Source organism: Bos taurus, chromosome 12, assembly GCF_002263795.3.
Source record: "Bos taurus isolate L1 Dominette 01449 registration number 42190680 breed Hereford chromosome 12, ARS-UCD2.0, whole genome shotgun sequence".
NCBI lineage: Eukaryota > Metazoa > Chordata > Mammalia > Artiodactyla > Bovidae > Bos > Bos taurus.
Window position 1 is genome coordinate 25,077,395 of NC_037339.1, and position 60,948 is coordinate 25,138,342.

Sequence of the window (60,948 nt, forward strand, 5' to 3'; positions counted from 1 at the left end):
ATCTAACGACCGTCTGTCTTCATTGCCAAGATATTCCTCCTTCTGTAGGCTGGCCATTCACCACCTTGAAGAAAGCCTTCCATTCACCAAACACCTGAGCCAGGCTAGCTCTGCACGATGATATGAAGAAAGAAACATCTTTTTCTCTATTCACATTTCCGTGGTCCCCCTTAACTTTTATGCCCCCCACCCCATATTATGACCCCAGTGTGGACATGTTTTTTCAAATCTCAGGGATCCAGAGTCCCACCAGCCTCCCCAGGACCCGTCCCACCTTCACACAGGCTACCATACAAATCTTGTCTTCCCTATATACCTTCCCTTTCAGTGGGAAAATAGCTAGTTAATCTGATTTGACAGAATTGGTGTTTCCCAAACTTTTGTCCTTTGTCACCCATCCTCACATTTTTTGCGTTGCACTTGAACCACCTGCATTGTTATCTAGCTGGTATTTTTATTTTAAATGACTCACTTTTTAACTGTAGGTAATCATTTTAATTTCATTTTAATCAATAGTATCTGTGAAATTGCAGATTAGATATGTTATTTAATTAAACAGGAGAAATATATATAGACATGTTAAAATAAAGAAAAAGTATATATTCATCCATGTACTACTATCATCTATGTAGCAAAGATACTGCATTTCTCAAACTCTGGAGAACAATAAACTAAATCAATCTAAAATATTGGCTGGTATAGGACTAATGAGCCTCCCCATTTGTATAAGAATTGCATTTTAATGGACACTTTTCATACTTTTAAGCCAACTGAAAGAGGGAAGGAAACATGGTGGAGTGGAAGGCATATTTTAAGCTGAAGAAAACTCAATTGTTTCTAATTTATACAGATTATACTATTGGTGACTGCAGCCTTGAAATTAAAAGACACTTGCTCCTTGGAAGGTAAGCTATGACAAACCCAAACAGTGTATGAAAAAGCAGAGACATCACTTTGCCCAAAGGTCCTTATAGTCAAAGCTATGGTTTTTCCAGTAGGCATGTATGGATGTGAGAGTTGGGCCATAAAGAAGGTTGAGCACTGAAGAATTGATGCTTTTGAACTGTGGTGCTGGAAGAAGACTCTTGAGAGTCCCTTGAATTGCAAGGAGATCAAACCAGTCCGTCCTAAAGGAAATCAACCCTGAATATTCTTTGAAAGGACTGATGCTGAAGCTCCACTATTTTGGCCACCTGATGCAAAGAGCCAACTCTTTGGAAAAGACCCTGATGCTGGGAAAGATTGAAAGCAAAAGGAGAAGCGGGTGGCAGAGGATGAGATGGTTGGGTGGCATCACGGTCTTCAATGGACATGAATTTGAGCAGGCTCCGGGAGATAGTGGAGGACAGGGAAGCCTGTCGTGCTACAGTCCACGGGGTCCCAAAGAATCAGACGTGACTTAGCGACTGAAAAACAGTATACTGTTAGTGAGCATTTTTGCTGCTCTTCCCTACTAAGCCCCTCTCCTGGGCCTTCTATAGTCCAACTATGCCTTCTTCCAGGGCATGGATGTCAGCCCTGGGATATCTGAACTCATCAGGTTAAAGAACAAAGATTTGTACCCAGGTCTTCGCTATTTTCCTGAGATTCCACCAGACCCAGTGCTGCTGTGTCCCACTGCTGACCCTGTACCTCTCTATGGAAGAATTATACCACATCCTCTCTCCATCAGTATCAGAGTTGACCGTGTGACTTGCTTTGACCAATAAGATGTTAGAGGAAGGGACGTGTATCATTTCTGGATAGAAGTTTAAGAGCTGTCTCATGAATCTGTCATTGAGTCCAAGAGTAATTTTTTTTAATTGTATACAGTTTTAATGATTACTTTCCATTTACGGTTATTACAAAATATTGGCTATATTCTCTGTATTGAACAATACACCCTTGAATCTGTCTTATATGCAACAGTTTGTGTCTCCCTCTCCCCCACCCCTATATGGCCCCTCCCTCTCTCCCTACTGGTGACCACTAGCTTGTTCTCTGTATCCGAGTCTGCTACTTTTTTGTTACATTTACTAGTTCACTGTATTTTTTTAGATTCCACATGTAAGTGATATCGTACGGTATTTGTCTTTGACTTCGTTCACTTAGCATAATTCCCTCCAAATTCATCCACATTGCTGTGAATAGCAAATTTTCATTGTTTATGGCTGAGTAGTATTCCATTGTGTGTGTGTGTGTGTGTGTGTGTGTGTGTGTGTATGTATGTACACCACATCTTCTTTATCCATTCATCTGTTGATAGACACTCCATATCCACTCCATATCCATATAGACACTCCAGTTCAGTTCAGTTCAGTCGCTCAGTTGTGTCTGACTCTTTGTGACCTCATGAATCGCAGCACTCCAGGCCTCCCTGTCCATCACCAACTCCCAGAGTTCACTCAAACTCACGTCCATCGAGTCAGTGATGCCATCCAGCCATCTCATCCTCTGTCGTCCCCTTCTCCTCCGGCCCCCAATCCCTCCCAGCATCAGAGTCTTTTCCAGTGAGTCAACTCTTCGCATGAGGTGGCCAAAGTACTGGAGTTTCAGCTTTAGCATCATTCCTTCCAAAGAAATCCCAGGGCTGATCTCCTTCAGAATGGACTGGTTGGATCTCCTTGCAGTCCAAGGGACTCTCAAGAGTCTTCTCCAACACCACAGTTCAAAAGCATCAATTTTTCAGTGCTCAGCTTTCTTCATAGTCCAACTCTCACATCCATACATGACCACAGGAAAAACCATAGCCTTGACTAGACGGACCTTTGTTGGCAAAGTAACGTCTCTGCTTTTGAATATGCTATCTAGGTTGGTCATAACTTTTCTTCCAAAGAGTAAGCGTCTTTTGATTTCATGGCTGCAGTCACTCCAGGTTGCTTCCATATCTTGGCAATTATAAATAATGCTACAGTGAACCTTGAGGGGCATGCAATCTTTTCTAATTAGTGGTTTTGTTTTTGTTTTGTTTTTTGATATATAACTAAGAGTGCAATTGCTAGGTTATATGATATTTTGTTTTAATTTTGTGGAACAGTTTCTCTGTCCTTCCTTACTTTCATGACCTTTAAGTTTATAAGAAAATCATTTTGCAGACTGTCCTTTCAGTGTGAGTTTGTTTGAGGTTTTCTCATATTTTAACATGATTGGAAACTTTTTGTCAGATTTCTTCAATGCAAAGTTACATTTTACCCTTAGTAATTAATAGATATTTCATAGACAGATACTTTTAGACTATAGTAAAATCCCCTTTAACCCACTAGCTTTGGCATCATCAATGATTTTTGCCTGAATCAATTATCACTATGATGGTTGACAAATGATGTTTCTCTAGTTCCATCATTCCTTGTACATGTATTTGTTGGCCTTCTACTGTAAATAAAAGCTTTATCTTCTTTCAGTTGTTTATATCAGTGTGTGTCCATGTATTCCTTTATTATTCATTGAGTTATAATCCACATTGTCATTATTTATTTTGATGCTCAAGTTATCCCATAGTTGACCAGGAAAAGCCACTTCAAGACAGCCTCTGTGTCTTTTTGACCTAGCACATCATTCTTTGAGTACTTCTTTACTTTTTGGTTAAAAAAAAAAAAAAAAAGTGTCCCAAACTCATCTTTTTCTTTTCCCTGTCTAGCCATGGAGTCAGCCAGTTCTTTAAGGAGTGTCTTCTTTGAGTGTCTTAGTGGAGAGTGCTATTTAGAAATCAAGATCTAAGTGTCAGGTGTGTTCATTGCTGCCTGGCATCACTTCTACTAGATTCTTTCTTTGTATATAATTGTACTGTTTAATTCTAGCCAGTGCTCTGAACAGTATTCCAGTTACTATACAATATGGCCTTACATAGGGAAATGTGGGGCTTTTGTCTTGTATTTTTTTCAGCATGGATGTTGGACAGATCTAGGAAATATATATGTACAAACACACACATATATGTGTGTGTGTGTGTTCAGTCATGTCCGACCCTTAACGATCCTATGGACTGTAGCCCTCCAGGCTCCTCTGTCCGTGAAATTTTCCAGGCCAGAATACTGGAGTGGGTTGCCATTTCTTCCTACAGGGGATCTTCCTGACCCCATGATCCAACCCACATCTCCGACATCTCTTGCATTGGAAGGCAGATTTTTCATCACTGAGCCACCTGGGAAGCCTACATATATACCGACATACACGTATACACATGTGTGTGTACATATGATTTGTGCATACATGTATATGTACACACGTAGGCACATGCACGCATTGAGAATTCACACAGATATAGCCAATTGCCCTCCAAAGCCACAGGATTCATTCTAGCTTTCACCCTTTCCACATTTGTATCTTCTTCCTGGAGAAACCCACGTCCAGGTTTCTTGATGTATTTACTATTTTCTTAATCCCCCTCAGGTCCCCACTCTCCCCCTGACCCCACCAGGCTGCCTCTCCACAACCTCCTTGTGCAGGCCCAATCCCCTAAAATACTCAACTGCCTTCAACTGTGTGGGCTCCGTCCTCTATCCACCTGCTTCTCACCCTCCTTGGAAGAAAGAAAAGAAGTAAGGGAGGGAAAGTGGGAGAGAGGAGGAAGGAGAGGAGAGAGGGAGGTCAACCCTCCCTTTTTTTTTTCACTATTCATGTTTTTTTTAAATTACTTCACCTGAGTATACACCAAGATATTATTTTACATAGATAGAATAACATCACTTTTACGCAGTCTTTTTGCATTTTGTTCCCCACCACCACCACCATCCCATTCCTTCTCACAAGATAGCATGCATAACAACACGGGAGGTACCCTTCGTATTTTGTCCATGCTTACATATAGGGCCCAGTATACACATACTAAGACACATCTGTGTGTCTGTTTGTATGCAAGACCAAATGGGGATTTTTGCCAATTTCACTTTCCCAAATGGGACCTTATCTTCTAGATTATTTTTCTTATTATACATATTTCCCACTTCTGAGTTTTCTAATCAATAATACCTTATGTAATTCTCTTTGTCAGGTAGCCTAGTTCTAATCCATTTTTTTTTTTTTTAAGAGAGAACTCTTATCTGAACTCTCCTGTAACCTTTGTCCATCCACAGCTCTTTCTCATCTCTTTAACCAGTACCACCACCATCTAGCCACTCAAATGGAAATCATTCTTGATTCTTCCCTTTTTTCTGCATCACATCTTCCTAAATGTAACTTGAGTCAGCCGACTTCTCACCATCTCCTTTTCTCCCACCACCATCTCTCATCTGACTTGCTATAGAATTTTCCAAAGTGCTTTATCTACTTCAACTTATATCCCCCTGAAAGTGTTCGGGTTTGAGTTTGGCTTCAAGCATTAGAAATTTAAAATTACTAAGGATTCCAAAAATGGATTAAATGTGCCAACAAGAAAGAAGTTTTCTTGCTATGCCAGAAATAAATTGCTTTTTCAGCGAGATATGCTCTCCAATATGATGCTTTTTCTCATGTGTGGATATCAGACTTATACTCATTGACTGTCTTTGCTTTCCAAGATCATGTTCCTTTCTGTTTAAATAGTTTCATGCAATTGGGATAAGAATCTAAAAGTTGGGACTTCCCTGGTGGTCCAGTGGTTAAGGCTCCGTGCTCCACTGCAGGGGGCCTGGATTCAACCAGGGATCAGGGAAATAAAATCCCACATGCCCCATGACTTTGCAAAAAAAAAAAAAAGGAATCTAAAAATCTAAAAGTAATGGATCAAAACAACAATAAAACTTATCAAATGCAACTGAAAAAAATCTGTTCATAGAGCAAAATTAAGTGTGCATGTTGGTTTTAGAAAACATGTTCAATATTGCATAATGCAACCATTGTTTCTTATGCTTAGGCCCTCTTTTATCTGTTCCACTAATTTCTCATTTATTCAGTTAAAATTGTACACTTACATGAAGGGAAGGAAGAAAGGATCTATTGTGCAAATAACAAAGTATATAGCAGTCTCTCATTCTTCCTCCGTTGAAGCTCCTTTTATCTCAAAGAGCAGTTTGGAGATGAGTCCTGCTGTTTGGAATGGAATGGATGGTCAACTGCCATGGATAGAGCATGCACTTCTAATTTCCTTTCTTGTTACAAGCATCCTATTTATAGTAGAACTCCAGAATGGCTTCCTTTCTCCTTTGAATGGTGTTGCAACGTTTGCACTATTAGTCTTGCCATCTTATAACACAATCCTCCCCAGACAGTATTTATATCTGGCAGCTTGATGATTGAAATCAGCATTTAATTGTGCATATTAACAACTGCAGTCACACACAGATTCTATTAACCTGGAATGCTGCTGGGCTGCCTATTTCAGAATCCTAGAATAAAAATAATGCACAGATGTCCTGTTTTATTATCTCATTTTCAAAATAACCTTTTAACTGTTTTAAAAATTTACTAGAACTTGTCAATTTCACAGACTGTGAAATTAGATCAATTTTGCTCTTAATCCTGCCCGAGATGAAAAAAGAAAACAACAACAACAAAAAGAAATATGGAGCTCCTGGATCATAAGCTGAACACTGTGTATAACCAGAACGTAGTTCCTTACCACACACATCCCTTGCCTTTGCCTTGAGATCTCAAAGGTTATTCAAGGTAAAGACAGAGCCTTTCCTGAGAGAATATTTTAATTTTGTCGAAATACCGGCTGTTCTTCTGTGGCTGGGGCAATGACTTTCTTACCTCATGCAATTTCTCTGAAGAGTCACATAAGCCTTTAGCAAAGCTTTCAGTAGACTTTAAATTGAGTTACTACAATTCTCTGGTGTTTTTCCCTCCATAGCGTCATCAGGCTGAATCCCACGATTGTTTCGTGTGCTTGCAAGTTGAGCAGACATAAATTTGAGCAGCCTTTACCTGTTGCTGCGATGGACCCAGGTAGAATCAAGAAAACCTTCCAGTAGATACTGACAGTCAGAATTCCATGGTCCTAAGAATAAAATGTGTGGTCTTGAGTCAAGAGGTAGGCAATAGACTTGGATGGAGGAGACAACCATACATAGTTTTCCCTTTCTTATTTTGGCTGGGTATGAACATGCTACAGTAAGTAGCATCAGCTTTGAACCTGGCCCATCCATCCATTCTCCATACCACAGCCTGGATGAGGTTTCTGAACAGATGCTATCATGTTGCTGCTGCTGCTGCTGCTGCTGCTGCTGCTGCTGCTGCTGCTGCTGAGTCACTTCAGTCATGTCCGACTCTTGCGACCCCATACACGGCAGCCCACCAGGATGCCCCGTCCCTGGGATTCTCCAGGCAAGAACACTGGAGTGGGTTGCCATTTCTTCCTCCAATGAATGAAAGTGAAAAGTGAAAGTGAAGTTGCTCAGTCATGTCCAACCCTCAGCGACCCCATGGACTGCAGCCTTACAGGCTCCTGCATCCATGGGATTTTCCAGGCAAGAGTACTGGAGTGGGGTGCCATTGCCTTCTCTGGCTATCATGTTGATCTCCAGTTTAAAATGATTCACTGACTCTCCACCATCTTCAGGATTAAGTCCAAACTCCTTAACACAGTTTAGGAATAGTTTACCACTTGACATCTGTCAGTATCACCAGCCTCAACCCTTACTTCGCCATGCCAGCCAAACAGAACAACTCTGGGTTCTCAAACCCAGCCAGGTAGACTTGCTACCCACTCTGTTCATGCCGCCTGGATATGCTTTCTCCAATCCCATGTCCGTGTGTGTGTGCTAAGTAGCTTCAGTCATGTCTGACTCTTTGTGAAACCATGGGATTCTCCAGACAAGAATACTAGAGTGAGTTGCCATGCCCTCCTCCAGAATCCCACATCCCTTGCCTGACTAACCCCTATTCATCCTCCATATCTCAACTCTTACTGACTTCCTAAGCCTGATTATGGAGATTCTCTTCTGTATTCCTGTAAATCTCTGCATTTATCCCTGTTGGAATATGGATCACGTTGGATTGTAATCAGACCTGTTCACTCTGATGCATCCTTGATATGTGTGTATCTTGTCCTGCCTGTGTATCCTAGCACCCAGCATGACAGCAAATTACAGGGCCTTGGTCAGTATTTCCTGAATGAACAAACGTCTGTTTCCCAAACACAAGAGTGTACCCACCAGAGGAACCTACAGTTGTAGGCACGATGCTGCACTGCTTCTCACTTCCTATTCAGAATAGTCCTATCCCCCCATCAGGATGCTGAATAAATGTTGGCTAAATGCTTTCCGTACCAACATTTCAAACTTTAGCAAAACTGAAGGGATTTTCACTTGAAATGAACCCTCCCTTCTCCCCTTCACATCTTCAAACTCTCCCTGACTTTAAAGGTCTCATAAAGTACCGCCTCCACCCCCAATAGGGAGCCATCCCTGGTTAATAATGATGTCATTTTGCTTCCTCACTTTCTCTCCTTCCAGTCTTCACAGATCCTCATTCTGCATCTTATAGCTTAGCTCTTCATAGTATAATATCCTCTTGTTTTCTAACTGTTTCATGTTTAGCCCATCTCCTGGGTAAACTGTTATTTCCCTTAGCACAGAGAGGGGTTCTTACACGTCTTATTAAGTGTATCATGGAATCTAGAAAAATGCTCACTAAAGGAGAGCTTTCTCTATTATCTCTTACCATATACTTTCCATTGAAATTGATTCTTTTTGCTTTTTGGCTGTGCTGTTGTGGCAATCAGGGGTGACTCTCTAGTTGCCGTGCACAGGCTTGCCCTTGCAGTGGCTTCTCTTGTTTCAGAGCATGGCTCTAGGGCATGGAGACGTCAGTGGTTGTGGCATGTGGGCTCAGTAGTTGTGGCCCACAGGCTTAGTTGCCCTGGGGCACATAGGATCCTCTGGACCAGGGATCAAACCCGTATCCCCTGCATTGGCAGGCAGATTCTCAACCTCTGGACCAACAGGAAAGTTCCTGAAATTTACATCTTAGTTTCCCCTACTAGAGTACAGATATTTGGTCCTCTGTGGCCTAATCCATATCTTATGGTTCTTTCACCCCATGTATGGGTAATGTGTGTGTTGTGTGCTGTGCTTAATCCCTGACTCATGTCTGACTTTTTGTAACCTCATGGCCTGTAGCCCACCAGGCTCCTCTGTCCATGGAATTCTCCAGGCAAGGATACTGGAGTGGATTGCCATGCCCTCCTCTAGCGGATCTTCCCAACCCAGGTATCCAACCCAGGTCTCCCACATTGCAAGTGGATTCTTTACCATCTGAGCTACCAGGGAAGCCCCAGTGTGTGTGTTCAGATCAGATCAGATAAGATCAGTCGCTCAGTTGTGTCTGACTCTTTTCGACCCCATGAATCACAGCATGCCAGGCCTCCCGATCCATCACCAACTCCCAGAAATCACTCAGACTCACATCCATCGAGTCAATGATGCCATCCAGCCATCTCATCCTCTGTCATCCCCTTCTCCTCTTGCCCCCAACCCCTCCCAGCATCAGAGTCTTTTCCAATGAGTCAACTCTTCGCATGAGGTGGCCAAAGTACTGGAGTTTCAGCTTTAGCATCATTCCTTCCAAAGAAATCCCAGGGCTGATCTCCTTCAGAATGGACTGGTTGGATCTCCTTGCGGTCCAAGGGACTCTCAAGAGTCTTCTCCAATACCACAGTTCAAAAGCATCAATTCTTCAGCACTCAGCCTTCTTCACAGTCCAACTCTCACATCCATACATGACCACAGGAAAAACCATAGCCTTGACTAGATGAACCGTTGTTGGCAAAGTAATGTCTCTGCTTTTCAATATGCTATCTAGGTTGGTCATAACTTTCCTTCCAAGGAGTAAGTGTCTTTTAATTTCATGGCTGTAGTCACCATCTGTAGTGATTTTGGAGCCCAGAAAAATAAAGTCTGACACTGTTTCCACTGTTTCCCCATCTATTTCCCATGAAGTGGTGGGACCGGATGCCATGATCTTCGTTTTCTGAATGTTGAGCTTTAAGCCAACTTTGAAAAAGTTTCACTTTCACTTTCTCCACTTTCACTTTCATCAAGAGGCTTTTGAGTTCCTCTTCACTTTCTGCCATAAGGGTGGTGTCATCTGCATATCTGAGGTTATTGATATTTCTCCCAGCAATCTTGATTCCAGTTTGTGTTTCTTCCAGTCCAGCGTTTCTCATGATGTACTCTGCATATAAGTTAAATAAACAGGGTGACAATATACAGCCTTGACATACTCCTTTTCCTCTTTGGAACCAGTCTGTTGTTCCATGTCCAGTTCTAACTGTTGCTTCCTGACCTGCATACAAATTTCTCAAGAGGCAGATCAGGTGGTCTGGTATTCCCATCTCTTTCAGAATTTTCCACAGTTTATTGTGATCCACACAGTCAAAGGCTTTGGCATAGTCAATAAAGCAGAAATAGATGTTTTTCTGGAACTCTCTTGCTTTTTCCATGATCCAGCGGATGTTGGCAATTTGATCTGTGGTTCCCCTGCCTTTTCTAAAACCAGCTTGAACATCAGGAAGTTCACGGTTCACATATTGATGAAGCCTGGCTTGGAGAATTTTGAGCATTACTTTACTAGCGTGTGAGATGAGTGCAGTTGTGTGGTAGTTTGAGCATTCTTTGGCATTGCCTTTCTTTGGGATTGGAATGAAAACTGACCTTTTCCAGTCCTGCGACCACTGCTGAGTTTTCCAAATTTGCTGGCATATTGAGTGCAGCACTTTCACAGCATCATCTTTCAGGATTTGGAATAGCTCAACTGGAATTCCATCACCTCCAGTAACTTTGTTTGTAGTGATGCTTTCTAAGGCCCACTTGACTTCACATTCCAGGATGTCTGGCTCTAGGGCAGTGATCACACCATCGAGATTATCTGGGTCGTGAAGATCTTTTTTGTACAGTTCTTCTGTGTATTCTTGCCATCTCTTCTTAATATCTTCTGCTTCTGTTAGGTCCATACCATTTCTGTCCTTTATCGAGCTCATCTTTGCATGAAATGTTCCCTTGGTATCTCTGATTTTCTTGAAGAGATCCCTAGTCTTTCCCATTCTATTGTTTTCCTCTATTTCTTTGCATTGATCACTGAAGAAGGCTTTCTTATGTCTTCTTGCTATTCTTTGGAACTCTGCATTCAGATGTTTATATCTTTCCTTTTCTCCTTTGCTTTTCACTTCTCTTCTTTTCACAGCTATTTGTAAGGCCTCCCCAGACAGCCATTTTGCTTTTTTGCATTTCTTTTCTATGGGAATGGTCTTGATCCCTGTCTCCTGTACAGTGTCACGAACCTCATTCCATAGTGCATCAGGCACTCTATCTATCAGATCTAGGCCCTTAAATCTATTTCTCACTTCCACTGTATAATCATAAGGGACTTGATTTAGGTCATACCTGAATGATCTAGTGGTTTTCCCTACTTTCTTCAATTTAAGTCTGAATTTGGTAATAAGGAGTTCATGATCTGAGCCACAGTCAGCTCCTGGTCTTGTTTTTGCTGACTGTATAGAGCTTCTCCATCTTTGGCTGCAAAGAATCTGATTTCGGTGTTGACCATGTGGTGATGTCCGTGTATAGAATCTTCTCTTGTGTTGTTGGAAGAGGGTGTTTGTTATGACCAGTGCATTTTCTTGGCAAAACTCTATCAGTCTTTGCCCTGCTTCATTCCGTATTCCAAGGCCAAATTTGCCTGTTACTCCAGGTGTTTCTTGACTTCCTACTTTGCATTCCAGTCCCCTATAATGAAAAGGACATCTTTTTTGGGTGTTAGTTCTAAAAGGTCTTGTAGGTCTTCATAGAACCGTTCAACTTCAGCTTCTTCAGCGTTACTGGTTGGGGCATAGGTTTGGATCACTGTGATATTGAATGGTTTGCCTTGGAAACGAACAGAGATCATTCTGTCGTTTTTGAGATTGCATCCAAGTACTGCATTTTGGACTCTTTTGTTGACCATGATGGCTGCTCCATTTCTTCTGAGGGATTCCTGTTTGCTGTAGTTGATAACAGTGAGGATGATGGTTTGTTTTCAACAAATATTTGTTGATTATTTGGTTGATTTTCCAAGGCAGATCTATTTCAGATCTGAGAAGAAAAAAAAACAAAAACCCATCTTTGTGCCAATGGGCTTAATGGGGCTCTCAAGTCCAAAAATTTCAGGTCCCATTTATCTTTTGAATTTGAGCTTGAGCATTTCCATTTGGATGCCCAGGGGCCCCAGAGGTGATACCCACCTTGATAAGTTGCTCCTTTTGGCAGAAAAAGTAGCATTTTTACTATGGAACATTTCCCTGTAAAGAATCCTTTTATAATGAAGAGCACACATTTTGCTTACTTTGAGTCTGCCTAGCAGAAGGCAATTGGAGAAGGAAATGGTAACCCACTCCAGTATTCTTGCCTGGAGAATCCCAGGGACGGGGAAGCCTGGTGGGCTGCCGTCTACGGGGTCGCACAGAGTCGGACACGACTGAAGCGACTTAGCAGCAGCAGCAGCAGAAGGCAAGTAGCATGTAACTACCCCCAGCTGCTGATGCTTTCCTTGTAAGAATTGTATTTATTTTGAGATTTGCAGCTGTAACGAAGACATTAAGAAATGAAGTCCTAGAACTCTGCTGCAGTCCCAAGATATCGGGATTAAGTTTATGATGAATAATATTCACACACCAACAGCCGAAGATAACAAACACTATCATCACTCTCTTGTTGCATTATCTTAGGATCTAAAATTACTCATCCTTTACTAAGAAATGAATATTTACAATCTTCCTCTTCTCAAACTGACAGCCTCACCTTCTCTAGATAAATAAGCCCCTTTGTGGAGGAGACGAGCGGATGCAGGATATGCTTACCCCCACAGAACTTGGCAGCAGTGAAAACTCTATCCTTCACTGATAAGAAGAGAACTTATCCCAGAAATCCTTGAATCCCTGATTAGTATTATATCAGTATATTATAATGGCAATATTTTTTCTAAAAGAATAATGTTGGAATGTATCTATAGCACTGATAATATTTTACCTCTTTAATAATTTAAGGATCTGAAAATCTAGGTTCTTAGCTTTGCCTGAAATGGAGAACAAAGGGTAACATGATTCCTCCTTACTCCCTTCCCAACCCCATTAATCATACGATACCAAAGAGAACAGCAGCAAACTCTCGGAGCGTTGCACAGCTCCAGGAGAGACCCTTCAATTGTACCCCAGGGCACAACACAGGATACTGTACAGTGGGAACCGACCCCCTCAGGTTGTGCAACATGGCCGAGGTGAGCATCTCTTTTCTCCAGAGAGAAAAGTACTCCTCAAGCTACTTACATGTATTTGGAACCAGACCCTGAAAATATATGTGGGATAAGGACTCTGAATTCCCTATTTTTTCAGTTAGCAGATGCATTTCTCATGTACTTCAGTTACAGTCCTCAGGGTTGGTACCCTCCCTGATAAGTCGCTTCTTCTGGCAGGAGTAATAGATAATACGGGCTTCCCAGGTGGTGCTAGTGGTAAAGAACCCGCCTGCCAATGCAAGAAACATAAGAGATGCAGGTTTGATCCCTCAGTTGGAAAATCTTCTGAAGGAGGGCATGGCAACCCACTCCAGAATTCTTGTATGCAGAAGCCTGTGGACAGAGGAGCCTGGCAGGCTATGTCCATGGGGTTGCAGAGAATTGGGCATGACTTAACCACTAAACACCATAAACATATTCTTTACACCCATACAATTTATATAATAAAAGTATATATGTATATATAGGCATCCTGCCCACAAACCAGTCGCTAAACAAGTAGCACATCACTGGCTAAATTCCTTTCCTCACCTCATCATGTTCTTACCTCCCCTAGAAAATGAGGAAATCCCAGTTGATTCAGTGGAATGTTGACCATTCCTTCTGTAGTAGTGTCCTTCTGGTATCCTACAATGACAGCAACTCAGGGGTCTCGGTGGCGTAGTTGGTAAAGAATCAGCCTGCCAATGCAGGAGATACAAGAGACATGGGTACAGTCCCTGGGTCAGGGAGATCCTCTGGAGGAGGAAATGGCAGCCCACTCCAATATTCTTGCCTGGAGAATCCCACAGACAGAGGAGCCTGGTGGGCTATAGTCCATGGGGTTGCAAAGGGTCAGACACAACTGAAGCAACTTAGCATGCATGCACACACAGGGGTCTAGGAACAGACTAAGTCTAAAATGAAGATTAGGTCCAGGCTCCTCTGAGAGTTTTCCATTTAAGGCTACACTTTAAAACAACCTATCAGTCATACATTAAACAGAATTTTTGTACCGTTGGCTTCTCATCGGAGTTTTTGGCTTAGATTATTTTCATTTGGAATCCTTTTTTTCTTTCCATGTTCTTCTTTCTCTAAATTGGCCTGGAATTCTGTCATTCAGGACTCCTAAAACATAGAACTCTCCTGATCAGATCAGATCAGTCACTCAGTCGTGTCCGACTCTTTGCGACCCCATGAATCACAGCACGCCAGGCCTCCCGATCCATCACCAACTCCCGGAGTTCACTCAGACTCATGTCCATTGGGTCAGTGATGCCATCCAGCCATCTCATCCTCTGTCATCCCCTTCTCCTCCTGCCCCCAATCCCTCCCAGCATCAGAGTCTTTTCCAATGAGTCAACCCTTCTCATGAGGTGGCCAAAGTACTGGACTTTCAGCTTTAGCATCATTCCTTCCAAAGAAATCCCAGGGCTGATCTCCTTCAGAATGGACTGGTTGGATCTCCTTGCAGTCCAAGGGACTCTCGAGAGTCTTCTCCAACACCACCGTTCAAAAGCATCAATTCTTCGGTGCTCAGCCTTCTTCACAGTCCAACTCTCACATCCATACATGACCAGAGGAAAAACCATAGCCTTGACTAGACGAACCTTTGTTGGCAAAGTAATGTCTCTGCTTTTCAATATGCTATCTAGGTTGGTCATAACTTTCCTTCCAAGGAGTAAGCATCTTTTAATTTCATGCCTGCAGTCACCATCTGTAGTGATTTTGGAGCCCAGAAAAATAAAGTCTGACACTGTTTCCACTGTTTCCCCATCTATTTCCCATTAAGTGATGGGACCGGATGCGATGATCTTCATTTTCTGAATGTTGAGCTTTAAGCCAACTTTTTCACTCTCCACTTTCACTTTCATCAAGAGGCTTTTGAGTTCCTCTTCACTTTCTGCCATAAGGGTGGTGTCATCTGCATATCTGAGGTTATTGATATTTCTCCCGGCAATCTTGACTCCAGCTTGTGTTTCTTCCAGCCCAGCGTTTCTCATGATGTACTCTGCATAGAAGTTAAATAAACAGGGTGACAATATACAGCCTTGACGAACTCCTTTTCCTATTTGGAACCAGCCTATTGTTCCATGTCGCTGTTAAAAAAAAGAAAAAAAAAAAGACTACAAATGGAATCATTTCCTCCTACAGACAGCATCCCAAGACTTTGTTACAGTTTCAGACTCTTTCGATTATGACCTTTATAATCAATCAGTCTGAAATTTCAATTAGCACTAACAAGGTGGTCTGCAAGGTTAGATCCTTACCATACCCTTTCCCAAAAAGATGATGTCCTGTCTTTAAAAAAAAAAAAAAAAAATCTCATTTCTTTTGCTAACTTCCTTACTGCACCCTCCTTCTGTCTATAAAAACCTCCTACTTCGTTTAACTCCTGGGGGTATATTCCTACTTGCTAGATGGGATGCTCCCAGCTTCACGAATCATTGAATAAACCCAATTAGAGCTTCACATTTATTTTCCTCTGTTGAATTTTTTTGTTTTCTAACATCTCCCAGGTGACTTAACGCTGAGGCATCTTCTCCTTAACCTGCCTGGCAGAATGCTTCTTCCTTCTTTCCCTTACCTCAATCAAAGTTGCATAAACTGAGACCGCAGGAGCCATCACTCAAATTAAACCCAGCCTCTGGGCAAACAGCAGGTAAAAGACAACCGAAAGGATTCCAAGCCCTTCTCCCTCTCAGCCAAGTTTCTCCAACCAGGCAGTGAAAACAGGGCTGCTCAAGGCCTGGCTGCAGAACTTGGGTGTTGATGCTGTCATCATTTCTTTTTCTGAAACTGAGGTCGCTGAGGTCACTCACACACACACACAAAAATTACTACTTTTTCCCCTATGGCACAGCTAATATAGAATCAGAAGCTATATTAACGTAAGACAAATGCATCAAAGCTTTGGGTTAGCAGAATTCATAAGAGAAGGCTATATCTCTTGCTATTTTCTAAAGTGAAGGAAATGTATGAAGCTCATTTAAAAACTTCTCACTTCACACCTGAGCAAATGTGTTTTAGGCACCAAATCAATGCTTTTATATAATCACTTAAAAATTGGAGAGCCACTTTGAATTACAATTATAATCAAAATTAATAGCGTGACATTTTTTTTTTTCACCATTAAACATCTGAAAAAAATTATCCCTTGACTTTACCAGGGGACTGTGTCACCAGTTGATTTCAAAACGACCCTGGCTATCTCCTGGTTAGCTCCGGTTATCATTGACTAACATGTCACATCCCACCTTTAATTAGCTTTTGCCAAAATAATGTGAAGACAAATCTGCTTATATTTTCTCAAACCAAGGAAATACAGGGGTGTAATGTTTTAAATTAAACAAGGTTGATATTCTCATAAGGATAGAAGAGCTTAAAAACAGTTATACCAATCCAGAGAGCCCTTATTCTTATTTCATATACTAAAGTAACTTTAAATATTGTATTATATCCTTTTGGAAGGTTGGACATTAAGCAGCTATTGGATGACTTGCAAAAATAGCAAAGATTATTTTTCTAATATAGTGCCCAAAACAATAAGATTTCTAATATGGAAGAAAAAGATTGATTATATTTAGTTAATGTATTATTATCTTGAAATGCTCCCCTAAGCTTATGAAATTCCTCCTTTAAATTGTTTAATTTATTAGAATGGAGTTTCATTTAGTAAGTGGCTAATGGTCACATCATTCAATGTGTTATATAGAATGGGTTAATGATTATGACTTTTATTATATCATAGTAAGACTTTTGAATAATTTATTAATGTTAATAACACTGATTAAATAAGAAGATGGGCTTGTATATCAAGGCTTTGCTACATAGGATGGAAATTTCTAATTCCAGAAAACAAAGGCATATGTACCCATCCCTCCTTATATGCATGTATATCTTTGTATATTTGCATTATTTATTCATATATATAATCTGCAATGAATTTGTTTTGGTCAAGTATAATTCACTTGTCTCAAATTAGACAGGTAAAGCCAAAACAGCAGCAGCAGCAACAAAGCTATCATAGTATCATTTAGAGACTTGAATTTCACGCTTCCTTTTAAGCACCTGACATTTTCATCTTCTGGCAGCCCCATTTTTAGTGCCTCCCTCCTGTTTGGCCAGAAATTAAACCTTCACAATCTGCCATATCCCCCTGAAATCTGATTATAAATCACATCTGTATGTCTTCTCAGCAGCAGGCAGGAGCTTCATATTGGGTTGCAGAAATCTACACGGCTGGAGCTAAACTGTGATTTTATTCAAACACAGCATTGCCGGGGACCAGCCCCGGCTGATCCAGGGTATTCGAAGGAGAGACGGCGTAGGCGAAGATCAGGAAACAATTGCTTAATTAAATGTTAATTAAGGATATAAAGAGTAATAGAATGAGGATAGCTCAGTGAAGAAATTCAGTGGAGAAAAGAGGCTGAAATAAGGATAGCTCAGTGAAGAAATTCAGTGGAGAAAAGAGGCTGAATAATTCAGCCAGAAGGTAAGAGAAAGAACGACATGGTGAGACCAAGTTTCGGTGAACAAGGCCCGCACTTTATTTTTCAAAGTAGTTTTTATACCTTAAGTTATGCACAGAGGATAATGGGGGAAGGGGTAGAGTCTTGCAGCAAACCAGGCTTTCTTCCTGCAAACTTATCATATGCAAAAGCTTAGGTGATTTGCATCATCTTCTGGCCCAGAGGCCTGTTAACATTTTAAGACCTTTTCTTCAGAAATCTTATTTTTCTCTAAAGGTGATTGGTCAGGAGCCACCCTCCAAAAGCATTAGATAAAGTTGCATTCCTACAGCGCAAAGGTGTGGTGGGCTACAACAAGAAAAAGAATTAACTCAAGGGTCCCAGGTTACAAACATTAAAGCTACTATTTACACCAATTATATTAACCAATACACTGCCAGGGACACAGCAGGTAAGGGATATGGAAACTTAGCAGCAAACATTGGCCCAACAAGTGAAAATCCCTTCACCAATACAATTTCTAATCAATCTTTTAACTACTCAAAAGAATCTGTGTTTAGACAGTTTAGAACATCTCCTGCCTCTCACAGTTGGGAGGCTCTGAACAATCACATGAGGCCGGAAAAACCTATTCAGGCAGGCTAGAGGACTTCCAAAGGAGTTTGTAGGTTAAACACTGTCACACCCAGGAATTATTAACTGGAGCTGTAAGCTAACTCTTTTTTCAGAGAGGTAGTGGGGGACAGCCCCCCGTAAAGTCAGAGGTGTAGGTGAAAGCACAAAGCAGAAAGTAGGCAGACTCTGGTTTTGGGGGTATATGCTCGAGAATTTCCAGGGGGACTCCTGAAGCTCGATCCCGCCTTTGCGTATGCCGAGCCTCCTTCCTCATGACCTTTGTCATGGGCGGAGTTTCTCACGCTGGCTACCGGCAGTGATAGAATTCCAGTTGAGCTATTCCAGATCCTGAAAAGTGCTGCACTCAATATGCAATATGCACTCAATATGCAATATGCCGGCTCCCGGCACAGCATGAAAGCTGGAGAATCATAGGCATAGCTAATAAATAGATCTCTAGGAGAAGATATAAAATACAGAAGGGGGTCAAACAGAACAAAGAAACACAGGCAGATGGATACAGTGTGGTCTCCGTGGCAAAGGTTGAACAGGAGACTGCTTCCTATCCAAATTCCTACCAGGAGCCATCCTTGAGTTAAAATTAACATTTACTGTGCTTCCTATGTGCGGGCAATGATCCAGCTCTGGTGATACCAGGACAAAAGAGGGTGGTCCCAAGTCCTGAGGGAGCTTAGAGTCTAGGGGATCGATACACAGTGTGGTAAGCTAGTGAGGGGACAGAATGCAACTAGGAAAGAGAGGTGGGGCACGTGGCCAGGAAGGGAGATGGGACCAGAAAATACTTCTTACTGAAGATGAAGTCTGAGATGTATCTAAAGTTTCTCACGCTGATGCATAATGGGCAGACCGTTGAACTTGGAACCAGAAGCAGATGGTTTGAGTCACAGGTCCAGCGTAATCACGCATTAGTTGTGCGATCCCTGGTAGGAATCACAGCTGCTTCCTGATCCTGAACTTGAGTTTTCCACAGTTTCTAGAGTTCCTTTCTCATGAAGCATTCTAGATCCTAGCTTGAGGCAGGGGTCAATATATAGCAGGACAAAAGCTAATAGAGTTTTGCCAAGAGAACACACTGGTCATAGCAAACACCCTCTTCCAACAACACAAGACTCTATACATGGACATCACCAGATGGTCAACACGGAAATCAGATTGATTATATTCTTTGCAGCCAAAGATGGAGAAGCTCTATACAGTCAGCAAAAACGAGACCGGGAGCTGACTGTGGCTCAGATCATGAACTCCTTATTGCAAAATTCAGACTTAAATTGAAGAAAGTAGATCATTCAGCTTTGACCTAAATCAAATCCCTTATGATTATACAGTGGAAGTGATAAATAGATTTAAGGGACTAGATCTGATAGATAGAGTGCCTGAGGAACTATGGAATGAGGTTCGTGACATTGTACAGGAGACAGGGATCAAGACCATCCCCATGGAAAAGAAATGCAAAAAAGCAAAATGGCTGTCTGGGGAGGCTTTACAAATAGCTGTGAAAAGAAGAGAAGTGAAAAGCAAAGAAGAAAAGGAAAGATATAAGCATCTGAATGCAGAGTTCCAAAGAATAGCAAGAAGAGATAAGAAAGCCTTCTTCAGCAATCAATGCAAAGAAATAGAGGAAAACAACAGAATGGGAAAGACTAGAGATTTCTTTAAGAAAATTAGAGATACCAAGGGAACATTTCATGCAAAGATGGGCTCAATAAAGGACCGAAATTGTATGGACCTAACAGAAGCAGAAGATATTAAGAAGAGTTGGCCAGAATACACAGAAGAACTGTACAAAAAAGATCTTCATGTCCCAGATAATCACGATGGTGTGATCACTGACCTAGAGCCAGACATCCTGGAATGTGAAGTCAAGTGGGCCTTAGAAAGCATCACTATGAACGAAGCTAGTGGAGATGATGGAATTCCAGTTGAGCTATTTCAAATCCTGAAAGATGATGCTGTGAAAGTGCTGCACTCAATATGCCAGCAAATTTGGAAAACTCAGCAGTGGCCACAGAACTGGAAAAGGTCAGTTTTCATTCCAATCCCAAAGAAAGGCAATGCCAAAGAGTGCTAAAACTACCGCACAATTGCACTCATCTCACACACTGGTAAAGTAATTCTCAAAATTTTCCAAGCCAGGTTTCAGCAATATGTGAACCATGAACTTCCAGATGTTAAAGCTGGTTTTAGAAAAGGCAGAGGAACCACAGATCAAATTGCCAACATCCGCTGGATCATGGAAAAAGCAAGAGAGTTCCAGAAAAACATCTATGTTTGCTTTATTGACTATGCCAAAGCCTTTGACTGTGTGGATCACAATAAACTGTGGAAAATTCTGCAAGAGATGGGAATACCAGACCACCTGACCTGCCTCTTGAGAAACCTATATGCAGGTTAGGAAGCAACAGTTAGAACTGGACATGGAACAACAGACTGGTTCCAAATAGGAAAAGGAGTTCATCAAGGCTATATATTGTCACCCTGCTTATTTAACTTCTATGCAGAGTACATCATGAGAAACGCTGGGCTGGAAGAAACACAAGCTGGAATCAAGATTGCCGGGAGAAATATCAATAACCTCAGATATGCAGACGACACCACCCTTATGGCAGAAAGTGAAGAGGAACTAAAGAGCCTCTTGATAAAAGTGAAAGAGGAGAGTGAAAAAGTTGGCTTAAAGCTCAACATTCAGAAAATGAAGATCATGGCATCTGGTCCCATCACTTCATGGGAAATAGATGGGGAAACAGTGGAAACAGTGTTAGACTTTATTTTGGGGGGCTCCAAAATCACTGCAGATGGTGACTGCAACCATGAAATTAAAAGACGCTTACTCCTTGGAAGGAAAGTTATGACCAACCTAGATAGCATATTGAAAAGCAGAGACATTACTTTGCCAACAAAAGTCCGTCTACTCAAGGCTATGGTTTTTCCAGTGGTCATGTATGGGTGTGAGATTTGGACTGTGAAGAAATTGAGTGCCGAAGAATTGATGCTTCTGAACTGTGGTGTTGGAGAAGACTCTCAAGAGTCCCTTGGACTGCAAGGAGATCCAGCAAGTCCATTCTAAAGGAGATCAGTCCTGAGTGTTCATTGGAAAGACTGTTGCTAAAGCTGAAACTCCAGTACTTTGGCCACCTCATGCGAAGAGTTGACTCATTGGAAAAGACCCTGATGCTGGGAGGGATTGGGGGCAGGAGGAGAAGGGGACAACAGAGGATGAGATGGTTAGATGCCATCATTGACACAATGGACATGGGTTTGGGTGGACTCTGGGAGTTGGTGATGGACAGGGAGGCCTGGCGTGCTGTGATTCATGGGGTCGCAGAGTTGGACACGACTGAATGACTGAACGGAACTGAAGTGAACTGACCCTGCTGCTGGGAAAGACAGGGCAGAAGGAGAAGGGGGCGACAGAGAATGAAATGGCATAATCTACTCAATGGACGTAAGCTTGAGCAAACTCCAGGAGATACTGAAGGACAGGGAAGCCTGGCACGCTGCAGTCACTGGGGTTGCGAAGAGTCAGACACGACTGAGTGACTGAACGACAACAAAGCATCAGATCTGGGATGCTTGGCTTCTTGGGTTAATGAGAAAGAGGAAGAAAAGAGCCTTGAGGGCTTCCCCTCCATAAACAAAGGACTCACCCATGGTCTTTTCCCACTATGTGATTGTGGAATAAGCATTTCAGAGCACATGAATGGTGCCTAGAGATTAAATGCTGATTTTTTGCACATTTCTCTGAGTTATTCTGCCACATAAACGTCATTAAGTAGTCAAGAGAAAGTGGGAGGGTGGCAGAGATGGTGCCACCTCCAAGTTCAGTTTTTGTTTCAGATGCAGGATGGGGAAGCAAATAGAATATTAATTTTTAAAACCTCTGTCTTAATGTATATAAATCTTGTGTGCGCCCTTAATCACGTTCCGACTCTTTGGGACCCCATGGACTGTAGCTTACCAGGCTCCTCTGTGTATGGAATTCTCCAGGCAGGAATACTGGAGTCAGTAGCGTTCCCTTCTCCAGGGGATGGAACCCAGGTCTCCTGCATTGCAGGAGTATTCTTTACAGACTAAGCCACTAGGGGAGCCCATGTAAATCTTTTCTCACTGCTTATTTTTACTGTTGCTGTTTAGTTGCTAAGTTGTGTCTGACTCTGCAAACCCATGGACTGTAGCCCACCAGGCTCCTCTGTCCATGGCATTTTCCAGGCAAGAATACTGGAGTGGGTTACTATTGCCTTCTCCAGGGGATCTTCCCAACCTAGGGATCAAACCCACATCTCCTGAATCTCCTGCATTGCAGGCCAGTTCTTTACCACTGAGCCACCTGGGAAGCTGATTTCTAGCAGATAATGGTTAGGCCTAGAGTTGACAGCAACCCTTAGAGCAAAAAAGTTAAATGTATTTACCAAATCTTGTAGCGTATAGTCTGCAAACAACAGCCAAACTTTATTACACTCTTACATTTCTGAGTTAGGTGCTGTAGAGCAGAGCCTCTCAAACTTTCATGTGCGTGTGAATCACCTGGATGGCTTATTAAAATTCAGGATTAAGTTCAGTAAATCTGCTGTGGGGTCCAAGGCTGTCCATTTCTTTTTTTTTTTTCATTTCATACATGATATTTTACATGTTTCAATGCCATTCTCCCAAATCTTCCCACCCTCTCCCTCTCCCACAGAGTCCATAAGACTGTTCCATACATCAGTGTCTCTTTTGCTGTCTCGTACACAGGGTTATTGTTATCATCTTTCTAAATTCCATATATATGCGTTAGTATACCGTATTGGTGTTTTTCCTTCTGGCTTACTTCACTGTGTATAATAGGCTCCAGTTTCATCCACCTCATTAGAACTGATTCAAATGAATTCTTTTTAATGGCTGAGTAATACTCCATTGTGTATATGTACCACAGCTTTCTTATCCATTCATCTGCTGATGGACATCTAGGTTGCTTCCATGTCCTGGCTATTATCAAGGCTGTCCATTTCTAACAAGCTCCCTAGGTGATACTGGTGTTGCTGCCCACGGACCACACTTTGAGCAGCAAAACAGTAGGGGATACAACAATGAAATAGCATTTCTGCTCTTAAGAAGCTTGTATTTTCCTATAAGATAGACTGTTCTTATATTAATGCTTAAAAATACCACACGAAACTTCTCAGATTTTGTAAGTTGCAGAAAAATATACATAAAATTTACCATCTTAGCCATTTTTAAGTGTTGTTGTTTAGTTGTGTCTGACTCTTTGCGACCCCATGGACTGTAGCCCACCAGGCTTCTCTGTCCATTGGATTTCCCAAGCAAGAATACTGGAGTGGGTTGCCATTTCCTTCTCTAGGGGATCTTCCCGACTCAGGGATCAAACCTGCGTCTCCTGCATTGGCAGGCGGATTCTTTATCACTGAGCCATCAGGGAAGCCCTGTACAGTTTACTAGTGCCAAAAATATTCACATTGTTGTACAACCAATCTCTAGAACCTTTTCATCTTGCAAAACTGAAACTCTATATCCATTGAACAACAACTTCTCCATTTCCCCTTGCCAAGCCCCTGGCCACTCACTCTCCACTTTCTGTTTCTATGAATGTGACTATTCTGGATACCTCATAGAAGTGGAATCAGTATTTGTCTTCATGTGATGGCTAGTTTCACACAGCATAATATCCTTAAGGTTAGCCCATGTTGTATCATTTGTCAGAGTTTCCTTTGTTTTTAAGGCTGAATGATATTCCATTGTATGTATGCACTACATTTTCTTTATCCATTTACTTGTCAATGGACAGATCATTTTAAGAAACTTCTAGTACTTTTCAAAACACATGCCTGAATGATTCTCCGATATATAATACTTATATTTACCTTGGGGGCTGTTCCTCTGAAAAAGCCAGTGCCAAAGAATTATAAATTTTTAGCATGCTATACTATCAGAAGTCCGTAATCAGAATTTTAGTTTCTCCTGAAATAATAATAGCAATAATAGAATCACTAAAAGCCTAATAACATATCAGACATTTTTTAGTATTCCAGAAATCCCTCATGTCAATATTTAATATACAGTCAGTCACTATCTTGGGGATTTGCATTAAGGGCATTTAACGGGTTGCCCCCAGGGGACCCAAGGAAGAAAGCTATTGCTTGCCTAGCTATCCCTCCTCTGCTTGGGTACCATGACAATAGCTGTAATTGCACCTAAGCAGTTAGGAATCTTTCTTAATTTGAGGGATGCTTTAAATTCAGAACACTGAAATAATTGACTATGAAAGGATTATATAAAATTTATTATACTAACAGATAATTTAAATGTATCTGTAGAAATCAAATTGTAAATAACATAGAGATTAAAATGTAGATTAGCTTGGGTAATTATTTATCCTTTTCCCCTAGGGCATTATATCTGATCTGTGTTCCTTGAAACATTAGTATCCTTTTAAACACTGACAGGTTTGTGTAAAGAACATTTTCTCTAGACGAGTACATTTGGGAAACACTATTCCCACCTCTTAGGGTTTACAAGGCTTCTTGGGTGAGTCTGGGGCCTCCCCAAAACAGATGTGGAGACAGGAGTAGATGTGCAAGAGATTGATTGGGGGGATCGCCAATGAGATAAAAGGGGAGGAGCTAGAGAAGGCATGGAGAACCTTCAGACAAGGATGCAAGCCCCACCTCTGTGAAGGAGAGAGGGGAAGGAGGGTTGCATAGGAAGAGTCTCCCACTATGGTACAGTGATAATTGTTCCGGAGACTGTCCAGGAGACTTCCCTGTGAATCCTCTAAGGCAGATAGAGGAATACGTGAAGACAGCAGAGCCCTGGATGTACTTCTCAAAAAAGCCACTGTGTTCCTCATTCTCATCTAAGGCATGCCTTTTGTTTCAAGACCCTAATGAAAGTTTTCCTTTATTATCCAGTTTCTTACACTAAAATGAATGTAAGAATGACAAAGAGAATGAGCTTTTTATGATATGTGTATGCCATACACTGTTACCGCTGATTGTGATTTTTCATTTTAAACTCATTTTATCCGCATGTACTTTGAAAAGCTTTATGCTTTGTATATTCCCAGCAATATCACTTTATATTTGAATAAATTGAGGACTAGTGATTATAAAAATTATTACCCACTCATTCACTCATAACAAAATATGATGGACTCTCTAGGATGAAGCCAGATGCTAGGAGGACAGGGATGAAAGGAGGAGAGACAGACAAGCAACAGCCAATGGGAGTGAGAGACACCTGCCCTGGGGCTGACAGGGAGGTAAGGCCAAAGGCTAGATCTGAAAAATCACGTTGGAGTTTGCCAAGTGTTAGAGTAAAGTGGGAAGTGTTTAGAGAGACAGATGAGTGTTCTCGAGTGAGTAAAGGGAGGAGGAACAAGGGCCACCCGGGAACGAGAAGGGACAAGGCGGGGGTTACAAAGCAGAAGCTCTTCCTTCCAGGTGGGCAGGGCCTGGCTCATTCAAGAGCCTGCACCCCCGCCCCCTATTTTATCCCAGTGGTGATGTAGCACTAAAGAATCAGATGCAGGAAAGAGATGCCATCGACTTCATTTCAGAAAGCCCTGGAAGCAGGCAAAAGGTAACTGAAGAGCCATGAGGAGGTTGCTACAGTGATGGGTGTATGAGAAATGACGGGGGCTGAGCCAAGGTAGTGACAGTGCGAGCATGAGGAGAGAGGGACTCGGGCATTGGGGAAATAACCCCTATTATGTTTTATTTCTAGAAGACATTCTAGTTTGACACATCATCTCAATGTTATGCACCTTTCCCAGCCCTTCTCTTGCCCTCAGTGTCAGAACTGCCACACTGAATTGTCCACTCCAAACAGATGCAGTCAATCTTCCCACTTCCCTGGCTCTTATTTGCAGGGGAGGAAAAGAGGAGAAATGAGATACCATCCCATTATTTTGAAGACCTAAATACATATCACTCCCAGCTAGTGGTTCTTCATCATCCTAAGATTCTGCCATTCTCAGTAGAGAATTCAGTTCACAACTAATCTTCAAACTTTCTGCCCAAGCACCCTCAAGTTTAAGATACATAAAAAATAAAGTGAATTCTTGTTGGCATTTAATTTTTTATACATTATAAACTTTCTACAGAGTTGGGCAGAATCTCAGATCACTGAAGCTGGTGTTTCCCAAGGGGTAACACACACACACACACAACCTGGTGGATGAAGGAGCAGTGAGCACAGGTAGCCTGGGTGAACACCTGTCCTGGAAGGTGAATAGGACTGTGGGCACAGTCTCTCAACTTACCTGCTTCAGAAAACTTCACCTCTGGGGGGAAACTTCCACCTGCTGATCCTTTTTTGACTCATTTTAACTGATCTGATTTCCCATGACCTCCTTCCCACATCCCCTCTCCCTGTTTCCCCTCCCCTCCCTCATCGTTACTCTAATTGACCTGTTGGCCATTCTCTTTTTTAAGAATACCATCAATTGCTAATAAAAAACATATTAGAAGGCAACAATTAGCTTGCTGCCTAAAGAGAGGTCATCCTGTGAGACTGCAGGGAAGATCTTCCCGAAGTAATGGGGACATCAGGTTGTATGCACTGGGCCTTGCCCTGGAGCCAGGATGCTATAATAAATGGGGTCATGGCCAGGAGCCCCGAGGAGAGTGTCCCATCTGCCCGACCCCCCAGCTCCCACCACCACCACCCTCCTGACCAATCTGGACACAAGGATCAGAAAGGCAAGACAATCTCATATAAGTAGTGTGGGCTTCAATTTCAAGGTTTGAGTGGTACATTAGATTTACGTGTTTTCATTCTGGTGGTGTGAGCTTAGGAGACAAAGGAACCATTTGGGTGTATTGAGCTTCTCTTTTGGGGTCCTGATAACGTGTAGGCAAATGCTCTTCCCTTAGTCCTTTCTCATGGCCCATTTCAACAAGGGCCCCTTGATTCACAGCCGTCTCTGAGTCTTCAGAAAAGCCAGAGTCTGTCTGAAGCCACAGGCTTTCAAAAAGCCCACAGAGGCAAACAGAGGTAGCCCTCCCAGATCCACAGCCCTGCCTAGACCAGCTTCCTTTACTGGCTGACAGGCAGTGGGTAGGAGTGGGTCAAAGAGAAAGATGGGAAAAAATCAAGAGAACAGATATGAGATGAGAACAGATATGTATGTTCACTTAAAACTATATAATAGTATAACCAGAATCCTAGTTGTCCACACAGATCATCTCAAAATACAATGCTGCCTAAAACATGTATCACTGAAGAATCTGAGAGATAGTCAATATTAAGGAAATTTTAAAAACAAGCATTATTGTTTATGGACATGTTCTTATGAAATATAAAAACCATGGTCAACGCCGAATTCGGGGAAGATGAAGAATGGGATGGAGGAGGGACACGTGCCGCACGTTGTTACTCTCTCCTAAGCTGGGTGGGCGGTGCACGGGTGACAGTCATATTTGTATATTTTTAATAAAGTATTTCAGGGACACAAAAAAGTAATAAAAAAGGGAAGCCAAGCTGGAGACCACCTCTTTGCAATCTGTCAATGTATGTGTTGCAGGGTGGGAGCGGGTTGTGTACAAACCGCCGGCCCCCAGGAACATGAGAGTTGTGGGTTCGGACTTCTGTGGCCTGCAGCATGGTTTTTTGTGACCTAAAGTCAAGGCCAAATGTTAGATCCAACCTTAGAAACAAAAGCCTCTTTTGCAAAATAACATAGAAAAACAGAGAATCTAGTATTGATACAGGCCCTAAATCCCTTTTGTGAAACTTATGCCATAAACCACAAAACCCTTTAGGGAAATGTTGATTTCTTCAGTGGAATCAGAAATGGAGACACCTTGAGAATATTTATCTGCAGGAAAAAAAAAAAGGCTACACCAGACTCTTTAAGGGCTTGTGGAAACTTAAAAAAAAAAAAAAAAGTTTCACAAAACATGTCAAGTATGGCTGTATTTTTATACTTATAATTCCATTAGGGTGCATGCGTGTGTGCTGCCATGTCCGACTCTGTGACCCCATGGACTTTAGCCCTCCAGGCTCTTTTGTCCATGGAATTTTCCAGGCAAGGATACCGAAGTGGGTTGCCATTTTCTACTTGCTTGGAACAAACATCTGATTTGGAGTTAATTTCATCTACTCCCATTTTTCCACCTGGGTCTGATATTTTCTGTGTAAAGGAAATCTGTTGTTCTCACTTCTGCAGAGCCATGTGGGCTGAGCCATGTGGGCTGAGCCCAGGGGCAGGCCTGGAGGCAGAACACAGCCAGAGGCTCCTGGGCCTCCAGGCCTGCTGGCCCAGGGCTACTAAGCTGGAGATTAGCAACATTTCTGTGCAATCCCCTGTAAGCACCACTCTCCCTCAGGGCCAAGTCGGCTCTTGATTTTCCTTCCAATCTTTAAAAGAAAGTTAAAACGAGTGCATTTTTGCTCCAGTTTTCCTCATCTCATATACTATATATGTGCTGAAAGGGACCATGTATGAGGGCGTAGTGAGTTAACTGTAGAATCATGAATAATTTGAGTTTCAGCTGCATTTAGCATGGATATCTTCCAAGGATGAACATGAGGGATTAGCTTAATTTTTTAAAAAAAATTTATTTACTTATTTCTGTCTGTGCTGACTCTTCCTTGCTGCCTGGGCTTTTCTCTAGCTGTGGCGAGTGCAGGCTCCTCACTGTAGAGGCTTCTCTTGCTGTGAAGCGAGGCTCTAGGGTGCACGGGCTTCAGCAGTTGCGGTTCGTGTGCTCTAGAACGCAGGTTCAGTAGTTGTGGCACACGGGCTGAGTTGCTCCGAGGCATGTGAAATCTTCCTGGACCATGGATTGAACCTGTATCCCTTGCACTGGCAGGCAGATGCTTAACCACTGGGCCACGAGGGAAGCCCGGGATTAGCTTAATTATTATGAGGTCCTATCGTACGGTAAAATTTTCTTCTTCTACCTCTCCGAACATCTTCTAAAGCTGAATATATGCTTGATGGGTGACTAAATCAAAACTGGACATTGAAATAAAAGTCCTTTACAAAATAAGCATCATAACCCTCAATAAGAATTAAATTAGGTAAATTACCCCTCTGAGGTACCTGATAACATTTATTCTTCAACCCACTGTCTTTACCCTCCAGGGCCCGACAGGGACACTAGAATAGACAGTGCTTGCTTACGTCCCTTCGCTAGTCCATCTAGGCTTGGCAGTCACCCTTGCCAGTTTATGGAGAGCTACATGAGGAGTAAAAAGATAGGAAGAGAAAAGTCTCAGGGTAGCGATTTACCAAACATGAAAATCTCTGGATTCTTCAGAACACTTAATCCTAACAGCATACCAGATTTATAAAACCAGTGTAGAAGCACTCTTAAAATAGAAAGACATTTGTAATACTCTCAACTAAAATTCCAGGCAAGCATGTCAGCCACAGTCAGCAGTAAATAAGTCTAACACATGGTCAGAAGGCAGGTTTATTCTTTAGAAAGTACTAGACTATATTACAAGCTACTACATCTAAGAGAACCTAAATACACTTACATTCTAAAAAGTATGTCACCTATATCGCAGCAACACTAGTTTGACACAACCTGCAGAAAACCTGTAAAAATCACAACCGAGTCTGTTGATCAGGAGGTTAAATTCCGAAGGCGCTTTGGTTCTGAAACTCACTGCAGAGGAAGCACCATGGGTGGCTCCATGAGAGACACGTGCATGTACCTGAAACGAGGCCCACAGCAAGCTCAATACACGCCAAGGGCTTTGGTTTCATAAAATCTCACGTGGGCCCCAGAAAACCGTCTGGTAGTTTTAATGGAAAAGAATGAGCTGGCTGACTAGATGTACTCTGGAAAGTGTTAGTTGCTCAGCTATGCCTGACTCTTTGCACCCCCATGGACTATAGCCCACAAGATCCTCTCTCCACGGAATTCTCCAGGCAAGAATACTGGAGTAGGTAGCCATTCCCTTCTCCAGGGGATCTTCCCAACCCAGGGATTGAACCCAGGTCTTCTGCATTGCAGGCAGATTCTTTACTGAGCCACCTGCTACTCTCCAAGGTGACAAATTATAAATCTAGGCCCTGCCAAACTGATATTCTTGGTTTGACATGCGACCCTACTTTTCCAGCCCAGCACTACATACAATTTGTTCCGTTTTTTAATTCTGAAATTACTATCACTTACTAAAGTTTTAAGTAGTGAGCCTAGATAAGAGAATTTCTGGAACTTACTTTGAAGCCTTGTACTTCTCCCTGATTGCTTGCTGAGGTCGATGGGGTATACTGAGGCACGTTTTATGTAGCTCACTCAGGCAAGGCACGATTTCAGTTAATGAATAGCCTGTAAATGTGGCGAGGGTTTCTGGCTAATCAAGACAAAAGAAATTTGTATCATAGAGCTTGAAGATCTTAATATATGATATCAGAAATCTGAAGATAAAACTGTGAACTGAAGGGAGTTAATAGGTATACTTAGTAAGTATCCATGTTCATCTCAAAAGAAACCATAATCCTTCTTCAGAGCCTTTAGGAATAAGGTATTAGGAAGAACAGTCAGAGTTCTAAATTTGCTCATATCATACAATTATAAATGCCTAATTTAGGGGAAGTTTATTCTCTTATGAGCAGGATTTTCACCGGCCCCTGAAGAGCTTCAACTTACTTGAACACTCTATTTAGATAGAATATGGAAAGATTCTTAGCCAAATGCAGAATAAGAAATAAGAATTTTAGAAAATAAAAGTAGATGCCTTGCTCTCTTAGCACAAAAGTGAACCTTCAGAACCAAATCTTAGGGGCCCATCTCTAATCCTGCCAGCTATCACGAGCCAAGAAGCAACAATAATTCCCTGTTCCCTTGAAAGCCTCATACAACCTCTGACCATCCTAACTGGACCGAGGTTCTTTTACATGGAGGGGAAGAGTCAACATCCTTTGCCTTGAAGTGGTCAGTGCTTACGCTACAAGGGCACTCCCTACGTACGTGTGGGCATTGGGGTTTCCAGGCCAGCTTCCACTGAATGAGCATGTCACCACCACCTCCTTGACTTCCTGCACCCTCTGCGCCCCAGTGAGCTAAGCCACAGAGTCCAAGCCATGAACACTGACCAGCTACATGTTGTAATCTGGGGGTTAGGCAACTAGTTCCTTATAAAACTAACTCTCCCTCCTAACAAGCTCACCAGTTTTAAGCCTTGAGTTACTAAATAGACCTGAGGCCTTGAGGATCATCTTGTTGGTTAATCACTTGTTGTTGTTTAATCACTAAGTCTCTTTGGCAACCCCATGGATTGCAGCCTGCCAGGCTCCTCTGTCCATGGCATCTCCCAGGTAATAATACTGGAGTGGGTTGCCATTTCCTTCTCCAGGGGATCGTCCCAACCCAAGGATCGAACCCACATTTCCTGCACTGCAGGATACTTTATCACTGAGCCTCCTGGGAAGCCCAAGGATCATCTAGAAAGAATCAGTTAGAATCTTACCCAGAAGTGCCTGTTCACAGTGTAGTTTGCCAGGCAATAAGCAGCTGCAGCTATCAGTGAAGGAAGGTATTTCAAGAACGGGTCAGCTTCAAGGAGACTCAGTTCTGCTACATACTAAGCACAAGAAAGAAAGTCTCATTGGAATTAGGAATCTGGCTAAGGTTCCAAGTAAACCTAGAAATGTCAAGGGAACAAACTGTCATCTTTGTTCAATGTGTATCTAGTGATAAGCACAGAAATAGATGCTCAAAAGTATTCACTGAGTCAATAATCACCATGCCTGTCCATAACCAGAATAACATCCAGGTTTTAATACATTTAATTACAAGTAAATCTCAATATTGTATAGGCAAGGATCAATATTTGGCCTATCTATACAGTGTACGTGATAGGTTACCTGTACTAGTACTGCAGGTTTATGCTGGTCAAATAGCATTCCTCTAGCCACTGGAGAAGGCAATGGCACCCCACTCCAGTACTCTTGCCTGGAAAATCCCATGGACAGAGGAGCCTGGTAGGCTGCAGTCCATGGGGTCGCTAAGAGTCGGATACGACTGGGCGACTTCACTTTCACTTTTCACTTTCATGCATTGGAGAAGGAAATGGCAACCCATTCCAGTGTTCTTGCCTGGAGAATCCTAGGGACGGGAGAGCCTGGTAGGCTGCCGTCTATGGGGTCACACAGAGTCGGACACGACTGAAGTGACTTAGCAGCTAGCCACTGGAGTAGACTGGAGTCTTCAGTGAAAGGCAAAAATATGTCCATATTATAGCTATTAATTTATCAGGTGGGGGTGGGGAGGGATAAACTGGAAGATTTGGATTGACATATGCACACTACCACATATAAAACAGATAATTAATAACCTATTGTAGAGCACAGGGAAGTGGAAGTGAAAGTCACTCAGTTGTGTCTGACTCTTTGTGACCCCATGGACTATATAGTCCATGGAATTCTCCAGGCCAGAATACGGGAGTGGGTAGCCTGTCCCTTTTCCAGTGGATCAGGCAGATTCTTTCCCAACTGAGCTGTGAGGGATCACAGGGAACTCAACTCAATACTCTATAATGACCTACATAGGAATAGAATCTAAAAAAGGGTAGATACACATACATGTATAACTGACTCACTTTTCTATACAACAGAAACTAATACAGCATTGTAAATGAAGTATATTCCAGTAAAAAATCAATTAAAAATTTATCAGGCAAATGCATGTTCATTGGCTAGAACAGTACCAGGGGGGACTTATCAGATTAAAAGAAACATACTAGGAAATTTATAGAGATGTTCTTCTTGTTCTTTGCATAGCATATAAATACCAGATATATTAGATCATAGTGGATGGGAACCAGGTTTTCCAAACCAATACTTTAGTGACTCTAACTAAAATTCTAGGACTCCAAAATGACCAAATAGTGCTTCTTTACTTAACATGTTAGAATGAGATTAGAGCCAAATCAAACCATATTTATCTTGTTTCCTTTCTGTAAACCTAAGAGGTACTGCTTGCCTGTGGTCTGTATACAAGAGAATAGTTTCCAAGCTTACATTTTTTTTTTTCTAAGACCTGTGGGTGATTAGCCAACCCACATCTGCCAAACATGATTAATGGAAACGTCTCGTTGTTTCTTCAAACATGAAGAAGTCATGTTCTTCAAATTAGTTCTCTTCCAATTGCTAAAAAGCTTTTCTGGGCCCAAGGCAAAGAACTGAAAAGGAAGGAAGAACTGAAGGAGGCTACTTGTTTTATCCAGTTGGCACTGAGGTTCTTGGAAGTCACGTGGCCTACCTTGGCCAGGTTCTCAGTCCTGATGCACACTCCTTGCCTCCTTAAGTACTGAAGGAGGAACTGGTTGGTAGTTGGCACTGTCAGATCAAAAGCCAGGACCTTCAGCAGCAGGTGTTCCATTCTCAGCAGTTGTCGTTTTGTGTAGGTATCATCCGTTATGTAGACAAACTCATCTACTTCGGGTGGATATATTTCTTCATATTTTCTACAAAAGGGAAGAGTTTGGGAAAGTGAAGCTTGGATCCTCTGACTCTCTTTCTTGTGCTATCCCAACCAGGCTTGTCACGTGGCCCTCGTAGACTTAAATATCACTTATAAATCATGAAATGGCACAGGTGTGAAAAAATACAGAGGCTTGTTTCCATAAGAGCATGAGTATGACAAGGATATGTCATACTTACTGCCCTGAGTAGTAAAGAGACAATTTTCAACTAGGGATTTTAGGTTTTGGCGTCTGATAAGCTGAAAGATTCTGAATGACAGACATGTGGGTAAATTCCTCTTAATTCTACAGACTCCATCTTGTAGAAAGGAACTTTATGTTGAACATGATGATAGGGAGAAGAGAAAAAAAAACCTCCTTAGGCCTTAGATTTTTTTTTTTTTAAAGATTGTACCCAGCTTTTTCTATTGAATTAGCAAAAGATGCTATGTATCCGAGAGAAAGATAATGATTTCACTGGTATCAATTCTTTGCTTTTGCTTTTGCTTCTCCTTTCCACAGGGAAATTTTTGCAAAATTATAGTAATTACTAAGTATAAAGTCTGAGACCAGAAGAATAGAAAGGAAACTACTATTCACCATCAGGTAACTTATTTAAAAGAAACTTAGTCACAACCCCAGTGCTTTTCTACACAAATAAGGCTTCCCTGTTGGCTCAGATGGTAAACAATCTGCTTTCAATGCAGGAGACCCGGATTTGATTCCTGGGTTAGGAAGACCCCCTGGAGAAGGGAATGGCTACCCACTTCAGTATTCTTGCCTGAGGATCCCATGGACAAAGGAGCCTGGTGGGCCACAGTACTTGGGGTCGCAAATAGTTGGACCCAACTAACACTTTTACTTTTAGCCACAACCCAAACCTTTTCTACACAAATAGATATTGTTATGAATGACTGATAGTAACAGGAATTAGCTAAAATAGTTTATTCACTGTAACCAAATAAACTGGGTTATTATGAGTCATTTGCTAGAGCCTGGAGAAGGCTTACATAAACCCAAATCTCTTTAAACGGGGCTTTTACTCACTGTAGAATACAGCCAAAAGACTATACTACAAAATAATTGAACTAGATTCTGAATTTGAGCTGATGGTTGCCTTAGTCATGATACTGAACTTGTTAAGAGGATCTTCAACATCCAAGTTGAAGAGTGAACATGTGGTGAGATTCAGTTTCTCAGTAAACACTGTAAAAAGAATGATATTTTATCAAAGGAGGCATGAGTAAGTTTTAATTATCAAGCACTGTATTTCTCCAATAAATGGGAACAGAAATCAAGTGTTTAGACAGGCTGACATTTCACGATATTTGAGCTGAAGGACTTACGAAGCCAGGAGAATAGCTGCTGTTCCTACAAGCTGCAGTTTCCCTCTAAGAACAGACATGCAGGAAAGAAACCTGTCCAGGAAGTTGACAGCCAGGTAGAGGGTCTCTGCGCGGAGCTTGTACTCTTCTCCGACCTCAGCCAGCCAGTCCACCAGAATGGTCCGCATGCTTTCTGTGATGTCTGGTTGTTTCCTCATGTAGTGTGCCTTGGGCCTGTGTCTGATCTGTTTGGGGAGAGAGTTTTTTTGATGTTTAAATGGTTGTTATCTTAGAAGGATCGCTCCACAGTACAGTTGCTATTTTTAAAAAGCTCATGAGCAGAGGTTAGCAGGAAACTCAGTCAAAAGCCAGAGAAATCTGTACGTCATGATATGGAACAAAGGGTGCAATTCTGGTTCTGTAATGCAATTTAGTTAACGAGTAACTTCAAGGAGGGGGGACATGGCAATAATGGTTCTTCCCAAGAGTGAAATACTTAATATACAAACCCTTTTGAGACATAGATTAATAGTCCAAGTAACTGCTACTCACCACACCCAACTATTATTTTTCATAAACGTTCTCATGTTTAGATGTCACAAGAATGCCATTTGCTAGTGGTCATGGCCAAGAGCATATAACTATGTTAATACAGAGTGCTTCAGGTGCTGGGAATTGAAGGAGAAGTTGGAAAAACTCACTTCAGCTTCTCTAAGGTACTGATGAATTTCTTCAGCATATTCAGTCACATTTATCACATCTGTACCAAAATCTGATGCATCTTCAGACTGAGAGTGGAGAGATGAATCTACCAGCATAGGGGAAACTGCAGGGGGTTCAACATTATCAGGTAAGACATTTCATTTCAAAACTAGTTCCATCCACTAACCCTCTACAGGCAGCTGTGAAAACAGCTACTATGCCAGGGAGTTCTCTTGCTAGTTCTATGCTACTGAACAGTGCAGGCGATTACAAAGACAGGGTACCGTCAGCCATGGGCGAGTCCCATTACCTGTGTTAAAATCCAACAGGAAGTGAAGGTCTGACTTGAGTGCGCTGGTGTCTACTTCATACGCATCCTCTAATGCCATCCCCTTTCGCCCTGGGCAGCTATCTCTGTTCCCCTGTTCAGGCTCATCCATGTAGATGTCAAATCCTTGCTTGGCAGGTGCCTGAACCCTACTGTCAGACAGCGCTTTCTTTCCAGCTGGAGGGTAGACATTTTCTGATCCAGAGAAACACCTGAGTGTGGTGAGCTCCTAGAAAAGGATGAAGTTTTTGTGTTAGAGGCTTACCCCAGAGCCCGCATAGGTGCTGAGAACCCACGTGACTCAAACCAGCAGGCTGGAAAGATGAGAGCAATCTGAATTTGAAATATCCATGTCTGCAACTGAATTTCAGAACCTGAAACTTCCAAAGGATTACTTTGCCCTTATCTTTGTCTATATGTGACATCTGGGGAAGGAGCTAACCTAAGATTTGTCATCTTCCTCACGTATTTATCAAAGGAATGCAAAATTATAGAAAAAAAGAAAAATTACAGCTCTCCTCCAAAGTGAACTAGGTACCACATGTTGGGGGGCGGGGGGGACTGTAAATCAGCTTTTGTGCTTGTAGCATGCCAGGTTTTTATAACAACCATGCAAGGTTCTTGACACATAGTTACAGAGTCCTCCTTAAAGTCAACTTTTAGTCAACAGGCTCCTGGAAAGGGCCCATTTATACACAGTTATTCAGAAACATGATGCTTTTAGAAATGTGTACTATGAGTTAATTCTCCTACAAGCTATGGAACACTATTGTATGACATAATGAGAAACAGAAATGAAATTCTAGACATTTTTAAAAGTACAATCAACAGCATTTTCTCAGCAAATTAGATGTGGGGTGGAAGAAAAAGAAGAGTCAAGGATGACAAAGTTTTGGGGTTAAATAATGAGAAGAATAGATATTCCACTTACTGAAATGAGGAAGACTTTGGGAAGAGCAGGTTGGGGCTGGAGTCAGTGTTTGGTTTCACCTAAGTTTGAGATGCCTACTGCATGATCCAAGTGGAGATGTCAAGTAGATAGCTAACTTGAGCCTGAAACTTAGCTGAGAGTTCCAGACCACAGACAGAAGAAGGAATCATCAACAGAAAGATGGTATTTGTTGCCAGGAGACTTGAACAGATTGTGAAGGGAGTGAGTGCCAATTCAGATCAAATACTAAGCTCTAGCACACTCTAACTTTCAGAGAGTGGATGAAGAAGAACCAAGATAATGAGGTGTGGCCAGTAAGCAAGATGAGAAACCAGAAGAGAGCTATGTTCTCTGGGCTAAGTCAGAAGAAACTACTTCAAGAAAGAGAGAATGACCAATAATGTCAAACGCTGCCATTCAGACAAGTAAGGAAAGGATTGCGAATTGAGTCAAAGAGAGGGACTTCCCAGGTGGTCCAGTGGCTAAGACTCTACACTCCCAGTGCAGGGGACCTGGATTCAATCCCTGGTCAGTAAACTAGACCCTGCATGCCTCAGCTAAGAGTTTGCATGCTGCAACTGAAGAACTGCATGCCACAACTAAGACCCATTGCAGCCAAATAGATAATAATTTTTAAACAAATATTTACAACTTTAAATAAGAATTGAGTCAAAGAGAACAGAAGAAGAAATCGAGATAGAGTATTTGTTCAACAAATACTTGCATGCGACCCTGGCCAGGCATGATTTTTCTAAACACTGGGAGTACAGCAGAAAACCTGACATCACAAATCCCCATCCTAATAGAGTTTATAGTAGAAAAATTCTCAAGAAATACTGCCATAAATGGGACAGTTGCTGTAAAGAGCTTTGTCATTGAAAGGTTTTTAAGATTGAAAAAAAAAAAAATCACAATATATTTGCATTTGGGTTTGACCCAGTAGAGAAAACTAGGAAGAGAAAGAAGAGCTGATGGAATGATATCCTTGAAGAGGCAAGAGGGCATCAGGTGTGCCTCACACATGGGGTGCACCTTGCGTAAGAGCAGGAATACATAGGTCACGCAGCAGGAGGAGGGTGGCAGGGTATACGATACATGGGGGCATGTGGAAACTCTTACAGTTGCATCTATATTTTCAGGAAAATAGGATATAAAGTTATAAGCTGAGAGGCAGGACGGAGATAGAGGCTTTAACGGATAAAGAGAGAAGGGAAAGTATAAAATAAAAGATTTCTGTAGGACGGTTGTAGAGGAATCTAACCGGGAAATGCAGAGGCAGCACCAAGCTACATAGAGGGTAACTAACAGTTATGAATTCACAGTGAAACCACGAAGCACACAGGGTAACTGCCCATCCAGGAGAGGTGTTAGACTTCGTGTTTTATTTATTTATTTATTTTTAATTGGAGGATATTTGCTTTCCAATTTGTGTTGGTTTCTGCCATACATCAACATGAATCAGCCACAGGCATACATATGTCCCCTCCCGCTTGAACCTCCCTCCTACCTCCCGCCTCATCCCAGCCCTCTAGGTTGTCACAGAACACTGGGTTTGAGCTCCCTGCGTCACACAGCAAATTCCCACCAGCTCTCTATTTTACATAAGGTAATGTACATGTTTCAGTGCTACTCTTTCTATTCATCCCACTCTCTCCTTCCCCCACTCTGTTAGACTTCACGTTTAAAGAAGTACACCACGTCGCTAAGCAAATTAAGTTTGTTAAAACCACCTTTACTCAGTTTTTTCCAAAGCTTGAAACAGATTACTTTGGGTAATTTTCTCCCACTAACCAGATGCCACCAAGACACAAATGACTTGTGTCATTGTGTAGAAGAGGAGTAGGAGTAGTCAGTAGATGAGGAGAAGCTTCTGATCTGGCCTCCATCATGACTTTTGTTTGGGTGGGAAGGCTTTCTCAAACCTCTCAAATTTTCTCACCTGTAAAATGGAAAGGATACCTGCCCACCTACTCCACTATACTACCGCCAATGTCGTTCCACCACAGAAGCTGGTGTAGTAACAGACTTGAGGAAGTTTTTTTGTTGTTGTTGTTTTAATCTCAAAATGCATTCTTAAGGATCCAAACTCCTTATTTGCATTTTAAGTGTTGAATTTATTTACCCTCTGTTTACATTCTGTTAAGGGAGGTACCTATGATTAATTAAGCACAAGCAACCAGACATCAGATGGCCCACGATCTTTTGCCCAACTGTCCCCAGTCCTGGGGAGAAGCTGACTTTCAAAGCACACATTTGGAAGTAATCTAGTATACTGTGATCCAATCCTGATTCTAACACCATCACCAATGAACTTAAAGGTTATCCGAGATGCTTCAGGCACAGCCTAGGTCAATCTGAATACCATTCTGATCTAGAGAAACACCAGTACCACAAGTTTATTTTGGAGAAAGAAATCACAAACCACTCCAGTATTCCTGCCTGGGAAGTTCCATGGATACAGAAGCTTGGCAGGCTACAGTCCATGGGGTCGCAAAGAGTCGGACACAACTTAGCAACTGAACAACAATAGTTTATTCTGGTGCATTCACAATGTCCTTTTAGCCCAGAACTTAGGTGCTTCCCTGGTGGCTCAGAGGGTAAAGCGTCTACCTGCCGTGCCAGAGACCCAGATTCAATCCCTGGGTCAGGAAGATCCCCTGGAGAAGGAAATGGCAACCCTCTCCAGTATTCTTGCCTGGAGAATCCCATGGATGGAGGAGCCTGATAGGCTACAGTCCACAGGGTCACAAAGAGTCGGACACGACTGAGCGACTTCACTTTCACTTTCTTTTAAGTGACTTTACACATATTTGACTTAAACAGTTCCTAATAACAAAGAAAATTATTCAATATTGCTAGCTGAAAAAGGATCATTTAAAAAATCAGTGCCCCTATAGGCCAGATTCCAGGGCTGAATACTCAAGGGGAGTTTGTGCAGAAAATCTCAAGAGATCCCACTTCCCACCAAGACACGAGGGCCTTTCCAGCTCTTCCCAGGCATTACCTGGCCACAGGTCCTCCGGTACTGCCCATTCTCAGTTAGCACTCCTAGTACTGTTCTTTGTGGCGGATCCTGGCCCAACTGGCCTCTGGTTATCATCTGACAGGCATCAGGACCTCGGGACACTGGAGCCAGCACTACTCCACTCTTGGAGCTGCTGAGATGCATAGCCTCAGTCTCCACAGCTTACTGCTGTCAAGGAAGAAGAAACAGACAAGCCGGTGAGTCAGCCTCTTCCCCAAGGATCCAAGGATGCTGAGACTCTCTAGAAGACAGAGCCCTGTGACACATGATCTTCCTTGCAGTTATTAGGTTTGAAAGGGCCTGAGCCACAGTGCAAGTGATCAAAGCCGCTTTAAACCAAAACGGTGATTTGAATCTCTCCAGCCTTTTTTCCAATACCTGGCTGATGGCTGGAAGGAGAGAGGAATATGACAAACCTCTAAGCCAAGATACTAACCCCCACATTAGTGGGGAGTCCAAACCTACAAGCCCGGGTCTTTCCTAGCTGTGATGCTTATCCATTACTCCACCACCCCCTTCCCTGCAAACCAGTGACCCAGGATACATCACTGTGGGAAAGTACGTCCCCTTCTCAAGAGACAAGCAGAGTGCTCTTCCGCGGCCTTCCTCCCACAAGACAGAAGGCCCCCAAATCTGCTTGGAACCCACAGCGGACCTCGCTCTTCTCACTCTTATCTCTTTACACATAAGTCTCGAACAATTAGTAAATGCACACGAGGATTGGGAATAAGGGTCCGCTGAAAGGGGCGGGGCCGGGGCGGGGCGGGGCGGAAGGGGACGGAGGTGTTAATAGATTCTAGCCGGGGCGCTGGGCTCCCAGCGTCTGCAGCCCAGCTCAGAGCTAATTACTTTCAACTCCCCCCGCCCTCCGCCGGCCCCCGCGTCTGTTGAATCGGCCAATCAGCGCAGCTCCCGGGCCTCGCGGGGGCCGTTTCCATGCCAACCGCAGGGGGGCGTGCGCGCTCTGCGGCCTCATCGCTATGGCGACCTCCTCACCCGACACGCTCTGGGAGGTCGCACCGCGACCCCCGGGCGTTCAGGGCTGGGTGGGGCCAACCGGCGGCGGCCCTGGGCTCCTCCTAAGCGGCCCTGCCCGGGCGTGCCCGGGCGGGCGGCCGCCCTGGGCGCCCACGCCCCCACTGTGGCCGGTGTCTGTAAGGGAGGAATACCCGCCCCGTGATGGCCGGGGTTTGGAAGGGACTGTTTTTACTTGAACCAGTTCCCCCAACAGCCGCTAACTCCTCCCGCTAACGTCTTTTCCGCGGCCCGCTCCTGAGAACCTTGGCCCGGGAGGGCGACGCGGGGCCCTCGGGGCTGCTGAGGCCGTGGCGCCTTGACCGCGCCGGGCAGACAGCGCGGCTCACTTCCCTTTTCCCCAGCTCACACACCTAAGCGTACTCCCAAAGAGAGGCCAAGTGGCAGCCAGCGGACCTCTGGTTGGAGTCGCGCCTCTTAGTCCGTGGTGGCGGCGTGTCCTCCTCGGTCATTTTGGGTCCTTGCGCACCGGAGGCCACGCCTGGCCGGCCTGGGTTCAAGTGCATGTAACCCGACAGGGCGGGAGAGGAGACTGGGGTTTTAGGGTCGCACGTGGTGCTCTCAGTCCCAAGAAGAGAGACCTTCCTCGACGGTTCCGGCAGCCCCAGCGTGAAGCTGGCCCAGGAAGAGGAAGGAACGCGAGTGGCAGCGACGGGGTCTGGGACGTTGAGGGGGGATAGCGGGGAGGCTGGGAACTAGGGACTGGGCAGGTGGCCTGGCCACGTGGGAAGGAAATCCTTGGATCCGGGGTCCGCAGCAAGGTAGGGTGGAAGCAGGGGGCCTAATCTGGGGGTAAGAGGTGAGGGTAGGGAGAAGGGGCCTTGGCCAAGCAGGAAGGGAAGAGGGGTCCTTGGAAACTAGGGAGCCCTGGAACTTCCAGAGGTAACTAGAGAGCCAGGTATAAGAATCTTTACCTTTATTATTTTTTGAAAATGTTCTTGTGCACACACACACGCACGTTATATATATGTTACTGCTTTTGTCTGTTTTTTAATTTTTAACTTCCCATCTCTAAGTTCCCATCCATAAAACAGATTTTGGAAACCATTCAAATGGTCGTTTTAAGAACTGGTTATTTCCTTCTTCCTTGTTTTGAATGAAAATAATTGCTAATCTTACACCTCTCCCAATTTTTTCTTAAGTATTCTTTATTAATGGGTTCACCCAGCGATCTGTGTATGCATTGCTTTAATGGGAAAATTGAAGTATTCTACAGGAAGTGAGGATGAAAGCGATTGAGTCAGGTGTTAAGAGGCAGTTAGGAGGCATCTTGCAAATCACTCCTGGATGCCCAAGGAAAGTAGAAATGGATTTTAATGTGAAACTAACTTCTATACTTTTATTACCCACTTTCATTCATTGGGAAGCAGTGATCCTTTTGCACCCTGGAATTCCTATGCCTTAGGATATGAAGGCAACACAGGAGCTCTGGTAACAACTCAAATTGTGGCAACATATGTAGGCAGGCACCAAATGGTTGGTTTTGCAAGGTGCTGCTATCTGGTGAGGAAAAGAGCCTTCTGCCCCCTTCTCATCTGGTGCTGCTTTTGGAAGTCTTCTGGGGAGGCTTCCACCATCTGACCACACTCTTGTGACTTCTGGGGACTCTGAAGGTGTCAGGGGTAGATTCTGTTAGGGACTCAGGAGTGGGTCTTTCCAAGAGCCAGGGTTACTTTGGCAGGAGCTAGAGGCTCAAACGATAGAGAATCTTCCTGTAACGCTGGAGACCCGGTTTGAGCCCTGGGTTGGGAAGATCCCCTGGAGAAGTGAATGGCTACCCACTCCAGTATTCTTGCCTGGAGAATTCCATGGACAGAGGAGCCTGGTGGACTCTAGTCCCTGGGGTCGCAAAGAGGTGGACGAGACTGAGTGCCTTTCACTTTCACTTCCGTGCCCTTCTGTGACCTGATGCTCTGTACATTCCTTTTGATATGATTTACTCGATCGAGGAAAGTGACCAGAAACCTCATACTCATCCTTTCTTCCAAAACAAAAGGAGCCAGTGCAATGTTTTTTCCTGGAGCCTGTCATTTTGATCCTCTTTTCTGAGACTGAAGCTCAAGTGGGAAAAGGGTAGCGTTGGCCCCTGGCAGAGGCAGGTCTTTGAAATTGGCTGTCCTGACTCACACATCTGGTCAGGACCAGAAGAGGAGGCTACTAAGGGGTCTGTACCTCTCAGCTGTCTCTAGTCCAAAAAATGCCTTTTAAAGAGAAAAGAACTCTTAACCAGATGAGACCCTCTGATTATTTCATACCTGTCTTCCCCTACCCCTTCTCGTGTGAATTTTGTTGTTGCTATTCAGTGCCTTAGTCGTGTCCAACCCTTTTCGACCCCATGGACTGCAGCACGCCAGGCTTCCCTTTCCTTTACCAACTCCTGGAGTTTGCTCAAGTGAATAGCTGCAGCCTAATCCAACCTTAATGCATATGAAATATTATTAAATGTTACCATCTTTCTTCTTTCTCCATCCACTTTGTTAAACTTGACCAAGAGCACCAATATGTGGCTTATGAGTTTATTGTTGTACTGCCTTCGAATTCAGTATTAAATCACCACAGTTCTCTGGTGAGATCTTAAATTGGAGAGTAATTGAGGTGAACTTTATGCATTTTAAAAATATATGTATACATATAAATTCAGATGTTTATATAACTTGCGTAATACTTACACTTTTCCTGGGTTTTAAAAAAAATCATCATTAAATATTTGAACTAGTAATGATTCATGGCATAAAAACAAACTCAACTAATAAAATCACAATTTTTATAAAAAATGTAAATGGGAAGCTTGGCCTTATAATTAGGAAAAATTGGAGCAGAGAGAATACAAAGGACTTCCTCACAAATTATGCATTTTTAGTGAGACTCATTATTTTGCTATTAGTGTAGCAAAATCAGGATTAGAAATCAAAGTTGAGTAGATTTTCAAGGTCTGCATATTTTATATAACCTATCTGTTAATATATTGAGAAGTAAACAATACTTTTTATTATAAATACATCTTTAATGTCTAAAATATTTGGTATAGCTTATATGCTAATATAATACTTTCTTAGGTTAACAAATGACTTGGTCAGCACTTCCTGCCTGATATTCAGTGCTCAGCTGTTTTGGATGCTAGGGTTAATTTCCATAATAAGGATGACAGTTGAATTCTTTACTAGGGATTTTTAAAACCTCAAAGTTCTATTAAAACTGATTCCTCCCCGCTCCAAACTTCAATTCAAAGACAGTCTTTTCTGTTTGCCAGCAATTACCTGGCAGTTCGGAAGCTGTTATTACTTCTCTTCCATTTGCTCATTGTAGCTAGTAATTAACCTCCTGTTCAAACATTTCAGTTTTCATTAATTTGTATGAAATGAAGTTGATTTTCAGCATAGGGATGGAAAAGAGATGAAAAAGTCGAGCCAATTTTATTTTAAGGACTGAGGTCCTTTAAAGGACATGTTTTACCTGTTCACAGACACGCTTTTGCCATTCTCAGTATATATTTAAATTTAGAACATGACTGTGTTGTAAGATGAGGGACAGATGTTGGGGATCACAGGAGATTTGTGACATTTTAGCCCACTTGACCAAAGGATCAAGTGAGTCCAGTTTGAGAAGCAGCCAAAAATTTACCGCCTTAGGAAACATATATTCTCGGGTGGTATCAAGTGGATCTCTTAATACATGACAGATAATGTACGTATGTTTGTAAAGTCACTTTCTCTGAATGAAGCAGTTTGAATACATATGTGAAAGTAGCCAAAGTCTACTGTTCATTCATTCATTTGGGTGGGGGGTTCCCTGGTGGTTCAGCTAGTGAATCTGCCCACAATGCGGGAGACCTGGGATTGATCGCTGGGTTGGGAAGATCCCGTGGAGGAGGGCATGGCGACCCACTCCTGTATTCTTGCCTGGAGAATGAATCCCCATGGACAGAAGTGCCTGGTGGGTTACAGTCCATGGGGTCCCAAAGAGTCAGACGAGACTGAGTGATTAAGCATAGCACAGCATAGTTGATTTACAATATTGAGATCTGGGTTCTATCCTTGGATTGGGAAGATCCCCTAGAGAAGGGAATGGCTACCCACTCCAGTATCCTGGCCTGGAGAATTCCATGGACTGTATAGTCCATGGGGTTGCAAAGAGTTGGAGATGACTGAGCGACTTTCACTTTCACTTTCTTTCCCACACCATTGTCTCCTGAAGGTTGGAGGAACTTCCCAACTGCCCCTGCACTGCATGTGAAGTTGCTTGTCATGTCTGACTGTCTACGACCCCATGGACTGTAGCCTGCCAGGTTCCTCTGTCCATGGGATTCTCCAGGCAAGAATACTGGAGTGGGTTGCCATGCCCTCCTCCAGGAGATCTTCCCAACCCAGGGCTGAACCTGCAGCTCCTGCATTGCAGGTGGATTCTTTACCACTGAGCCACTCCCGCACCCAAACCCCTCAAAGCAGCACCCCAATAAAGCTCACTATATGTTACTGCCACCATGTGGTTATATTTTTCCCCTACTCTCCCCAGTCCTTGAACTCATGTGTCCAAGAGAGAAAATCTTAAAATTACTTTCCCAAGCCTTTGTGTTTGTTTCTTCTTTTTTAGTAACTTCAGAGTTTGGCACTAACTGAAAAATTTCTTAGACTTGGAAAGCTGGAAGAGGACTTGGAAGTTATTTCATTAAACCCTGTGTTACACAGATGAGGACACAGGTTCAGACTTCTCTCTCTTTCCAAATTCAGCTCCTGAAAGTGAAGTTTCAGAAATAAATCAACACACATGATGTCCAATTCCAGGATTTACCTAAGAAAGTGACCATAAATAGCTTCATAGCAGTAGTCTGAATCACTATTATGCAGCTATGTAAAATAATGTAGATTTTTAAAATATCATACAAAAATGTTCATAAATTTAGGATATAAAGAAGAAAAGCAGTGTGTAGTATGTTGCTTTTTAAAATTTTTATATGCTTAGAAAAAGCACCAATAAACAATATTAAGTAGTTATGCATTATAGAATTAACTGATTATATTTAAATTCACTTGGCATATTTATAGTTTTTAAATTTCCTATAATATTAATTGCTTAATAAGAAAAAAATCATTATTGAAGAAGTAAATTGTCAGGGAGAGTTTCAGGATCAGACCAATAGCACTGTTCAATAGAACTTTCTGTAATGATAGAAATAGTCTATATTCTCACTGTCCAATATCACAACGAGTGGCCAAGTGTAGTGATTGAGCATTGACATATAGCCAGTTCAACTGAAGAACTGAATTTTTAACTTAGTTTACATAGTCATGGGGCTTCCCAGGTGGCACTAGTGTTAAAGAACCCACTTGGCCAATGCAGGAGACATGAGAGATGAGGTTCAATCCCTGGGGCTGGAAGATTCCCTGGGGGAGGAAATGGAACCCACTCCAGTATTCCTGCCTGGAGAGCCCATGGACAGAGGAGCCTGGAGGGCTACAGTCCATGGGGTCGCAGAGTCGGGCACAACTGAAGCCACCTGGCACACAGCACACACAGTTACGTCTAGCCAGCAGTTACCATATTGGTCAATGTAGGATTAGACTGTATTTTGGTAGTTGAGAACAGTTACAGAGCGTTGAGGCATCGTGGACAATCTAATTCTACTGTGTATGCAAATGTGAATATCTGGCCTCACTTCCTCCTATGTTATCCTTATATCATACTTTGGGATAAAGTACACTGATAAATATTGACACAAAGCCATCTGTTCAGTGCCGGTTCTATGAGAAGCATTGATTTCACCATGCAGTTTAGTGCCGGTTCTATGAGAAGCATTGATTTCACCATGCAGTTCATAAAGTGCAGTGCAATCGCTCAGTCGTGTCCGACTCTTTGAGACCCCGTGGACTGTAGCCCACTAGGCTCCTCTGTCCATGGGATTCTCCAGGCAAGAATACGGGAGTGGGTTGCCATTTCCTTCTCCAGGGGATCTTCCCAACCCAGGGATCGAACCCGGGTCTCCCGCATTGCAGGCAGACGCTTTATCCTCTGAGCCATAAAGAGGACCCATTAATACATGAACAAGGAAAAAAATGCATTTTCCCTCATTAAAATGAGAAGTTCACCCTTTCCCCCAATCAGGCAATAATCTAGAGGCAGAGCCAAAACAACTGAAAGATCAAGTTGAATTCTGTTCACCTGGTGCATTAATCAAACTTTGGCCATTTCATCTTATGCTATGCTATGCTATGCTAAGTCGCTTCAGTCGTGTCCAACTCTGTGTGACCCCACAGACGGCAGCCCACCAGGCTCCCCCGTCCCTGGGATTCTCCAGGCAAGAACACTGGAGTGGGTTGCCATTTCCTTCTCCAATTCATGAAAGTGAAAAGTGAAAGTGAAGTCGTTCAGTCGTGTCCGACTCTTAGGGACCCCACGGATTTCAGCCTAACAGGCTCCTCCATCCATGGGATTTTCCAAGCAAGAGTACTGGAATGGGGTGCCATTGCCTTCTCCAATTTCATCTTATAGCTATAACTATTTACTTGGGTATGCTGAATGCTGGACTTATGTAATAGTTGATATAAATTTCAGTTTAAGCTTTATGTTTGTCACTAAAGTTGTATTTTGAATTTTATGACCAAATTCATACTGTCTTTCCCTGATTTGAGAACGCTCTTCTCGGATCAATACCAGTGTTTATGAAATCTTCCTCTCTCTACCAATATTTGATCAGTACCCAAGATCCGTCCTTATTTGGGATCTGTTGTTTTGTTTCTTGCTTCCCAACTGATGAGACAGTTGATCTGTAGGAACAAACTTCTGCTTTCCAGAAGATAAGAGTTAATTTATGCAACAGTGTGCTCACAATTCTGATTCTTGATATTACAGGGAATTAATCATTTCTCTCTCTAATTCCTTTCATTGAGTAGGATTATTTTTTAATAGATTCCATAGCACTTTCCTTCATATTAACTTACTTGATAAAGCAAGAGCACTATAGTGATTTAAAATTCCAGAATTGTGCTGGGAATAACATTAGGAACATTATTAAGATGATAGGTTTTTCAAGTAGAAATTTTCTGAGAGAAAGCTTTATGATTTCAATGAATATAGAAGGTATACAACTAGAGTTATGAGTTATTTTTGGCTTTCAAATCCAAGAGATTTCATTTAGAACAAATTATAAATTTTCACTGAGGATGAAAAAGAAGAGAAATGGAGAGTTTGTAATTCAGGTCCATGGGAGAAACAGGAAGTTAAAGGGAGTTAGATCAGTCTAAACAAGTGTTGCTATGCCAACCCTTAAGGAAAATAACCAGGAAACTTATTTACCCAGTTAATGAAAACAAGTTCAAATAAACAGTGATAATGTAATGCATAATTTATAAATGGGACTTGGAAATAAGGGAATACCCTGAGCAATATCCATGGTAATGAAAATAATAGATATTTTCTTTGTTTCTTTTTGTTTACTTTGAATACACAATATTTTATTCCACTAGAACTGAATCATTTTTAAGTTGTCTTCATTGTGTAAGAAGCTGACTTTGGACCCTTTTACTGAAGAAATATGGGGGGAAAATTATTTTGTTGCCAACAGAATATGAAGTATGGAAACTTCTGGCATTCAGATTAAAATTTCTGTTGATTTCATGCAAAGACCAAAACAGTAGTGAGGAAGAAACACTGCAAAAATAAAAAAGAGAGAGAGAGAGCATCCCACTGGAAGAAATAAAAGGAGAAGAGCTTCTGAAGCTGGAGGAACAGGGCCAGGCATGTCCCCCAGATATGAGGCGTATAATGTTCCTCTTTCCTTCTAATAAACTGCAATCTGTTGAGGACTGACCATCTGTCAGCTCAACAATAACAGTGATCTTTATGTGATAAATAAAATGCAAATTCTAACTGATTTGAGTAAATTAATCATCTGTTACAGTGTATTCTAAGGTGTTTCAGGGTGGAACTCATTTAAACATATCCATTTAAATTCTGATTTAAATCATTGATCAAAAAGACTTTGTTTAATCTTTTTTTTTTTTTCCCTATGAGCTGTAAATCACCTCTCTCTTCATTTTCCACTTTAAAAGTGCACTTTTGGGGAAAAATAAGGATCTGAATTATGTAAAACCAAAATTGCACACCAAAATTTTTTTTTCTGAACATTCCTATGTTCCTTTGGGAGAAGAAAAGCATACATTACATATTATCTTTGGAAAAAGCATAATTTAATACTTGAAGTTTATTATGTTCTGTGTATAATAATTATTTTACTATTATGAAATATTGTTTTTCAGAACAGAAATAGGCATAGTTCCAAATTCTGATTTCCTTAGTAGCTTTCTAGATATGCCTCTAAAATACCTCAAATCTAGCCCCCAATACTATCTTTAATTTAACTTATTTGTAGAAAATTTTGAAAGTTTGAATGAGGGCTTCCCTGGTGGCTCAGTGGTAAAGAATCCGCCTGCCAGTGCAGGAGACATGGGTTCAATCCCTGGCGCAGGCAGATCCCACATGCTGCGGGACTAAGCCCATGCACTGCAACCACTGGGCTGTGCTCCAGAGCCCGGAAGCCACAGCTGCTGAGCCCACGTGCCACAACTACTGAAGCCCCACCAAAGCCCAGCTGCTCTAGAGCCCATGCTCTGGAGCAAGAGAAGCCACCACAGTGAGAAACCAGTGCAGTGCAACTAGAGAAGAGCCCACGCAGCAATGAAAACCCAGCACAGCCGAATACGTAAGTAAATAAAATTTGTTTTAAAGGTTTGAATGAATATATTCTTGCATGCAATGCCTTACCATGATGTTTGAATTGTAATTTACAAATTAATTATATTTTTGCAGTTGTTAGGATGTGTTTTGCAAAATACATATATATATGTATATATTACCAAACATTTTAGTTTATGTTTTTGTAGTTGAGTCTTAAAAATTAACCTGATATTTATCCACGTTGAGTCTCTATGTAAGTATTTTTTAGAACGTATTTAGAATGAAGGTGAAATAATGATTGCTATTTCCTTTCTGACAATCTCTCAGACTTCTGTTAAGCTATAAGTAAGCTGAGTCTGGACTCATGGAAAGGCTCTTGGCTGAGAATCAGAACTGTACCTAAAACCATAAAGTTTTATTGCCCCTTCCTGTTTGTGTATTAGTCTCATCATTTTTCATCAAATATTTATTAGGCACCTACTGTGTGCCAGGAACTTGTTAGGTATTGGGTTTGCAACAGGTCAAAGAGCAATGTGAGTTCCTGTCCTCAGAATTTCTTAATCTACTCTCTTCTAATAGTGGCTGTGAATCAATCCTACCCATTATCTTAAATTCTCTACTGAACTCTAGATTTGAAGCAGTGATCTTTTCAAATACCTTTGCTTTTGCACAAGGGCCCAAGCTCCTCTGTCCAGAGCACAGGTCACCCGTTATGACTCAGTCATAGATTTGGTGCTGACAACTCTATTCAATTCTGTGTTATTGCTCAACCAGTGTCTAAGGATTACAGGATCTTTATGAAAATTATATGTTTATCTCTCGAGCTCTAGATGGCTGAATATTACCTTATGGGAACATGTACTCCTCAACAATGGAAATATTGAAAAGGCAATTAAAATTTAATAAAACTGCCAAGCCAATGAGATTGATATCTTTAGAGATAATTTCCCTTGCTAGTTTTTAGAAATGATATAAAAGTCATTTCAAACATCCTCAAAGCTTTTCAAATTAACTTACACTACAGAGACACCATACAGGCTCTAAGAAAAGTAAGAGTATTTAGAGGCTTCAGAGATCTTGTTGTTGTTGTTATTTATTTACTAAGACAAAGAAAAACACTCCAGAAAAAGGACCAGGTTAAAAACAAAATGCATTATCTAAATTTGCTTTTGAAAGAAAATTAAAAGGGCATGTAGGACTGTTTGATATTATTTCTCTTATTTGTGGCGCTTCCCTGATGACTCAGACAGTGAAGAATCTGCTGCAGTGCAAGAGACACAGGTTCAATCCTGGGTTGGGAAGATTCGCTGGAGAAGGAAATGGTAACCCACTCTAGTATTCTTGCCTGGAGAATCCCATGGACAGAGGAGCCTGGTGGGCTATAGTCCCTGGGGTCACAAAGAATCGGATGCGACTGAGCAGCAGACATTCTTACTTGTATTGTTTTCTTGAAATCCCAAAGTCATACAATGAACAAAAGGGTCAGCTGAGCGAACACATATATTTGAGATAAGCTACTGCTCAGCAATGGAGCGGATAGCATCTCTCTCATTTTTGTTTTAACAATGATTTAATGAATGTGCTTATTATTGCATTTCACAAAAACATCATAGTTACCTACTAAGAATCAAAAATAAGGGATCCAAGATGGTTAGGATAGTCTGCTTCTGGCAAGAAGGCAGACAGGTATTTTTAAATCCTCCTGCAACAGAACACCTAGATACCAGATAAATTTCACAAAACTGTGTAAAACGTGTATCTGAGATTATATGAACGTGAGAGAGGACTAATATGTGAAAGCTTGTCTGGCTACAGGCTTCAGCTGACCTCAAGACATCTGAACAGCATAGAACTAGAGCCTTGTTTGTTTAATCATCATCATCGTTATTCCATGCTGCTGCTGCTGCTAAGTCACTTCAGCCATATCCAATTCTTTGTGACCCCATGGACTGTAGCCCACCAGACTCCTCTGTCCATGGGATTCTCCGGGCAAGAATACTGGAGTGGGCTTGCCATTTCCTTCTCCAGGGAATCTTCCCAACCTAGGGATCAAACCCAGGTCTCCCACATCGCAGGCAGATTCTTTACCATCTGTCACCAGGGAAGCCCTATTATTTCATAGCATTCACTTATTAATAAGCACCCTGACAATCTACATGTGTTTCAGCTTTCATGTTTACAGAGGAGGAGCTTTTTGCCCAGATTATGTTAGGAATTCCCATTGACTCCCTGGTGAGTTCTATGAATATTGAAGTGGAGAAGCCATCTCCTGGGACTGACTGTCTGCTCCCAACTTTCCTTTGGCTCAATATGAATGAGTTAGTGGTTCCCCAAAGTAAATCTAGACTAGATATCCTTAGGAGATGTTCTGATTAAACTACTGCTGGACTAGAAACTAGACGGAGAATTCCCAGAATACTTACATGAAAAGTGACTGGCTTTCTTTCATTTAATAGCAATGTGCAAAAAATAAGTCTCAGCATTTAAAAAGCATACTTTCACTAATCTATTGGCAAGAATGGAATTTGTATGAAACACCACAAATTTTTGGCCACCTGATGCAAAGAAATAACTCACTGGAAAAGACCCTGATACTGGGAAAAATTGAAGGCAGGAGGAAAAGGGGAAAACAGGATGAGATGGTTGGATGGCATCAACTGACTGACTCGATGGACATGAGTTTGAGCAATGTCCAGGAGTTGGTGATGGACAGGGAAGCCTGGCGTGCTGCAATCCATGGGGTCGCAAAGAGTCAGACACGACTGAGTGACTGAACTCAACTGACGTGAACTGACCACACAATTCATGTTAGCTGGAACTTGTACTAAATGACCTTTAAGCTCCAATCAGTTCCTTTTTAGTGGAATTCTTTTCAAGGAAAAATATGTGTTGGCTTCTCATGATCTAAACTGACAGTTCTACTGTGAACTACTCTTGATACATACATACATATTCATAGATCAAAGCCAATTTCCTTTAACAACATATAAAAAGATAGATTTTTAGGGTGCTAACTGAATGCTTCAATCTGAGTAATGATTTTCATTAGTAAGTTCCAAATTGCACTATTAGTCTTTTGGCTATCATGTTAGAATAAACACTGTATCTGTATTATCCTATAATAAAACTCTTGTTAGAATTTCATTATATATCTCAACTTGTATCATATGTCAACTAGCTTGTATTTTTGTTCTTTATCAAAAATTGCTAAGAAAATTATTACCAGACTTTATATGGTTAACTCATAATTCCTGATTTCTTTATATGTTTAATATGAAATGGTCCAGGAGGTGTTTCCACTGTCAAAGATGATAATTCCTTTCAGTGATACAGCACATACTAGAAAATTAACTATTCTTCCACAAAAACACCTCAAATATAGTAAAAAGAACCATAGGTTTTTTGTTTGTTTTTATTTTAAAGACAGTTCTGCAGATTTATAGTTTAATATTGGAAGATTAATAAGCCTTTTATAATGTATACTCTGTGTGTGTGTGTGTGTGTGTGTGTGTGCACGCTCAGTCGTGTCCAACTGTTTGTGACCCCGTGGACTATAGCCCACCAGGCTCCTCTGTCCATGACATTCTCCAGGCAAGAATACTGGAGTGGGTTGCCATTTCCAACTCCATGGGATCTTCCTGATCCAGGGATCGAACCCACGTCTCCTGAGCCTCCTGCATTGCGGGCAGATTCTTTACCACTGAGCCATGTATACTGTGCTGATACTTTATTTTTGTTTATTTTATTTATTTGGGTGCTGGGTCCTAGTTGCAGCATGTGGGATTTCTAGTTGAGTCATGTGAACTCTTAGTTGCTGCGTGTGGGATCTAGTTCCCTGACCAGATATCAAACCTGAGCCTCCTGCCTTGGGAGCATGGAGTCTTGGCCACTGGACTGCCAGGGAAGTCCCCAGAACTTTAGGTTTTTAATGACCGTTCTGGAATAAGAAGAAAGCCCTCGACTTGAACAAAGCAGAATTAGAATCCAGGCACCAGCAGACATTGGCCCTGTCTCCCGGGAAAAGGGAGAAAACTGGGAAACTTTGTATTCTGATTCTTGCTCTGGGTCAAAGAGTAATATAAAAATTGGAAATTCTTACCTGAGAAATTTTAACTGTGGCCCTTTCACTTGGAATTGTGTTTCAAATCATACTACCTCCATTATCCAGGCCTTCTATAGGAAAATATACCCTCATGTCAGAATTTAGGATTCCCCAGATCAGCCAAATGTGAGCTCCCAGTATTATTACCAAGCCTCCCAAATCAGTCCCTGACCAGGGTCTGCCTGCCCGGTGTTGTTGGAGCCAATGGAACAAGACTGAATTAGATTCAGAAGCAAAGGAAAGCTTTCTTCTTTGACCAAAGGAAGAAGAGGCAGAAGCTTGGGCTGTAGAGGACACACTCTCCCTGACAGGCCGTGGGCGGGACTGCTTTATAGGGATCTCAGGGAGAGGTTCAGGGGGGTGGTGCAGCTGTTCTGTGCAGGCCGCCATCACAGTGCAGGGGTGCACCCTCTCTGCACCTGCCCCTCCCCGCGCCACCCCCGCCATCTTGGCTAGAGTGTCCCGAAGTGCGCGTCTGCCCACAGAGCTGAGGTGCCTGCACAACCATTCACCCAGGGAACTTGGGTCTGATGTGCCAAGCTCAAGGCTAATGCATGTAGCACCTAAGAGCAAGTGACACTAGACTGAGCACAATAGGAAAAAAAAAAAAAGGGTTAGACTTTATCACCCAGGTTCTGATTTTATTCCCCAGGAATTATTTAATGGACTTTGCCAGTGACACCAACATAAAACGGCAAAAATTTTAAAAAATGGTGAAATGAGTTACCATGAGCAAAAAGTCATGGCTGAATAAGATGCCAAAGAATTTCCGTATTGAAATTATCTCATGGATAATGTAAAATAAATGTTTATAGAAGCCAGCCATCAGTTTCCATGTGATTCCTCTAAAGGCGTCAAAAATATGAGTAAACAATAGCAGAGTATCATAAATGACCAGGATATTTGGAAAAGAACCAAAAATAACTTCTAAAATTAAAAATTTTGTCATTGAAGGCAGCAACCTAAGTGTCCATGGATAGATGAATGAATGGATAAAGAAGGTGTGGTACACATTTGTGTGTGTGTGTGTGTGTGTGTGTGTGTGTGCATAATGGCGTGTTATCTAGCCATAAAAAAGAAGGAAATCTTGCCATTTGTGGCAGCATGGAACTTGAAGGCATTATGCTGAGTGAAATAAGTCAGGCAGAAAAAGACAAATACTGTATGATCTTATTTATATGTGGAATATTTTTTTTAATGAACTTGAATACAGAGAATAGATTGGTGGATGCCAGAAATGGGGGTAGGGAGTAAGTGAAAGAATAAAGGGGGTCAAAATGTATAAATGTATAAAGTAAGTAATATGGATGTAATAAACAGCATGGTGACTATAGTTAATAACACTGCATTGTATATTTTAAAGTTGCTCAGAGAGTAAATCTTAAAAGTTTTCATCACAAGAAAGATATATTCACAGATGATTTATTGAGGTCAAAGACAGAACTGAAGAAATTACACATGATATAGCACAAAGAGAAAAATAAGAGAGATCAGAATCATAGAGGATAAGACAAAAAATTGAATATAAAAAAATTGAATATTACATGGAGTTCCTGAAAGAGAATAGGCATAATAGGGCAGAAACGATATTCTAAAATATAAGAGTTAGGGAACTGAATTGTTCACTTCAAATGGTTAATTTTTCTGTATGAATTTCATCTCAATAAATTATTTTAATATTATTTATTAACACATATTATTTCTTATACATATTACACATATAAGGAATTTAATATATATGATACATATCTTAGGGCTTCTCTGGTGGCTCAGCAGAAAAGAATCTGCCTGCCAATGCAGGAGACACATGTTCAATTCCTGGATTGGGAAGATCCCCTGGAGAAGGAAATGGCAACCCACTCCAGTGTTGTTACCTGGGAAATCCCATGGACAGAGGAGCCTGGCGGGAAACAGTCAGATATGACTTAATGACTAAGCACACACACACACATATGTTTATCAGATTAATAAAGCACGATATATCCCACGTAGGATAAGTAGAAAGAAATGTACAATGAGAGAAAACAGAAGCATTGACAATCAACTGAAGTCTTAATAGAAGCCAGAATTGTGTGAAAAATATCATATCCTCAAGATGCTGGGAGACAATCACATCAAAGTAGAGTACTTTACCTAGCTAAAATGTGACTCAGGAGTGTGAACAAAAGAAAGACATTTTCCTTTACTTAAGAAATAAGTAAAATTATTCCACAAGGAAAAACTGAGATAAAAGAATGAATAGCAAAGAAATTTGCAAATATGGGTAAATCTATACAAATATTATAACATAATTTAGGGAATGACATTTGGCAGGGTTATCAAAGCATTTAATCTACTTCATAAATTTCTCCTCCATCACAGTCCTTTCTCCTGTTATGTGATCAGTCCTTGGCTTCATCATTCAAAGATTTTTAACACATGGCCTTTCTTTCTCCTCCCCACCCCCTTTTTTTGTCTCTTTCAGTACTGTAGGCTGCAAATTTATAAATGTAAGACTTTTATTCATGTTTTCAGCAACCGTTCATTGAGTACTTGGTTTTCACCAGGGATTGTGCCAGGCACTGGAAATAACCAAACAGCTTACTGTCTGGACAGATAGACGAATAAGGACAGGAAATACCATGTTAGAGATGCTGTCACCAACATATCCTAGACCCTTAGGAGAACAAAGGAGGGAGTAATTGATTATGAAACCTGAGGAGATTGGCGACAACTTAATAGAAAATATATTTCCAAGCCAGCAAGGGAATCAAGGGCATTCCAGGCAGAAGGATACATGTGTGTTCAGAGAGGATTGGAGTGAAATCATATAACATATTAGAGGAACTGCAAAAAAATTTCACATGGCCTTAGCATGAAAAAAAGAGGGGCTGGGGCCACCACTAAAGACAGGGCTGGTGAGAAAGGCAAGGGTCGCTCAGGAGGCAATTGGTCTGCCATAACTAAGAAGCTTGTGTGCACGTTCAGTCACTTGGTCATGTTCAACTCTTTGTGACCCCATGGACTATAGCTCTCCAGTCTCCTCTGTCTTTAGGATTTTCCAGACAAGGAAATGGAGCGGGTAGCCATTTCCTTCTCCAGGGGGTCTTCCTACCCAGGGATCAAACTTGGGTGTCCTACATTGGCAGGTGGATTTTTTTTTTTTTTTTTTTTTACCACTGCACCACCTGGGAAGCCCATGAACAGCAGGGAATTACTGAGCGTTTTTAAGCTGGGCAGTTACATGGTTAGATTTGCCTTTAGATACATTTCATGCCATCTATGTGGTAGGTAAATCATAAGATGGGATTTCCAGTCGAACACTTAGATACAATTGAATGTCAGTCTGTAGAGCTGTCCAAGAAAATGTCTGAAAAGTTAGAGATAAGATGAGAAAATATGGTCATCCAACATGTAAAATGTAGAGAGTTAATAAAATGATAAAGAGATCAGTCAGCCTCAAAATATTTTAAATATATATCATCAGCCAAATGAGCTGACTAGAGATGTGATGTGTCAAGGACCAGACAGCCCTTCAGCTACCTGAGATGACAGTGGGTTGATGAAGAGGATCTGATGCCTAGACAGATTTGTCTCCTGTCGCATAGAGCATTCATTGTTAGTCAACCCCTCATTCCCTTTGTTCCACCTCTGCTCTCAGCCTCATATTCGTTCCTCGGAGTGGATTCCAGGACAGAGTGCCCTTAACAAGTGGCAGGTACCAAAGTATCCTGAGTTATTGCTCCCAATATAAATTAATACCTTAATTTTCAGGTTTATGAGTCTCACTTTTGGTTTGAATAAATCAACCCCCGAGAATTCCCTCAACTTCAAACCCACTGGTAATATTTATTTTCCTCAGCCTAAGAAAGCTGGTGACTATGGATTCATCCAAGATAATTCTCACCCACCAGGAAGTTTTTCCTTGGCAATTTTTCTATTGCAATAACAGCTATGATTATCTAATGTCCTAAGAAGCATCCATCCTCCTCTGAGATCCTCCAAGCTACATCCAGCTCAGCATGAAGAAAAGCTTAAAGAGATGAATCTCTGAATTTCTGTTCCTAAAGTGCTTAGTCATTCAGTTGAGTCCAACTTTTTGAGACCCCATGGACTGTAGCCCTCCAGGCTCCACCATCCTTGGGATTTTCCAGGCAAGAATACTGGAGTGGATTGCCATTTCCTTCTCCAGGGGATCTTTCTGACCCAGGGATCGAACCCTCGTCCCTGCATCTCCTGCATTGGCAGATGGATTCTTTATCCGCTGAGCCCTTGGGGAAGTATCGTGCTCAAGTTTTAACTGATTGAACAGCTAGTTTCCTTTTACCCAAGGAACCAATGGTGACATTTTATAACACACTGGGAGATTTTTATAAATTTGTATTTTGGATCTATGGGCTTTGGATCTGAGGGCTTTAAAATAATACAATGCTAAAATACATTAGCATTCCACATATTTTAATAACATGTTAATGAGGCAGTTTTAGATTTCCGTTGACTTATACCTTAAAAACTTTAATATTACTTTTAAATTTTCTCAAATTCGTCATATTATAGCCAAAAACAGATTTTAAAATAATTGGAAGCATTTCAAACACCATTGGTCAACCTCCCAGAAGAAGTTGTGATCTTTATGTGTAATTACATTTCTATAGTTAAATTCACATTTCTTTTTAGTTATGTTACAAGATATTTATAGTACCAATTATCAGCTTTGGACTGTACTTGAATCTTGTCACTTTTTAAAGTTGTTAATGAGCATGATATTCTGTAAAAACCAACACTTACATAATCACTGTACTATTGTCTTTCATCCTGAAATCATCACCTACTTGCCGTCACGTTCTTTTATTTCTTTTCTTATTTCACAGCTATAGTATTAATTAGCAAATAGCAGCTTCAACTCTGGTCAATACTTCATTGTCCTTTAATTCCTTCTCCAATCCATACCATTTTCAATACTGACTCCCTTACCTACGTGTCCCTTTGTTCCATTCAGTTAACGTCCACCCTCATATTTCCAAACTGGGGCAACTGCCATTGACTTTAAGAACTGTTGGCATACTGCAATAGTGAGAACAATTTTTTTTTTTTTCTGGCGATATCTGAACATGTTGTGGTTTTAGTAGAAGAAAAAGGATATTTTTCCTGCTCCAACCACATCTTATGGTGATTTCTTACTCACTTCTGAACCCTTGGCTCCCCCATAGGACAGGGCTTGATTATAGAGAAGCAGAGATGATATAAGAGCAAGCAGTGTGAAGTTCCATTCAATAGCAAGCATTTATTGAGCCCCTTCTGTGCAGCTTTGTCCTAGCATTCTGGGCGGTGGAGATGTTAGCTTCTCTTTTTTTAAGATCAAGGACAGACCCACCCCCACCCCCACCCCCACCCAACTCACATCCTTGATTATAACTGATAAGAGTTTCAGGAGAATCTTCAGCTGAGAAGAAATTGCAGCACAAGCAGTACCTGCCATTTGCAGCAACATGAATGAATCTAGCAGATGTTATGTTAAGTGAAACTAGCCAGATAAAGACAAATACTGTACCATCTCACTTATAAATGTAGAACCTTTAAAAAAAAAAAAAGTTGAACTCACAGAAACAGACAGTAGGATGGTGGTTACCAAGAACTGATGAACTGGGGAGATAGGGAAATGCTGGTCAAAGGTACAAACCTTCAGTTACAAAATAAATAAGCTCTGGGGACTGAATGTACAGCATGGTGATTGAGTTAATAATACAGCATTATGTAACTGAACTTTCCTAAGAGAATAGATTTTAAGCATTCTTACCCCAAAAAAATGCAGTTATATGAGGCAATAGATGTGTAAATTAACCTGCTTGTGAATTATGTTGTTCATTCAGGCTTCCCTGAACATCACCATCTCCCGGAGCTTGCTCAAACTCATGTCCATTGAGTCAGTGATGCCATCCAACCATCTCATCCTCTGTCGTCCCCTTCTCCTCCTGCCTTCAGTCTTTACCAGCATCAGGGTCTTTTCTAATGAACTGGCTCCTCACATCAGTTGACCAAAGCATTGGAGCTTCAGCTTCAGCATCAGCCCTTCCAATGAATGTTCAGGACTGATTTCCTTTAGGACGGACTGGTTTGATCTCCTTGCAGTCCAAGGGAGTCTCAAGAGTCTTCTCCAACACCACACTTCAAAAGCATCAATTCTTCAGTGCTCAGCTTTCTTCACAGTCCAACTCTCATATCCATACATGACCACTGGAAAAATCATAGCTTTGACTATGCAGACTTTGTTGGCAAAGTAGTGTCTCTGCTTTTTAATATGCTGTCTAGGTTTGTCATAGCTTTTCTTCCAAGGAGCAAGTGTCTTTTAATTTCATAGCTGCAGTCACTATCTGCAGTGATTCTGGAGCCCAAGAAAATAGTCTTGTCACTGTTTCCATTGTTTCCCCATCTATTTGCCATGAAGTGACGGGACCAGAGACCATGATCTTCATTTTTTCAATGTTGAGTTTTAAGCCAGCTTTTTCACTCTCCTCTTTCACCTTCATCAAGAGGCTCTTTAGTTCCTCTTTGCTTTCTGCCATAGGTTTGTAAAGTATACCTATGTCAAATAATTATGTTGTTCATTTTGAATATGTATAATTTATTGTCAGTCATACCTCAGTAAAGCTGAAAAGTAAAGAGTAATGAAGCTCTTCTGATTGGGGTGAGATTTTGATAGACCCACAGAACTAGATATATGGCATTAACTATTAATATGGGTATCATCTTTCTAGATTTTACAAAACATCTTCATTTCATTTTTTCTCCATTTGAGATGTTCTCGGACTTAAATAGACTGGGACTTAATATGAGACCTGAGAATATGGTAGGCTGAATAATGATGCTCCAAAGATGCCCACAGCATAATCCCTGGAACCTGTGAATAATAAAAGAGACCTTACATGGTATAAGGACCTCGTGAATATGATTAAGGTAAAGATTTTGAGATGGAGAGATTATCCTGGATTATCTGGGTGAGCCCAGTGAAATCACAGAGTTCCTTATAAGAGAAACCAGAAGATGATGAGGATAGTAGAAGATTGGAGTGATTGGGAGGAAATGACTATGAGCCAAAGCATGTGGGAAGCCTCTAAAAACTAGAAGAGGCAAGGAGTGGACTGTCCCCTGGAGGTACCAGAAGGAACCAGCCCTGTGGAGA

At 41.8% G+C, this 60,948-nt stretch overlaps 1 protein-coding gene across 9 annotated transcripts; it reads right to left on the reverse strand.

Moving 5' to 3' along the window:
• Positions 1-29,650: 29,650 nt before the first annotated feature.
• On the reverse strand, positions 29,651-41,693 carry CCNA1 (cyclin A1). 9 transcript variants are annotated; one of them, XM_059892227.1, is made up of 9 exons: positions 41,414-41,693; positions 39,962-40,150; positions 36,009-36,255; positions 35,698-35,822; positions 35,018-35,241; positions 33,470-33,674; positions 31,677-31,790; positions 30,427-30,560; positions 29,651-29,915 (listed from the first exon to the last, which is right to left on the reverse strand). In XM_059892227.1, exons 2-9 carry the CDS (start codon positions 40,124-40,126, stop codon positions 29,864-29,866), a joined length of 1,266 nt encoding a protein of 421 aa, XP_059748210.1. In that variant the 5' UTR covers positions 40,127-40,150; positions 41,414-41,693; the 3' UTR covers positions 29,651-29,863. The 9 variants fall into 9 exon arrangements, with proteins under 9 accessions (XP_059748210.1, XP_059748207.1, XP_059748209.1 ...); XM_059892224.1 differs by having other exon boundaries at positions 41,371-41,693; XM_059892226.1 differs by lacking the exon at positions 41,414-41,693 and adding an exon at positions 41,371-41,394 and having other exon boundaries at positions 39,962-40,147.
• Between the last annotated feature and the right edge of the window lie 19,255 nt (positions 41,694-60,948).

What these genes read in the sequence shown, in the direction of transcription:
- CCNA1 (XM_059892227.1), bottom strand. Translation starts at nt 40,126, where the DNA reads ATGCATCTCAGCAGCTCCAAGAGTGGAGTAGTGCTGGCTCCAGTGTCC. An exon ending in GCAGCTATTCTCCTGGCTTC is followed by an intron (nt 33,675 to 35,017) that starts GTAAGTCCTTCA and finishes TCCCTTTTGTAG; the next exon opens with AAAATATGAAGAAATATATC. An exon ending in GGACTGAGAACCTGGCCAAG is followed by an intron (nt 31,791 to 33,469) that starts GTAGGCCACGTG and finishes TCTTGTGCTTAG; the next exon opens with TATGTAGCAGAACTGAGTCT.